The following is a 72,089-nucleotide window of genomic DNA, read 5'->3' on the forward strand; positions in this document are numbered from 1 at the left end:
AAGCTTCTACCTCCGGAAGGGATGAAGAAGAGAGCATTCATCCATCCTCAACCCTAGGTAACTCAAGCAATTTAAGTTCAAATAAATTGCATATAATGTGCTTTGAGTGTAGGGAATTTGGGCACTACAAGAGCAAATGTCCAAAGAGGATTAGAAAGACTCCACCGGCGCCAAAGGTCAAGAAAGCCGAAGTTCCGACACGCAAGGGCAAGGAACACGTGGTGTGCTTCCAATACAAGCGAAGGGGACATTATCGGAGTCAATGTCCGAGGGGAAGGCAATCTCACAAGGACAAGAGACCGAGTACGTCGATAGGGGGAGCTAAGGCAAACCCTAAGGTAACATTTAAGGCACATTCTTGCAATAATAATAAGACTCATGCTAGTAGTTTTATTGCAATTGTCAAGAATGATAAGCATGATAATCTTAGGAATCGATATATGTGCTTAGGTGCCAAGCATGTTAGTCTAGGTAAGGACAATGCTAGAAATGATAACACTAGGATTAACTCATCTAAGGTTAAGGAGAACCTAGGTAGAAATCCCAAATCGTCTAGACATATGCCTAGAAATACCTCAAGGAATAATGATAAATTAAAACTTGAGGCATTAGAGAAGGAGAATCAAGTCTTGAGGTCAAGACTTGATACTTTGGAAAAGGCTCTTAAGAACTTAGAAAAGTCAACTCTAGGGTCTAAGGGTCAAAAACCCAAGTCAAAGGACAAGAGAGGTTTGGGTCACAAACCTAAGTCCCAAGTGGTCAAGCCCACTTATCATAATGTTCCATTCGATTATGGAACAAAATCTAGGGCTAGGAAGACCATCACCAAGGTCACAAGGGGAGTCACCCCTAGAGTTGATCTTGATGAGTCCCAAATGACCAAGGCTTCAAAGCCTAGGAGGGTCATTAGGAGGGTTGCTAGGGAAGTCATCCCTAGTGAATACTTAGTGAACCCAATGAGCTCCAATAGGTATTGGGTTCCTAGGAGCGTGATTTCATCACGCTAGATGAGTTAGGGTGTGCCAACCTTACTTGAATAGGTAGTTAACCTAATCATGGCAAAAGGTGGCACTTTAGGAATTTTCAAGGTGCAATCAAGCCTTGAAAATGAAAGTGAATATTATTCCTAAAGTGATTAGAATGTGCCAACCACATTTGAGGAATTTTCTAGAATCAATCTAGTTGGCACATAGTGATCTAAAAGTCTTGAGGATATGATTTTAGGTCTATTACACTTAGGAATATAGAAATATGGCAAAATGGTCAAAATTATCAAAAATGGCAACTAAGACTAGAATTAGGTATTTTCTATATCTTTATGTGCTATTTGCCATATATTGTTTGTCATATGTCATGTCATGACATCATATTTATTATATGATCATTTAAAATGTCATGATAATGCTTAGGTTATTTATATGTCATGTTTTATTTAAGTCTCATACTTTATGTCATGACATCATGACATTGGCACATGTTATTATGTATGATATCATTTTATGCCATGTCATCTGATCCTGTCCGAATCGTTGAACCAAAGGACGCTGGGCACGTGGCACGCTCCTAGTCGATGGAGTGAATCTCCGGCTGGTCGAACGAAGCTCCGACGATCCTGCACAAGAGTCTAGCCGGGAAGGGGTTCCCGGCGACGACCCTTCGACGCTCAAGTCAGGTAAGTGGTGGAAAAAGTAGCTGCCAAGCTTGTATCATACGTACCTTTGGCGAAGCAATAGCCTCTTTATATAGGACGGAGAAGGAACTAATGCACGCCCACCGAGGTGCATGCGTGTCAGCAACCCATACCCCGGTATGCACTTGTCAGAGAGCTTACCTGAGACCATACTGCTACAGTCCGAGCATATTCTTCGATGGGACAGCAGGACCCCCCGTTGTCAGACTAGAAGTATGGCATAGCCATACGACTTGACGGCTGTCAGAAGATGTCCCCGTCTTTTACCCACCGCCTGACCGGGACGCCCGGCCTGCCGGGCGGGCGAAGAACGTCGTCCGGACGGCCTTAATTCTTTTGCGCCGGCCGGGCGGCACATCCTTCCGCTCGGTCATTATGCACTGCTTCATTTGAGCGTCGGAACCCTGGTCCCTACCAGGGTGCCTTTTACTATCAGATTTCCCTTTCTTCCGAGTCCGGTCGGCTCGTCCTTTTCCGGCGAGCCACTGGACCCTTTGACCTCTCCTCAGCGTTGACTCCTTCTTGTGGGGTTCCGGATTTTTACCGCCGGATCACTTGCCTTCCTCTCGAGTCTAGTCGAAGGAGGCAAAGTCCGACTGACTGGACTGTCGATCTGCCCGAACAATGATCATTGCATTAGGCCGCTCAGCCAGGCATAAGGATGCTTATCCGTGCGGCGATATCTGTCCGTTCGGCGACACTTTGTCCATGCCTTGTATTTTCTTGGAATTGACGTCCGTTGTTCTCCCACACTACCCGTCACGTGCTCTGCGCACGGTAAGGGGAGCTCATTAAATGTGGCTAGTAACCGGCTGACACGTGGCGATCGTGTATTTGTCAGAGTATGGCGGTTGCGTCACTTCCGATGGGACAGCCGCCGTTTGAAACGGACGATCAGATGACAACCTCGATAGCGACGACCTGGATCGGACGGTGGAGATCGCTCCCGGGCGGCGATATAAGGCCCTTGACTCCGTTTCCGCCGCATTTCGTCTTCTTCGTTTCCAGACTCCTGTCGTTCCTCCTTTCGCCGGCGACCTTGTGCTCAGGCTTTTCGACGATCACACGGCTTCTTCCGATCATCTCCCTCGCTTGTAAGACCCTTTTTCTCGCTCCAGACACATTCTTCTTTTTGTTAATCATCCTTTTCAGTCGGGTTTCCTCCATTGCTTGAACCCTCCTCTTCTATCCCGCATTCTGGCCTTTCGATCATGACCAGTACCTCGCAGTCAACCGGCGATACTCCGGGTCTTTGGTACTCGAACATGGAAAGTCGGTTCGACGAGGAAGACGCCTTGCGCCTCACTCGAGCATATGACCTACCGATCGACCACCAAATAGTGTTAGCCACACCTTCCGATCGGCCTCACGATCCTCCGCCCGGCACTGTTGTTTTCTTCCGGGACCAATTCCTGGCCGGACTACGTTTTCCACCTCACAAGTTTTTCTTAGAAGTTTGCAACTATTTCCGCATTCCGCTCGGCCAGGTAGTTCCTAACTCTATTAGGTTGCTGAGCGGAGTGATAGTTTTGTTCAAACTGAACGGCGTTCCCTTAACCCCAAAAATCTTCCACTACTTCTACTATCCCAAGCAAGCCGAGTGGGGCACTTTTGTTTTCCAGTCTAGGATAGGCTTCGTCCTTTTCGATAATATGCCGAGCTCCAACAAACATTGGAAGAAGCATTTTTTCTATGTACATTTTCCCGAACGGCCAACTTTTCGCACCAAGTGGCAGACGGCGATGCCATCACAACCGGAGCTCGGCAAATTTAGAGGTGACGCGGCCTACCTTCATGCAGCCGAACAGCTAGTCGGTCAGCGCTATCATATTGACAAGATGCTCCTCCCGGGAGTAATGCATATATTCGGCTTGTCTTCTACTCCAGCCGATCTGCCTTGTAGCATGAGTAAGCTCCCGTATCTTCCCCTTTATTTTGTTCTAACTGATTTATTTTCTGCTTCTGCAGCTAAGGTCATGTGGCGTGCCAGAGCTACTGAGAAAGTCAAATTGAAGGCCGCTCGGATTGAGGCGGTGACGAGCAAGGAGACAGCCGAACGGGGCCTTGCTTCGGCTGATCCGGCCGGCGAAGAAGGTGAGGGGACACCAACGGTCCCTGAAGCCTCGGACGCCCCTGCCCCTCATGATGAGGCCGCGGGCAATATAGAACCTACGACCGAAGCTGAAGTGGAGGGTCGTTCGGCCGATGATGTGCCGCTACGCACTCAGAAACGGAGGCGACCGGAATCCGCACCTGCCTCTACAATTGATGAGCCTCAACCTGAGCGGGGTGCAGATGCGCCGGTGCTGTCCGGAACAGTTTCCCTCGAGAGTACCCCGACCCCTCAGGATTCTCCGAGGGCCAGCTTGGAGGTGCCGCCGTCCAGCCCTTCAAGGACTCGACGACGTATCAGACGTTTAGGCGAGCTACCCTCCTCTTCTGCTGGTGGGTCATCTCAGAGCGGGCCGAGCGGCCAGAATTTACTTAAGACTGTTTTGCGCCTCCCTTCGGAGGCGTACATGGTTGCTGCTGATCGGCCGGTGTTTCCTGAGCAGATGATCACCCTGACGGGCCCTCTCGCACAAGCTTGGATAGATGCTCGGAGTCGGATGGCCAAGTTGACTCCCGGGCAGCTCGGCGACAGCAACCTTTAATCAGCCACCGGGGTATACCTCCTCCCCCCCTCTTCTCTCTCCTATTTGAAGTTTTTTAACCTGTCTACGTTTGCTAGTAGAACTGGGTGGAGCAGATCGCCATTAGCGATCGGTTGGCCGAACTGGAGGAGGAACTGAAGCAACAAAAAGCAGCGGGGGACACCAGGCAGTCAACGGCCGCTCTAGAGAAAGCCAAAAAATCGTTGGAAGCCGAACGGAAACGAGCTAATGATTTGGCGAGCAAGGTCGTTCGGCTTGAAACGATGATTAAACAACGAGACAAGGAGATCAAGACGGCGACCACTCGGAAGCAACAGGCCATCAACGATATGGACCACATGAAGGTGGAGATCCGGGGGTTGGAGCAACGCATCAAGGACCTGGATGCTGAGAGCCGCTCGGCTGATCTCCAAAGATTCGATGGAGACTTGAAGGATCTCCAAGCTGCTAGCGACGCTGCCCATGCCGCGCTCAAAGAATATCAAGAGGGGGAGTCGGCCCGCTCGGACGAAGTGAGGAAGGCGTTCCTCCGCTCGGAAGACTTCGGAGAGAAGTTTACCGACAAGATCTCCCTCACGTTCGAGGAGGCAATCAAGGCGGCGGTGGGCTATCTGAAGACCAAAGGTCACCTGCCTGCCGATCTGTCCATCCCCCCAGAGGATCTAGCGGGTGTGATGGACACCATCCCCGACGCTCTTTTTGATTTTGACGTGTGAGGAGAGCTTTTATAAACTTCTTTGTATTCCCGCCGTTCGGCCCTACTTATCGCTGTAGTGACCTTTTTTGGCTTGCATAATAGATAATTTTCTGTTCCTCTCATCTTTTATGTTGGCCAGGCATTTTTTCCCCCATCGCGACTAAGTGTTCTTTAAAACTCTCCCGCTCGGTACCTTGCTATACCAGGCAAGCGAATTGTCTTCAATGTATTTCATAATGCAACTGAGTAGCCGTTCGGCGCACGGACATCGCTCGTTCAGTTGCTCGCATTTTTAATTCCGATTAACCATCTTTTGCTTCGCGCCTCACCTCAGGGGTTTTTGTTGGATTTTCGCAAGGCCTTCCGCTCAGGCATTTATAGACGCCGGCTCGTCTCTCGATATTTAACGTCGGAGCTCGACGGCGCGGATATTTATAGCCGGTCGGCGCGGCTCTCGATCTTTAACGACGGGGCTCGTCGACCTTCCGCTCGGATGTTTATAGACGCCGGCTCGTCTCTCGATCTTTAACGTCGGAGCTCGACGGCGCGGATATTTATAGCCGGTCGGCGCGGCTCTCGATCTTTAACGACGGGGCTCGTCGATTCATCCGCTCGGATTATTTATAGACGCCGGCTCGTCTCTCGATATTTAACGTCGGAGCTCGACGGCGCGGATATTTATAGCCGGTCGGCGCGGCTCTCGATCTTTAACGACGGGGCTCGTCGATTCGTCCGCTTGGATTATTTACAGACGCCGGCTCGTCTCTCGATATTTAACGTCGGAGCTCGGCGCGGATATTTATAGCGGTCGCGGCTCTCGATTTTAACGACGGGGCTCGTCGATTCGTCCGCTTGGATTATTTAGACGCCGGCTCGTCTCGATATTTAACGTCGGAGCTCGGCGCGAATTTTATAGCCGGTCGGGGCGGCTCTCGATCTTTAACGACGGGCTCGTCGACTTCCGCTCGGTATTTATAGACGCCGGCTCGTCTCTCGATATTTAACGTCGGAGCTCGACGGCGCGGATATTTATAGCCGGTCGGCGCGGCTCTCGATCTTTAACGACGGGACTCGTCGGACTTCCGCTCGGACGTTTATAGACGTCGGCTCGTCTCTCGATATTTAACGTCGGAGCTCGACGGCGCGGATACTTATAGCCGGTCGGCGCGGCTCTCGATCTTTAACGACGGGGCTCGTCGATTCGTCCGCTCGGATTATTTATAGACGCCGGCTCGTCTCTCGATTTTTAACGTCGGAGCTCGACGGCGCGGATATTTATAGCCGGTCGGCGCGGCTCTCGATCTTTAACGACGGGGCTCGTCGATTCGTTCGCTCGGATTATTTATAGACGCCGGCTCGTCTCTCGATATTTAACGTCGGAGCTCGACGACGCGGATATTTATAGCCGGTTGGCGCGGCTCTCGATCTTTAACGACGGGGCTCGTCGATTCGTCCGCTCGGATTATTTATAGACGCCGGCTCGTCTCTCGATATTTAACGTCGGAGCTCGACGGCGCGGATATTTATAGCCGGTCGGCGCGGCTCTACGGTTTAACGTCTGGGCTAGACGGGCTTCCAGGCTAACTCCTTACCAGGTCGAGCGACCTTGGCCTTCACAACTTATCTCGTGCTTGAACAGGTTTTATGCCCGGCTGAACGGCACGGGTCATTTTGCTTGCACATCTAAATGCATGCCCCTCCTGGCCGATCGGTTCAAGGGGCCTTCGCTATTCGGGCGCATGGCTCGGATAATCCATATGCCCCTTTCACCCAGCGTGGAGAACGTACTCCTGGCCGAACGGCTCAGGGTCTGCTTCGTCGAGCATTTTGGCTCGGATAATTTACCTCCGTCCGAACGGGACGGGGCCTTCGATTCTTGTTGACAATGCCTTATATCTGTTCTCTTGATTCTTCATTTCCGCATTTCCAGTATTCAGTCGAAAAAAGTACGCAGGGTGATTTACAGTGATACACCTTTCACCCCGCCCGGTAAGGCTGGAGATGGTTCGCGCTCCACGGTCTATCTAGCTGCCGACCGTCCTCGTCTTCCAAATAAAGGGACCTGCCCACGGAGCTTCAAGCTTGCCGACGTCGTCGACCGGCTTGACTTTCTTCCAGACAAGATCGCCGACCTGGAATGATCTGGGAATGACGCGCCGGTTGTAGTTTTGCTTCATCCGCTGACGGTATGCCATCAGCCAAACGGACGCCTTTGCCCTCTCCTCTTCTACCAAATCCAGCTCCATGTTCCTCCTTTCGGCGTTGTCATCATCGTAGCTCTGGATCCGGGCGGACTCGACGCCGACTTCAACCGGAATGACGACCTCACCTCCGTATACCAAATGGAACGGTGTGACTCCTGTCCCTTCTTTTGGCGTCTTTCGGATGGCCCACAAGACGCTCGGCACTTCATCCGGCCAACTCCCTCCCAAATGGTCGAGCCGAGCACGCAGAATACGAAGAATTTCCCGGTTGGCGACTTCAGCTTGACCGTTGCTCTGAGGATAGGCCACGGACGTGAAATGTTGCTCAATGCCGTAGCTTTTGCACCAATCCTCTAATATCTTCCCTATGAACTGCCGCCCGTTGTCGGACACTAGTCGGCGAGGGATGCCGAACCGACAAATGATGTGTTGCCAGATGAATTTTTTAACCATTTGTTCAGTGATCTTTGCCAGCGGCTCGGCCTCCACCCACTTGGAGAAATAGTCTACCGCCACTAGTAAGAATTTCCTCTGCCCGGCCGCCATCGGAAATGGACCCACAATATCCATTCCCCATTGATCGAACGGACATGAGACGATTGATGCCTTCATCTCCTCTGCCGGTCGATGGGAGAAGTTGTGATACTTCTGGCACGAAAGGCAGGTAGCTACTGTCCGAGCGGCATTTGTTTGTAAAGTTGGCCAAAAGTATCCGGCCAAGAGGATCTTCTTGGCCAACGAGCGCCCGCCCGGATGACCCCCGCATGATCCTTGATGTACTTCCTGGAGGATGTAAGTCCTCCGAGCTTACACATTTCAGCAAAGGCGAGAAAGCTTTCTTGTAAAGCTGATCTCCGATGACGACCGGCTCTTCTTTTGAGGAGCCGGGCTGCATATTCATCGGATGGTGTGGTGCCCGAACGGAGGAATTCTATAATAGGCGTCCTCCAGTCACTTGGAAACGCGAGGCCTTGCATCCGGTCGACATGCGCCACCAGTAGTATTTTTTCAATTGGTTGCTGAATGGCGACCGGCGTTATTGAGCTTGCGAGTTTGGCTAACTCATCGGCCGCCTGGTTCTCCGTTCGGGAATCTTCTGAATAAGCACCTCTCGGAAAGTAGCTTTGAGTTTTCAAAGGCCTCAGCGTAGAGTTTAAGCCGAACGCAGTTGATTTCAAAGGTGCCGGAAAGTTGCTGAGCGGCCAACTGTGAATTCGAATAAAGTGTCACCCGACCGACTCCCACATGCCGTGCTGCAATCCGGCTATAAGGGCCTCATACTGCTTCATTGTTAGTAGCTTTGTAATCTAGCCGGACGGATAGGTGCATCTTTTCTTCTGAGGTGAGTAGTAATATTCCGATCCCACTTAGCCGAGTGGAGGATCCATCCACATATATTCTCCACATAGCTTCCGTGACCTTTGCACTTTGGTCACAAAATCAGCCAAGGATTGGGCTTTGATCGCCGGCGGGGCTGATATTGGATGTCAAATTCACTTAATTCGTCGTCCACTTGATAAGCCGTCCGGACGCTTCGGATATACTCTTCCGAGTGGACTGTTCGTCCGGACAATGATGGTGTGAGCCAAGAAATACGGTCGAAGGCGCCGAGCGGCTAGAACCAAAGCAAAGGCCAACTTCTCGAGCTCGGTGTAACGAGATTCAGCATCTTTTAAAATGTGGCTTAGAAAATACACCGGCTGCTCTTCGCCGCTTGCCCTCACAAGTGCTGAACCTACAGCATGCTCAGTTGACGACAAATAAATATAAAGTGACTCACCCCCGATCGGCTTGGCTAACACTGGCAGAGAATTAAGATATGTCTTCAATTCTCCGAGCGCTCGATCACATTCTTCATCCCACTGGAACTTAGTAGCCTTGCGCAGAATCTTGAAGAATGGAAGGCTCCGGTCGGCGATTTTGGAGATGAATCTGGACAAAGCAGTTATCCGACCGGTCAACCTCTGCACTTCTCTTGTATTTATTGGGGGCGGCATGTCTTGCAGAGCTTTCACCTTGCTGGGATTTGCTTCGATTCCCCGCTCGGTCACTATGTACCCCAAGAAACGCCCTCCTTTTGCTCCGAACAGGCACTTCTGGGGATTTAGCTTGACTCCATATTTGCGCAGCGTTCGGAAGGTTTCTTCCATGTCCTTGAAAAGATCGGCCGCTCGGACGGATTTGATAAGAATGTCGTCCACATAGACTTCCAGATTACGCCCAATCTGCTCCTTGAACACTTTGTTCATCAAGCGTTGATAGGTGGCCCCGACATTCTTCAATCCGAACGGCATCACATTATAGCAATATGTGCCGTCGGCCGTTACGAAGCTTACTTTTTCTTGATCTTCCCGGGCGAGCGGCACTTGATGATATCCTTGATAGGCGTCAAGCATGCAAATTAATTCGCAGCCGGCCGTAGAGTCCACCAACTGATCTATCCTGGGCAGGGGATAAAAATCTTTGGGGCATGCTTTGTTTAAGTCCCGAAAGTCGATGCAGACTCTCCACTTGCCGCCCGGCTTGGAGACCAATACTACGTTGGCCAGCCAGCTTGGGAACTGCACCTCGCGTATGTGGCCGACCTCCAGAAGTTTCTCTACTTCCGCCCGGATGACGGCATTCTGCTCGGCACTGAAATCCCTTTTTCTCTGCTTCTCTGGCCGAGCATCCGGCCGGACATGCAACTCATGCTGCGCTAGGTTCGGCGAAATTCCGGGCAACTCATGTGTCGACCAGATGAAGACATCATGATTTCGTTGGAGGCATTGGATCAGTTCCTCCTTCTGCTCCTTCTCCAGATCAGAGGCGATAAAAGTCGTGGCCTCCGATCGGGTCGGATGGATCTGAACCTCCTCCTTTTCATCATAAATTAAAGCAGGAGGTTTCTCAGTTATGGCATGTACCTCGATTCGGGGCGCCTTCCGAGCGGAATTAGCTTCTGCTCTGACCATTCCGATGTAACATCGCCGAGCTGCTAGCTGGTCTCCTCGTACTTCTCCCACTTTGTCCTCCACGGGGAACTTGATCTTCTGATGGAAGGTTGAGACGATCGCTCGGAATTCGCTGAGCGCCGGTCGTCCCAAAATGACGTTGTAGGATGAGGGGGAGTCGACCACCACGAAATTTATGGTCCTGGTCCTCCTGAGCGGCTCCTCTCCCAGCGAAGTAGCCAGCCGGATCTGTCCAATCGGCTGGACCTCGTTGCCCGTAAACCCATAGAGCGGGGTTGTCATGGGCAGCAGCTCGGCTCGATCAATTTGCAGCTGATCGAACGCCTTCTTGAATATGATGTTGACCGAGCTCCCTGTGTCAACGAATATGCGGTGAATAGTGTAATTTGCTATTACCTCTTTAATGAGCAGAGCGTCGTCGTGGGGCACGTCAACTCCTTCTAAGTCCCCGGGTCCAAAAGTGATTTCCGGTCCACTCGCCCGCTCCTGGCTGCAACCGACCGCGTGGATCTGGAGCTGCCGGACGCCTGCCTTTCTGGCTCGGTTGGAGTCTCCTCCGGTCGGCCCACCAGCAATAACGTTGATCTCGCCCCGGGAAGTATTGCTCCTGTTTTCCTCCTCCCGAGTGGACGGTCGGGACCGTTCTCTAGACGCCCGGCGATTCTCCTGTCTTGGGGATCGGTGCCGATCGGGCGTCTGGTGATGTTGCCTCTCGGTGCGGGTCCGGTCAGCTTCATGGGTCCTTTGTCTCCTGTCGATGGGAGGAGACCGTCGTTTGGCTTTCCTGGGAACGGGATTAGCCACGAAGGGAAGACTTCGACAATCCCTCGTGTTGTGCGTATCCGTCTGGTGGAAGGAGCAGAACATAGGGGTCCACCTCTTCTTTGGTTTGGGCCGAGCGGCAGCCACTTCTTGTACGTGCGATCTGGCGTGGAGAGATCGAATTGCTTCGGCTGCTGAGCGGCATGCTGTTTCCGCTCGGCATGAATAAGTGCCCGCTCGGTAGGAGTTTCCTTTTTCCGGGCGGCTTGCGCTTCTTCCACGTTTATGTATTCATTGGCCCGATGTAACATATGATCATAATCTCGGGGCGGCTTTCGGATCAGCGACCGGAAGAAGTCCCCATCCACAAGGCCCTGAGTGAAGGCATTCATCATCGTCTCTGATGTGGCCGTTGGGATATCCATCGCCACTTGGTTGAATCGCTGGATGTAAGCTCGAAGCGATTCTCTCGACTCTTGCTTGATGGCAAATAAGCTGACACTTGTCTTCTGATAACGCTGACTGCTAGCGAAGTGGTGGAGGAAGGCCGTTCGGAAGTCCTTAAAGCTAGCGATGGATCCGTCCGGCAGCCTCCGAAACCACCGTTGAGCCGATCCCGAGAGAGTTGTAAGGAAGACGCGGCACTTTACTCCATCTGTATATTGATGGAGTGTAGCTGTGTTATCAAACTTACCCAGATGATCATCCGGGTCCGTTGTTCCGTTGTACTCGCCGATCGTCGGAGGCACGTAGTGCTTGGGTAGAGGGTCTCGTAGAATAGCCTCCGAGAATTGGCGATTGATCCGCTCGGGAGATGAGTCCGCCCGGGGAGCTTTCCCTTTTCTGTCATCCCGCCTTGGCATTTCGTCTGAAGAAGAGCCTCTATCTCTCCGAGCTGGTGCGGCTTCAGGGGTGCGAAATAAGGCCCGGTGGAATGCGACGGTGGCTGGAGGTGCTTCCGCTCGGCCGCCCGACGCAGATGTTGCTTGTTGCTCCGGCCGTTCGGCCGCTGCTTTCTATTTTTGTTCCACAAGTTTGGCGGCCCTTATCTCGACTAGAGCTTCGAGTTCTTCCGTCGAAAGCGCCACCGTGTGTTGTCGTCCAGCCTCGTCCATCGTTCTTGTTCGGATGCAGGTGCGTTCCCACAGACGGCGCCAATTTGATCCTGTCCGAATCGTTGAACCAAAGGACGCTGGGCACGTGGCACGCTCCTAGTCGATGGAGTGAATCTCCGGCTGGTCGAACGAAGCTCCGACGATCCTGCACAAGAGTCTAGCTGGGAAGGGGTTCCCAGCGACGACCCTCCGACGCTCAAGTCAGGTAAGTGGTGGAAAAAGTAGCTGCCAAGCTTGTATCATACGTACCTTTGGCGAAGCAATAGCCTCTTTATATAGGACGGAGAAGGAACTAATGCACGCCCATCGAGGTGCATGCGTGTCAGCAACCCATACCCCGGTATGCACTTGTCAGAGAGCTTACCTGACACCATACTGCTACAGTCCGAGCATGTTCTTCGATGGGACAGCAGGACCCCCCGTTGTCAGACTAGAAGTATGGCATAGCCATACGACTTGACGGCTGTCAGAAGATGTCCCCGTCTTTTACCCACCGCCTGACCGGGACGCCCGACCTGCCGGGCGGGCGAAGAATGTCGTCCGGACGGCCTTAATTCTTTTGCGCCGGCCGGGCGGCACATCCTTCCGCTCGGTCATTATGCACTGCTTCATTTGAGCGTCGGAACCCTGGTCCCTACCAGGGTGCCTTTTACTATCAGATTTCCCTTTCTTCCGAGTCCGGTCGGCTCGTCCTTTTCCGGCGAGCCACTGGACCCTTTGACCTCCCCTCAGCGTTGACTCCTTCTTGTGGGGTTCCGGATTTTTACCGCCGGATCATCATCATTTCTTGCATTTTTTTTCTAATGAAATTGATTTAAGGTTAAAAACACAATTTGATATGGAGATCAAATTGATGTTTAGAAAATGCATGAGACCTTAGCCTAAGATAACCTAAACCCATATCTCACATCAAAATTGACTTGGATGTGTTTGATACACCTTAGATGTGTGTGAGATATTAGGATGATGAGTTAGGAACAAGGTGCATAGTTCTTGTACCTAGATGAGCCTAATGCTAATTGGGGATCATAAGGAAAGTTTATGTACAAGACATGTACATTTAGCCCTAAGATTGTGGTCCTAAATTAAAGGGTTTAAAATCATTTCAAAATTGATTTGAAAAACCTTGGTGAAGTTTTTCTAGTGATAGCATTCATCATTGAACAAAGTGATACAAAGTTTTTGAAACTTTGAGCTATTTCAAAACTTTTCGAACTTTGTATCAAGATTTGAAAATGGAAGTTATTTTCATAGAAAACTATTTTTCCTTGATAGTATATGTTATGAGGAATATATCCTCAAAATTTTATAATTTTTGGAATTTTCTGGAATTTGTTGTGAGTTTCTGAATTTCGGGAGAAGGAAATCAGAACTCGAGTCTGTCCAAGGCTGGATCGGTCACTGGACCGATCCAGGGAAGGCTGGATCGGTCTGAGGACCGATCCAGAGGGGTCCTGATTGGTCCGGTGACCGATCAGGCGTGCTGAATTTGTTGAATTTCGACTGTGGTCTGAAATTTCAGCTATGGGAGTTGACTTTCGGGTTTCTAAAGGTTTGAAACTCTCCAAGACATTGTTGGTGCAATAGTCAAGGGGGAGTTGACCTTTAGGGGGAGTTTTATCTATTAGTCAAGGGGGAGTTGACTTTTAGGGGGAGTTTTTACTCCTTAAGACTTTTGAGGATTAGTGATATGGGATTGTCACTAAGTTGAGTGTTGAGTTAGTATCAAGGGGGAAATTAAGGGTTTCAATGAAAGGTATGTGACTTTCATTAGGAAAAAACTCTTGACCTTGATTCCCTCTTTTTGATGTGTGTCAAAAAGGGGGAGAGATGTCCCAAGGGGGAGAGTGTAGGTTTTGGAAGAATGTTCAAGGAAGAACATTGGAAAACCTAAGTTAGGTTATCGAGTTAACCTAACTTGATTTTGGATTTTGTCAAACATCAAAAAGGGGGAGATTGTTGGTGCAACCTTAGGTCAAGGTTGACCTGGTTGACCTGACTCGAGTTGACCTGACTCGAGTTGTGTTTTGATGTTTGACGATGTTTGACGAGAAGAGAGTTGTATTCTTGATGTTTGACAAGAATATGTGTTTGGGAGATTGTAGGTGCAACCTTAGGTCAAGGTTGACCTGGTTGACCTGATTCGGGAAAAGTCCAAGCAGGGAGCTTGGCACGCGAAAAGTCCAAGTATGGAGACTTGGCACTGGAAAAGTCCAAGTACGGAGACTTGGCACGGGAAAAAGTCCAAGCAGGTAGCTTGGCACGCGAAAAGTCCAAATATGGAGACTTGGCACGGGAAAAGTCCAAACAGGGAGTTTGGCACGGGGAAAAGTCCTGGTGAGTGAAGCCAGGCAGTCGGAGAAGTCCTGGTGAGTGAAGCCAGGCAGTCGAGAAATCCTGGTGAGGGAAGCCAGGTGAAAATCCTAGTGAGTGAAGCTAGGTGAAAGTGGAAGTCCTGGTGAGTGAAGCCAGGCATTAGGGAAAGTCCTGGTGAGTGAAGCCAGGCAGTTTGGAAGTCCTGGTGATTGAAGCCAAGCAGATTGGAAATCCTGGTGAGTGAAGCCAGGTGAAAACCCTAGTGAGTGAAGCTAGGTGAAAGTCCTAGTGAGTGAAGCCGGGTAAGGGAAAATCCAGATGGATCAAGGGTGATCGGACATCTGGTGTTGAGAAGGTCAAGTAGGTCAAGGGAGTGACCGGATACTTGACACGAAGAGAAAAGTCCAAGTGGGTCAAAAGAATTGACCGGACACTTGGTGGAGAGTCTTAGCGGGTCAAGGGAGTGACCGGATGCTAAGCATGATGTACCAACAGGTCAAGGTTGACCGGATGTTGGTTTGGGAGACTTGGGACTTGGATTGGGCAAAAACCAAGCTCTGGATCGGTCTGCAGACCGATCGGTGATCGTTGTGTATCGATCGGTGCGGTGACCAATCGGATAACAAGCGAAGCGATCATGGTTACGTGGGCTTCTGATCGATGCGGGACCGATCGGCATGGACTGATCGGTCCCGGGACCGACGCTACCACGAGGTGGGATCGGTCGAGGACCGATCAGATTCCACCGAGAGTTGGGCAACTCTGTGAAGCCTTCTGATCGGTCTGGGGCCCGATCGGCCTGATCGGTCCCCACGACCGATCGGAGCAGCCCCAGACCGATCAGGGTGAAGCCTGATCGGTCTGGATCTAGCCGTTGTGAGTAACAACGCCTAGGTTCTGCGTCTTCTGTCTTCGTTGCAGGTTCTTCGCAGGCACAGGTAATATAAAGAGGTCGAGGGCTACAGGGCTGAATACCTCTCTTCTTCCTCTCCTTCTTCTAGCTTGCTGCTGCTTGCGATCTGAGCTTTGTTTGAGCTCTCCCCAGTAAGCTTCGTGTGAGCTTCCAGTCGACGGTCAGCTGTTGCTGTTGTCCGAGAAGTTGTTGAAGGCGAGTTAGTGTTTGTACATTGTTCTTGTCTTTCTACTTGTATTTCTTGTACTCCTTCTTGTTGTTGCAAGTTATTGTGGCGAGGTTTCTCCACCCACAAGGAGTATATATTAGCCGGTTCTCCGGGGACTCATCCACCGACGGATTGATAGGCTTCGTCCACCTTACAGACACGCCGAGGAGTAGGAGTATCATCTCCGAACCTCGTTATATCGCTGCGTCTAAGGTTTGATCATCTTCGTTTCGTTTCTATTTAGTTATTTCCGCTGCGCTAACCCTAATCGTAGGAAGAAACTCGAAGATTTGGGGTCGGCTATTCACACCCCCCTCTCTAGCCGTGATCATCGGTCCTAACAATCATGACCGGCGATGGTGGCTGGTCGCTGCGACGGAGAGGCCGCCAATGAGCGATTGTGGACACCAGAAAGGAGGGGAGCGCGGTGGTCGGCTATGGCCCAAAGGCGGCGACCAGTTGTGGCACGAAGGCAACAGCCGACTATGGCACGAAAGCTACTGTCACGGAGTGGAACGACGGCACCCGCAGCACTGGAGTGGGTAGAGGGTGGTTGGCGATGACCATGAAGGGCAGCTGTCAAATGACTGTGGAGCTAAGAGGCCGCTCGTGAGAGGGGAGGCGGTGTAGTGATGGTGGCAGCGTGTGCGAGAGGAAGAAAAGAGACTATCTATGTGAGAGAGAAGGCAGCTAACAACAAAGACGAACAGTGTCGCAGGCAACTAGCGGATGGCGGGCGACGAGGGAGGTGACGGTGTTATCCTCTTGCGTTGCCCAAAACCCCCCTCCTCTTCCTCTCTTACGCTGGTGAACAATGCTCTCTTAAAAACTCAAACCCTCAACATGTGAAAAGATCAAAATGTTGGACCCCGTGGTTGTTTTGATGTGATCAACCAAGTTTAGGTTAGGTCCTATTTGTCTGGTCCCTGTGTCTAAGTGTACAGGAGCTTAGGAGTGCAGGAAGTCGAGCGGAAGACGCAGCTAGCGAGAAGGACGGCACGGGAAGGGAGCTGACGGGATCGGTGCGTCCGAAGGACGAGAAAGCTGCGGAAGAGTACACCGGTGGGCGTGAAGAACGTGTGCGGCATTCTAGGGACGTAAAGCCGGGACGAAAGACTGCTCGAGGAGAAGACCGGAAGTTGGGTTCGGGTGAGTCCTATTCCTGATAGCGGAGATCACCCTAGCAAACGAAGTCGGAGCAGAAGAGACCCGGACCAAGATGAGCTGAAATGGAGCAGAAGGCCCGGACGAAAAGTTAATTTGGTTGACTTCACAGTTCGGGCTCTTGGATCTATTCCGGGTGCCCAGACCTCCGGGCGCTCGGAACCATTCCGGGCGCCCGGGATGCCTTCTTATCTTGATCGCGGTCACACAGCGATCTATTCGTTGGGGGATAAAATTTTATCCCCTCAGGATGCCTGGAACTCTTCGGGGCGCCCCGACCAAGGCTATAAATATAGCCTTGGTCTAGATCTAATGAATTTAATCAAGCAACTCAACTCTGAACTCTGTAATTCGTTTCTAAGCAACCTTTGTGCTCTCAAAGTGTAAAAGGCTTCTTCGTCTTCAAAGAAGGAGACTCTTTTAACGCATCTTTCCAACCGCCTTGGATTAACAACCGTCTCGGTTGTAACCAAGTCAAATAGCTGAGTCTATTCTTTCTGTTTGTTTCTGCTATTTATTTTTATTATTCTTGTTGCTTTTATTTTTTAGTTGAAAGCCTTGAGGAGGGTTTACTTTTTATTGTAGGCAATTCACCCCCCTCTTGTCGGCCCCCGCTGCGTCAACAAGTGGTATCAGAGCTCGACAGCCTCAGAAGGACTAACCGCCGACTAAAGCACAAAGATTAGGACGATGGCCGGAGCGAACATTCATCCCCCGAAGTTTGATGGAGACTTCGCTACTTGGAAGCAAAAAATTGAGGTATTTTTTAAAATCGAATTTGATATACTTTTAATAATGAAGTATGGATATGCAGCGCCAAAAGATAAAGAAGAGTGCAACTGGATGAAGAAGGAGCAGGCCGATTGCGTGGCCAACGGAAAGACCGAATTTCACCTGCTCAGTGTTTTGCCGCCCCAGGAGGTAAGTCAGATCGGAAGCTACGACCGTCAAAGACCTCTGGGATAAATTCCTGGAGCTCCACGAGGGCACCTCAGAAGCGAAGCTAGCAAGACGTGACATCCTCCGGACACAACTAACAAACCTTCAGATGAACAACGGCGAGAAGGTTGCGCAACTTCAAGCGAGGATCAAGGAGCTGATAACGCAACTGACGAATCTCGGTGAAACAATAACGAACCGAGATTCCATTCGGTATGCACTCAACGCCTTCCCCAGAACTCCGAAATTAGCCTCCTTAGTAGATGCGTACTACATCTCTAAGGACCTTGAGGTAAGTAGTTTAGAAAACTTATTTTCTACCTTCGAACTTCACGAGTCTCAACTTGCAGAGAAACCAGTAGAGAAGTCGAACCTCAACATTGCCCTACAAGCCGAAAAGGATGATCTCGACTCCGAAGCAACAATCGACGAAACTGAAGCGGCGCTATTGGTAAGACGTTTCAGTAAATTTCTTAAAACTAATAAATTTAAATTACAGTAGGGGAAGCATCAATACAACAGAAGGACAGCCCGATGCTATAATTGCAACGAGGAAGGGCACATCAAGGATGATTGCCCCAAATTGAAGAAAAAGAACAAGGAGAAGTCTCAAAAACTGACGCCCTCTACACGTAAAAGTCTGAAGGCTACATGGGGCGATTCTTCATCATCCGAGTCAGAAGCCGAAGCTTTCTCGGGACTAGCACTGGTAGCCAACCATCTCTTTGAAGATGACTCGGACTCAGAGATGAGCATAGATGAAGGAGGAGGATCATCAGAAGAGGAAAGCTACGATGAAGGGGGAGCCTCACCAAGTAAGGTAAGTGAGGTACGTGAACTAAATCCTAAACGGTCATTTCAATTTATTATAGTTCTTTCTATAGACTTAGCTAAATTAGAAAAAGAGAATACTGAATTGAAATTGAACTCAGCAAAAGCATGTCTACTAGAAATGTATGATAATTTAAAATTAGAAAATGAAAAATTAAAAGTTGAAATTGAGAAATTGAAATATCATGATGCATGCTTAAATAAATTTTCAAAATCAAAATTAAGAATTTATGGGAAATTAAACTGGTATATTAGAAAACATAAGGGACAACTTAAAAAAGTTCCCAGAAATTATGTTCCCCCTAAATTTTTGAGTAACCCAGTAGAAAGGAATCTATATTGGATTCCAAAATTTTTGTTAAATTAAAAACTTTATAAGTTATAGCTTACAGCGAGTAAATTAAACAATGAATTTCTTTATGAAGTTTTGCCTAATAAGGTGGTTGTTGCTCCAATAACCAAGAAGGCCAAGTGTCTCGCCACGACCTGGAAGCCGAAGTATCAAAATAAAATGTTTAATTAACTTTATGATAAAATCATTAAAATTAGAATAAAACAATGCTTTAAAAAGATTACTTAAATATTTTTTTAATCATTTTTAAATACTGCACATGAATTTTGAAAAATACTTAGAAATTTTTCTTTGAAAAATTCTCAAATAGTTTTTTTTTGGTTTAAATCTATTCTGAAATTAGAAATTCTTTCATTTAAACTTGAAAAATCTTTAAAACTATTTTTGTTAAAATGTCTTCTAAAGATATTTTTTGTACTTACAAACTCTTTCAATTAAAATTACTTCTTAATTTGATTTTTTTTTACTTAGTAATGTTTTCAACTTGGAAAATGTTTTGAAAAAATTCTTTGAAAGTGAACTTAGCATTTTTCTTATGACTTAGAAATTTTATTTTGGATTTTTGAAATAACTTGAAAAACTGCTTTTACCCTGTTTTTGCTATGATCAAAGGGGGAGAATTAAGTAACAAGTTTAGGGGGAGTTAGGATAATTACAATTTTTTTCTAACTTATGTTGCAAATTTTATTATTGCAATTCTTTCTAACTTATGTTGCAAATTTTATTATTGCAATTCTTGCGCCAAAAAATGTTAGTTTAGTAACTTTCTTAAAATTATTATTTGTTTGTTTTACCCTAACTTAAACTTGGGTTGATGCACATCAAAAAGGGGGAGATTGTTGGACCCCGTGGTTATTTTGATGTGATCAACTAAGTTTAGGTTAGGTCCTGTTTGTCTGATCCATGTGTCTAAGTGTACAGGATCTTAGGAGCACAGGAAGTCGAGCGGAAGACGCAGCTAGCGAGAAGGACGACACGGGAATGGAACTGACGAGCTCAGTGCGTCCGAAGGACGAGAAAGCTGCGGAAGAGTACACCGGTGGGTGTGAAGAACATGTACGGCGTTCGAGGGACGTAAAGCCAGGACGGAAGACTGCTCGAGGAGAAGACCGGAAGTTGGGATCGGGTGAGCCCTATTCCGGATAGCGGAGATCACCCAAGCAAACAGAGCCGGAGCAGAAGAGACCCGGACCAAGCCGAGCTGAAATTGAGCAGAAGGCTTGGACAAAAAGTCAACCTGGTTGACTTCACAGTCCGGGCACTCGGATCCATTCTGGCACCCGGCTATGCTTCTTTATTCTCGGGGTGATGCCTTCAGCGGGCTGATCGGTCAGATTGAAGGGGCGTCCGACCAGGAGTCTGCTGCCCTTGTTCGCTAGGCCCGTAGAGCCGTTGCTTTGGCACTTCCCCTTTTCTATCAGCAAAATCTCTCGAAACCCGCACCCATTTGAGGCGTTAACGCGGAACATGCCTCCTTAATTATTATGGCAATCGCCCTATGAACCCACGCCTCGTGTCACCGCCTATCATCGAACGCTTGAGGTGACAGGCTGGGACGTGACCCTTGACGATTTGAATTTGACGGCCAGAGTTGCCTCTAGGTATTCGTGCTACCGATCGGACGGCTTAGCCCTACCTTTTGATGTGTATAAGCTCGCGGCCGCCGCCTTCTCCCCACCTTTCCTCGACGTTCTTGTTTCCGGCGATTTCCTCAGCGTTCCTCGGCAAATCCTTCTTCTCTCGCTGTTCCTGCCCCCGGTGAATCCGTTACTTTCTATTGTAGCCCTTTTGTATTCTGTCATCTCCGACTCTCCTCCGGCGAGCTCTTCTACCTAGCCTTTGCCCTTTTTCCTTCGCTTCTCCCCGACTCTTCTCGGTTGTTTTTTCGACTATGGCCAGTACCTCTCAGCTCTCGATCCTTGCCTCGGGTCCTTGGTATAACATCATGGAGTCCAGGTTTGACGAGGACGATGCTCGGATTTTGGCGAATACCTTTGAACTTCCTCCCGGCTATGAGATCCATGTTTCGTTGGCCACCGATCGGCCATCCGCTCCGCCGAGCGGCTGTGTTTGCTTCTTCCGGGACCAGTTCGTTGCCGGTCTGCGAATCCCCCTTCATCCCTTTATTATAGATGTTTGTAAATATTTTGGCTTATCCCCCTCCCAGTTAGTCTCAAATTCTTTTCGCCTTTTGTGCGGGGTAATTATTTTATTCCGCTTGCATCGCATCCCTTTGACCCCTTCAGTTTTCCACTACTTTTATTACCCAAAGCTTTCCGATCAGCCAGGCACCTTCCTCTTGCAGGCCCGCCCAGGTCTGGTCTTTTTTGACAGGATGTCTTCTTCTAATAAGCATTGGAGAGAGTATTTCTTTTTTGTTCACTTTCCCGATCGGCCATCGTTCCAAACCACTTGGCAACTTTCGTTGGGGCCCCAACCTTCACTGCCCCGCTATAAGAGTACTCCGGCTTACTTACATGCTGCCTCCATGTTGGCCGGTCAGAAGTTCAACATTCACAAGTTGCTGGAGGAAGGGGTCTTGGCACTCTTCGGTCTTAGCCCGATCAGCCCCTCCGAGCTGGTCAACTTAGGTAAACTGTTCACCCGCTTCTTCTCCTTTTGTCTAACTGATTTCTTTCTTTATTTTGCAGCCGAAATCATGATGAGGGCACGCTTAATCGGGCAATCGAAACTTACTAATGCCAATGTTGACAAAGTAGTGGTTGAGGTTTTGGCCGAGCGGGGATTCCAACCGGACGATCTTCCAAAGCAAACACCCACCGAGCGCGGGCTCACTCAAGAGGCTGGTGGGGAATCGGGCCAGGTGCCGATCGAAGGAGCACCGATTAGTGCGCCGATCACAGAACTTCCGGCCACTCAGTCAACTCCCGAAGAAGGCTCGCTATCGGAGACGCCGCTCGAGAATACACGCAAGAGATGCCGATCGGAGAAAGCTGCTCGATCAGCTTCCTCAGCGGTGAGGATCGCCGATCGGACTGGTGCTTCCGGATCGTCAGTGCCAGAGGCCGCCAATGCCTCCTCCGACAGGACACCCTCCAACCCTCTTGTCGCCCCTCCAATCACCAGTTTGCCGCCACTATCGGGTCAAGGTCGTATCTTAAGGTCAAGCATCAACCCTGCACCCTCTTCTTCTAGAACTGGCCGGTCGACTTCCTCTCATTCAGCCCCGACCGGTCGGAGTTGCGTCACTGCAACCTTCCATCTTCTTATTTTAGAGCTTTCGGAATCGGGAGGCTTGGCGGCTCAGACTGAGCACTGGATCATCATTCGGGGCCACTTGATCGAGGTGTGGGAGGATGCACAACCCCGGGCAGCGGCCGCGTCTCCGGGTATGCTGGCGGATAGCCACACTAGGCAACTTACCGACGTGAGTTTTTCTTTCATCTCTTGTACTAAATTGTTTGGCCTCGTCTCTGATCTACTCCGGGTTCTTGTTTCTGCAGTTTTGGGTGGATGGCCTGGCGATGTGTCAGAGGCTCGCTTTTGTGGAGGATAAGCTGAGACGATTGAAGGAAGCTCCTAGCCAATCGGGGACCACTCACGGTCTGAACGACACCCAGGTAGCCCAACTGCAGGTCGACTTGGCTAAGAGTGAAGAGCTGCTAACCGTCGAATGGGGTAAGAGCGCCGAGCAGGCCGGGTACATCGACCGACTCAAAAAAGAGATCACCACCTTCGAGGACAAAATCACTCTCGCCACCACCCGCAAGCAAAGGGTCGTTGATGATTTGGGGAAGAAGAACGTGGAGGCTCGGGCTCTCGAGCAGAAGCAGAAGCTGAAGCAGACAGAAGACAGGCTGAAGAATGCGGAGGACCTCCTAGTGTCCGAGCGGCAAACCCGCGAATCCGAAGAATCCTCTTTAAGGAGCCAGCTGTCTGACAAGGATACTGATCTTGCGATGGTGAAGGCGGACTTGGAGAGTGCCCGATCGGCCTTGGAGGCACATAAAGAAAGTGAGCCTAGCTGATTCGAGGAAATGAAGGTGGCCTACATCCGGTCTGACACCTTCGTTGACAAGTTCGTTGCCCGGGCCCTTAGACTCTTCGGCTGCGCCGTGGACAACATCTTTGATCAACTCAAGAAAAAGGGGCATCTGCCTGCCTATCTACCCGGCACTACAATTGACCGCGACCAGCTCAACGACTCTATCCCAGATGATGCCCTGGCTTACTTAGAGTGAAACCTTTAAAACATTTTTTTTTTGCTCAGCTTGCTAAGTAATTTTTGAACTGTACTTTTGTCTGCCCCCGTGAGTACCCGGTCGACATAAACTTTAAGGCATAACTCGGTCTTGCTTTATATTCGATGCTTTTCCCTATTTTTTCGGTGGCTTTCGAATATGACTAGGCGATCGTCTTGACCCCTACTTATCGAACGACGAACTGGGTACAATTTTTATGACGCAAGGGTTTAAGGTCGCCGCTCGACCGCCGATGACGCGAGGGTTTAAGGTCGCCGCTCGACCGCCGATGACTCGAGAGTTTAAGTCGCCGCTCGACCACCGATGACATGAGGGTTTAAGGTCGCCGCTTGACCGCCGATGACGCGAGGGTTTAAGGTCGCCGCTCGACCACCAATGACGCGAGGGTTTAAGGTTGCCGCTCGACCACCGATGACGCGAGGGTTTAAGGTCGCTACTCAACCGCCGATGACGCGAGGGTTTAAGGTCGCTACTCGACCGTCGATGAAGCGCTCGTTAAGAAGTGGTTTGGAGAAATCCAATTGTTTTCTTCCTGCGTCCAACAAGAATACATACATGCAAGGGTACATGAATTCACTCGCGCACCTCTTTTCCGACTCTATAAGGTTGGAGGTGGTTTGCGCTCCACGGTCGATCCAGCCTTTTTCCTTCCATATCTTCCAAATAGCAAGCACCTGATCGCAACTTCTCCACTACTTTGAACGGGCCTGCCCATGGAGCTTCCAACTTTTTGACGTCACCGATCGGCTTAACCCTTTTCTAGACCAGCAGGGATCTCCTGGTCCGTAAATTGCGGACCAGGGGATGGTCCACTGATCTGGATCTTTGATTTGAATGGACCTCATCTTTAAATAAGTGGGGTTTATTCAAATCAAAGGTCCATATGTAGTGGACCATCCCCTGATCCGCAATTTGCGGACCAGGAGATCTGCTCCCTTTCTAGACTAGATCGTCCACCTGAAAAGATCTAGGGATTACCCGTCGATTATAATTTTGCCGCATTCTTTGTTGGTATGCCGCAAGCCGGGCAGCTGCCTTGTCACGAGCCTCGTCGATCATGTCGAGTTCCATCCGCCTCCTTTCGTCATTTCCCTCGTCGTAGTGCAACACCCCATCAGACTCAACTCCAATCTCCACGGGGACGACAGCCTCCCCGCCATACACCAGATGGAAAGGAGTGAGGTCGGTTCCCTCTTTGGGGGTCGTTCGTAACGGCCATAACACGCTAGGTAGTTCGTCCACCCAACTGCCTCCCAGGTGGTCGAGCCAGACACGTAGTATTCGGAGGATTTCCCGGTTGGTGACCTCAGCATGTCCATTGCTTTGGGGGTAGGCCACGGAGGTAAAAGCTTGATGTATGTCGTAACCCTCACACCATTCCTTTAGCTCTTGGCCGGTGAACTGTCTCCCATTGTCTGAGACAAGTCGGCAAGGAATGCCGAATCGGCATATGATGTTCTGCCATATGAACTTCTTGACCATACTTTCTGTTATCCTTGCTAGCGACTCGGCTTCCACCCATTTTGAGAAATAATCCACAACTACGAGCAAGAACATTCTTTGACCAGTCGCCATAGGAAAAGGGCTGACTATGTCCATTCCTCATTGGTTGAACAGGCATGAGACAATGGACGCTTTCATTTTGGCGGCCGGTCGATGTGCCAAATTGTGGTACCTTTGACAGGGCAAGCAAGTGGCCACCACTTGGCTCGCATCTTCCTGCATTGTTGGCCAGAAGTATCCTGCTAGGATAACTTTCCTTGCCAGCGACCGTCCACCTGGATGCCCCCCGCAGGAACCTTGATGTACTTCTTGAATGATGTATTCAGCATCCTCAGCACCCACACACTTGAGTAGAGGGTGTGAAAATGCCATTTTATATAATTGCTCGCCCACTAATGTGAACCAAGCGGCTCGCTTCCTTAGAGTTCGATCGGCTTCATGGTTTCTCGGTTGACCCCCCGCTTGGAGGAACTCAATGATGGGTGTCCTCTAATCCTCCGAAAATGGTATCCCTCCCGATCGGTCAACGTGCGCCACTAGGGAGACCTGCTCGATTGGGCAACTGGCGACGATCGACGTCATTGCACTGGCCAGCTTTGCCAGTTCATCTACTATTTGGTTCTCCGATCGGGGAATCTTGTGTATGACAACCTCTTGGAAGTTCGCCTTGAGCTTCTCGAAGGCCTCCACATATAGCTTGAGTCGCGCCCTATTGATCTCGAACGTTCCGTTCAGCTGCTGGGCTGCCAACTGTGAGTCTGAGTGTAGGAGTACCTTGGTGGCACCGACATGCCGAGCAGCTTGTAGGTTGACTATGAGCGCTTCGTACTCAGCTTCGTTATTGGTGGCTCGGTAATCCAACCGAATGGATAACTGCATCCGGTCTTCTCTCGGAGACATGAGTAAGATGCCAATTCCGCTTTCCTGACGAGCGGACAACCCATCCACGTACACCTTCCATGAGGATTTCGGCTTCGGGTTTTGCACTCCTGTGACAAAGTGAGCCAATGCTTGTGCTTTTATGGCCGACCGGGGTTGGTATTGGATGTCAAATTCACTTAGTTCAGTGGTCCACTTGATTAGCCGGCCGGATGCCTTGGGGTTGAGCAGTACTCAACCCAAGGCGCTGTTTGTCATCACGATTATGGAGTGGGCCAGGAAATAGGGCCGGAGCCTTCGGGCGGTGAGAACTAATGCATAAGCAAACTTTTCGAGACCGGTGTAGCGAGACTCGGCATCTTTCAATATGTGGCTCAAAAAATACATTAGTTGTTGTATTCCCCCCTCTTGCCTGACTAATGTCAATCTGATCGCATACTCGGTAGATGATAGATAAATCCAAAGCAGCTCCCCCACGATCGGCTTGGCCAAGATGGGCAGGGAGCTGAGATATTGCTTGAGCTCTTCGAAGGCCTGGTCACACTCGTCATCCCATTGGAACTTGGTTGCTCGCCGCAGAATCTTGAAGAACGGCAGGCTCCGGTCGGATGACTTGGAGATGAACCTTGACAAAGCCGTGATTCTTCCGGTCAGCCTCTGCATCTCTTTTAGATTGCGGGGCGGTGGCATGTCTTGGAGCGTCTTTCCTTTGCTGGGGTTCGCCTCAATCCCCTGTTCGGTGACGATGTAGCCTAGAAAATGTCCGTCTTTAGTACCGAACAGACACTTGATCGGGTTGAGCTTGATCCTATAATTTCTCAGCGTCTGACAAATTTCTTCTACGTCTGCGCATACGTCTGCACTAATTCTTCTCAGATAGATCATGTCAGTGACTTATCATGTCAGGGACTTATCATGTATACTCGATTCCTCCTAACTAAAGCATTAATATCATTTCTCACCTTTGTGGTTCTTTATTTGAAAGACGAGCATCAAATAATTGACTCTTCCTGCAGCTTCTTATGATAATTAAAGGGCTCTTCAGGAGGTATGAGAGATGGAATCCTGTACACCCCACTATTGGCACATTTTGGGGAATGGGCATAGGTGTGGGATGTGGCGTGGGATGGGGGCCTGGTTTTGGTCCTGAGGTCATTGGATATGTCGGGGCAGGCTGTGGTGTAGGATTCAGCGTGGGCATTACTTTGGCTGGTATCGGTGTTGGCCTTCCCCGCAATGACCTTTTTCAAATCCTATACAATGGTATGTCTCTATCCTTGTCTTGTTTTCCTAAGTGTGACTACCCCCTTATCATTTTATATCTTTACAGTACTAAACATCCATCAATCTTTTGGTTATGAAGCGAATAACCCCCACCACAGAACTAACCTATACCCATTCTGTGCATCTTTTTTATGCTAGTATGTTCAATGTTGTAATCTATCACTTTGGATATGTAAGAATGGTAATAGTCGATAGGTCATGGTAGCCTTTGGTAACAATATTTTCTCTACTAGTAAATGATCTTGGAATTGATACATTAACCAAACATAGAATAGCAATTTGTTCTCAAGGCCTCCCTAGTAACTTAACAATCAGTGTAGAATAGGAACAATATCTGAGATGTCGACTCCACATTATGTTTTATAACTGCTGCAGTAATCTTCTATCCAATTGGAACTTGTTTAATTCATGGCATAAGTTATGAAAGATAAGAATGGATACTTGACATATGGACTAGAAATGTATGATGACGGATGTTTTCAGCTACTACAACAAAGGCTGCTCCTTTCGACATGGCAAAGTCTTCCACATTTATCATCATGATGAAGGGCGTCGCAGAGGATAGTTTGAACTTTGTTGCACCTCATATATCTTTTTTGAGGAAAGAAACTAGCTGGAGGCTCTCGAAGCTCAAGTCAAATATTCATGTACAGAACTGAGTTAAACAAACTTAACACTGTAGTATCAAAGAAGATTCAGTCTACTTTAGAGTGTTTAGAAGCCTTCAAACAGAATGTCTGGCAGCCTCCAAAGCATCGATAAGCAAATTGCAAGTGTTCAATCTTTGGATGTGTGTGCTTCATCTTTGGTATACAAGGCTAATTTGTATGAAAATTTTTAAGTGTAGAGGCAGCAAAATTCAAGATGGAGCTACATGTTCCATCAATTTCCCTGTTTAATTTGCAGATATTTAGACCTACAAAATTCTGAAGTCTTTAATAAATTAAGCACAGAAACATCTATTAGTTTTTTTTAGTTTAGATTGATGCAATTCAGCTGTTTTTTAAGCACGTGTTATGCATGTTCATTGTTTCCTATTTCAAGTTTTTTTTTTAATTCTATTAAACATTTTTCTTAAAATTAAGTTTTAGGGGGCGTTTGGTTTAGGGAAATAGGAGTGGGGAATGAGAATGAGAATCATTGATTGTCATTGTTTATGTTTGGATTATAGGAATAGGAATGCAAATAAGGGAATGAATCCTTGAAATTAGGTAATAACTCATTCCCATATACCTGCCATTCAATGAGCCATTACCCTATTTTCATCAATCAAAATATTCCCTTATTCCAAAAATACCCTTGACCTAAAATTAAAATGTTCTCCCTTAATACCAAATATCAAAATATATTTATTTATTTTTTCTTTCATATCACTTCTCTCTCTTTGTTCTCTCTCATCATTTTATCACACATTTTCTCTCTCCTTAATCTCTCCTATCACACTCTCTTTCCTCTTTTTTTCTCATTACACTTTCTCTCTCATCATACTTTCTCTCTCATTATACTTTCTCTCTCATCATATTTTCTCTCTCCTCAATCTCTCCCATCACACTATCTTTTCTTTTTTTTTCTTATCACACTTTTTCTCTCATCACACTTTCTCTCTCCTCAATCTCTCTTGTCACACTCCCTTTTTTTTTCTCAACACACTTTCTCTCTCATCATACTTTCTCTCTCCTCAATCTCTCTCATCACACTCTCTCCCCTCATTTTTCTCATTACATTTTCTCTCTCTTCATCCTCTCCCATCATACTTTCTCTCACATCATATTTTCTCTCTCATCTTCTCTCATCATGATCTCTCCTATCACACTCTCTTTTCTTATTTTCTCTCATCACACTTTCTCTCTCTTCATTCTTTCTCATCACACTTTCTCTCTCATCAGACTTTCTCCCTCATCATTCTCTTTCATCATATTTTTCTCTCACATTCATCTTTTTCTCACATCTAATTTTTTCTTTTATTTTCCTTTAAGGGTAAAAAGAAAAATTTTGATTTATTCCGATAGAAAATATGCAACTAACCAAACATTACTTTTAAGAGTGATATTCATGCTCATATCCATTCCCATTCCACAATACAATGATTCCCATTCCGATTCCTATTCCTAGGAAAGAACCAAACGCCCCCTTAGTATGAATCTTTTTTGTGCACTTCATATTGTCATTTACATAGATTGTATAGTTTTTTTTTTTATCTATTTCCTCTAATGATTATTCAAATTAATTAAAAAAAATAATCCGTGCACGAAGTTCCCACCATTCAAATTAATTAAATTAACTTTTATTAGATTAGTTAATGCTTTTTATTCTTCTTCTATGTTTTATATGTTCATTCCTGGTCTCCTGGATTCAACTCTTGATTGTTAAAAATTATCATAAAATTAGTGTACGGATTTAAAGATTGTGATTGCAGAATTTAACTAATATATAAATATATATATTTTTTAATAGATTTATTTTTAAAAAAATAAAATTTTGAAGTAAATAGTAGATTAATTAATTTAAAGAATATGTAATTTAGATCAATATTAAATTTTTATTTTTTAATAATGCAGGTGTCCATTCTTACCTTCTAATTAATTAGAAGGCAATGAGTCTCATCTTATATATAAGTTTTCCATTGATGTGCAGGGTAGATCATAAAAATACTATAATAAGTTATCAACGGTGAACTCTGCCTTTTCATTATCCCTATCAGACTGTCTAACACCGAATTGTGGACTTTTTCTATCTATGAGTACTTTGGCCTCTGATGATGCTAGGGCTGTAAACAAGTCGAGCTGAGCTAAATTTTAGGGTGTTCAAGTTTGTTTGATAAGGAAACCAAGTCGAGTCGAGCCGAGTTTAAAATGAATCAAGCTTTTGAAATGAGTGTTCAAGCTTGGCTGAGTTTATTTTTTATGAGCTTGAGCTTGTTTGAAGCTTGATTTAAATTTAGTTCATTTAGATGTTATCAAGCTCTCAATTCAAGCTTAGTTCGAGCTTGGCTTGAGCTTGGTTCGAGCTTGATTCGTTTAGATGTTATCAAGCTCTCAATTCAAGCTTGTTTGATTATTTGAAACTTTTAGTTGTTTGATTGATTATTGAGTTTGATAATTTAAATTTATTTATTTATTTTATTTTATTTTATTATTTATTTAACATATTGAAAGGAGTTTGATTAATGAATATTGCTTGTGAACATTGTTCATGAACGTTGTTCACGAACATTAACAAGCTAAACACATATGTGTTCAAACTTATTTGTTTAGTTTAACGAGCTGTTCAAGTTTATTTGTTTAATTAATCTTATGTATATTGAACGAATATAAATAAGCTCTTACCAAGTCGAACACTAAACTTATTCACGAATGCTTGATTCATTTACGACCCTAAATGGTACAACTTAAATTTTTTTATTAAATTCAACATCAGCACATATTCTAAAAGAGCATCGAATCATGACATTCTTTTAGCTCCCTATGGAGTAACTAAATTCATATTTTAAAAATATTAAATTAAATAATATTAAATATGAGACGATGGATTTAGTCCTATCAAAATTTCTAGCCGTCAAGAAGAATTCCATACTTAGAAATCTAATTGCAGATGCAAAGGTAGAGTTGCAGAAACGTCGAATGAAGGGCAGAATTGTAAAAGTGAACTGATGAAATGAGAGGGAGTAAACGAGCAACGCGTGAGCGAGGGCATCTCGAACTAGGGTTTTACTGCCCTAAGAATCGTTGTGGAATCGCAAGCTTTGGGCTTTAAATTTATTGCTCCAAATCGATGGAGGCGGTGGTAGTTGATGCTGGATCCAAGCTGCTCAAGATCGGCTTCGCTTCACCCGATCAAGATCCCGCCTTGGTTAGCATTTTGACGATTCTATTTGTTTTTCCGTTTCCTTCTCCATATGAATGCTTTGATTCAATTTTAGCTGACTTGGGTGGTATTTATACCGGTGGGTTTGTTGGTTTACTATATCCTCATCCTTGGATGTCTTTTGGAGCATGATGTAGATAATGCCGACCAAGATGAAGCGTGTGCTGGAGGATGGAGATGGTGGTGGCGATGTATCGATGGTTGAGGAGGTGACGGCGAATCCTGTGGTGAGGGGGTTTATCAGAGACTGGGATGCCATGGAAGACTTGCTTCAGCATGTTCTTTACATTGACCTTGGTTGGGAGGTTGGAGATGAAGGGCAGATTCTGTCCGCCGAGCCGCTCTTCACCCCGAAGGTTTGTGAATGCAACCACTGTGTGCGGTTTTCAAGGAAAGTGTGTTTCCTGATTATTCACCATCTATTCCTGATTAATTGACAGACTGGAGCAGTACACAAGTTTATTGAATTGTATTCAGTGTACATTTTGAGCTCACACCAGTATCTATTCAAGATGGAGACTTTGAACCATGCTATATGCAATTTAGAAATTTGACGTTTTCTACACAGAAACTTTATAATAGTGTTTTTTTTATGTTTTTTCATGTACTTCTACTTCTAATGTTAAGGTTATGTGTTATGCAATGGAAACTGATACAATATTGACAAAATTTAATACTCTCCATCATATGTGCATACTTGTCGGATTATGTCATGTATTCTATAGTTTTGTATTAATTTCCTCTTGTAAAATGATGGAGGGATTGAGAGAGATGTCTTACATAGAATACAAGCAGGATGGTTGAAATGAATGAGAGCTTGGGTGTTTTATGTGACCGTAAAATACCTCTAAAATTTAAAGAAAAGTTCTACAAAATTACAGTTAGACCTGCTATGTTATATGGAGCTAAATGTTAGGCTATGACTCGAGAGCAGAAGATGAGAGTTGCAGAGATGAGGATATTAATATGGATGTGTGGACATACGGGAATAGACAAAATAAGAAATAAGAGCATTAGAGAGAAATTGAAGTTGTATCTATTGAGGAAAAACTCCAAGAGACACGTTTAAGATAATATGGGCATGTACTTAGACACCAATAAATGCTCCAGTTAGGCGATGTAAGTTCCAATTAGGCAATGTGATACTATGATAATCACACATATCAAACAAGGAAGAGACAGACCAAAAAAGACTTGGTTAGTAACAATAAAATAAGATAAAATTTATTTAAGTATAGATAATGATATAGTAAGAGATAGAGCTCAATAGCATAAAATGATCTACATAGCTAACTCTACCTAGTGGGATAAAGCTTGGTTGTTGTTGTTGTACTAGTTTCCTTCTTGATATATTGGGAAAATGTTTATGCTGGTATGTTGTCTTCATTTCTTCATGCTTGTTTACATATGATGTATGTTTAATAATCGTTCATTGAGAAAATGAGCTAATATTCTCTAGTTTTGGTATAGTATTTTAAATCCAAGTTGGCCACACCTGGAACTTACGTAATGAACTAACTATTTTTTATTTAATTTTATTTATTGCTCATGTACATATTGGCACGCTTTTGCAGGCTATTAGAGAACAACTAGTGCAACTAATGTTTGAAACGTTCAATGTTTCAGGCTTTTATGCCTCTGAACAAGTGGTTATTATCACTTCATGCTGTTGGACACATCTCTGGATGCACTGTTGATATTGGTCATTGGAAAATAGGTATTCAATCAGTGTGAACTAGTTGTTAGTGCCTGATTATTATTATACATACTTGCAAGGACTACATTTTCATTGGTTTATAGATTAGATTTTTTTTTATTTTTGGCTATCAACAAGTCCATTCTTATGCAAAAAGACAACTTAAGCTTGTTTTCCTTGCTCACCCGAAACTATTTACCACTATAAGTGATGTAACTATGCAACAATTGGTGCTGCCACAGTGGCAGTTAGATGGGGATAATTGACCTTTTTTCTCATCTTTTTTAGCTCGTATTTGAATTTATTCTGATTCAAGGAAGCTATTACGACATGTCTAGTCTCCAAAATTTTGACTGATAAATTTTGAGGAGTCTATGCTGTCTGTTCGTACATTTTATTTACTAACCTTTCCTTGAGTAATGTAAAGGTTTTTTTTTCCAATTTCCATAATGGTTCAGAATTCAGATCCTTAGTTTCTACTAATGTACTCTCATATTTCTCGTCACATTTCTATAATTCACCATTCTGAAAGTCTCCTAAGTCATCTGCAAAATGCAAATTCATGTCTGAATTCACACACACACACATATATATATATATAGGAATTTAAATATGATATAATGATTTTAAGATTGAAATCATTCCTCTGAATCTCAAACTGAACTAGTTATTATGCATATTGAGAAAGTGAGACCCTCTTAGGTGCCTGCCATGGACTTGTGGAGCAATCTGAATTCATTCTGAGATAATTCAATATTTCTTTGTTTTGTTTTAATGTTTGTAATGGCATCTACACTTTGTTTCTATGATTCTCAACTATATCTGTCAACTGTGTTGTTAATATGAACATTCAATCTCAACAGACATTGCACCAGTTTGCGAAGGTGTTGTCCAGCACATAGCATCAAAAAGATTTCAGATTGGTGGAATTGATTTGACTAATTTACTAGCACAAAAACTTAAGAAATCTAATCCCTTAGTCAAGGTTGACATTTCTGAGGTTGAGAAGCTGATAGAGCAATATGTCTGCTGTGTAGAAGATTAAACTTCCTTTGAAGAAACAGAAACCAAATGCCCAACAGAGACTCACACCCTACCTGATGGACAGGTTTGTTGCTTGTTGATTTTCAATCATAGAGATGATATGTCCATTTCTTAGCGCCTTTGCACTCTTTCCTAACCACTTCTGTAGACACTATGTTTCTCAACATCTTTCATATATGGGATAGTTGAGCAGTTGGTTCGCAGCATATCAAGTGTTTCTTCTGAGAACCTTCGTCAATTGCTTGAAAATACAATGCTTTGTGGTGGTACAACATCTATGACTGGTATGCATTCCTGCTCTTTGGATGTTCTATTCTCATTATTCCAGAATACTTTTAACCTTAAGTAGAATGGTACCTTATGAGCCAATGCATCTCCATTCTCACATTCTTGCAAGAATCATTTATTTATGCAAAATCAAGTTGATTTTTAATTCTGGTAGTTTCACCTGTTCAATTGCTATCTCCAGGTTGGTGCTCATTCTAGTCTCTGTAAGAATCGATGATAGATTAATATGTTTCTTAATGTTTTAGTCCTTTATTTCTTAATTTGGATTTTCTATCTTGTTTTTCAATATATTTACTGTTGTTCCATCTTCAAATTGCCTTGAATTTTAAATTTTCAGCAATTTCCTATGACAATCTTCTTACTAGTTATTTAACTTATTTCTGGTGCATGAATAAAACACCAGTATTCTTTTGAATAAATTGCTATAATATATGATTTCCATTAATGGTGTTTCCGAATAGCATGGAATCATAACAAGGAAGTGATGGTGGTAACAAAAAATAGCCTTGATAGAAAATTAGCAATGCTAGAACATAAACGGGATTTAAGAACTATCACTTGGTAAAACCGAATAAGAGATGGGGGGAGATTGCTTGACTATGTGTTGAAGAGACCCATGGTTGATGAAGAGGGTAATCTTGTAATTTCATTTATTTCCATCTTTTCCCTTTCTCTTCTTTGGCACAAATAAAACTTTTCACCTTCTCTTTCTGCTTTCTTTTTTCCCTATCTTCCTTTCCCTTCAGATTCCATCTTTCAGAGCTTTCAATCCTCATTAATCATCATCATATTTTCTATCAAATTCCAGTTTCAAGATTTACCAAGCAGGAAGTTTATTGCACTAGTGATTTCTCCTCACTTTCAGCTATCAAAACTGCCATTTGGGTAAATGTTTCAGATTTGTAGGAGTTGAGCCTTTCTGATTGCCAACCTCAAAATCTGCTAATTTTACGCATAACTTTGCACTCTTTCACCGTTACCGACACCATGGTAAGCTTGTCTAGTCCTTACTAGACTCCTCATCATGGCCTTTGTGCCTCACAATCAACTACAATGGATGTTGCTTACCTCTGTTATGCCATGCTTGCCTCATGATCAACTTTGATGGACCTTTCTGGTGTCGTCTTCTGCTTATATATATCCGTTTAATTTCAGTTGATGAAATCAAATTGAATGATCATTTTCATTCTTGTGTTGGTTTCAATGGAGACGAAGACAAGAATAAATTTTCACAATGAAAGGAGTCTTAGTGTAATGGTAAAGTTGTTACCTTGTGACCTAGTGGTTACGCCTTCGAGTCGCTCAGCCCCTTGCAATGCAGGTAAGGCTGCGTATAATAGATCTTTCTCCGAGATCCCACATTTGTCGGAGCTTTGTACACCCATCTGTCCTTTTTTTTTATAAAACATCACTTTAGTTAATAAATATTGCTTCATCTGACCTATTCAATAAGTAACATTGCAAGGGTCATATGATCCCTCATCCAGCTTGCCTTATTTGTTTAGTCTGTTTTGCTTGTTAGCCCGTTCATCCTTCCCCCCTGCTTGCCTAATCAACTTGCCTGATACACTAGGTATGCCTAGTCCTTTGACCCATCCAGGCTACTCAATTCATATGGCCTCTCCGACTCACTTGGTTTGCTTGGGTCTGTTAAGCCCATCCAGCTCACTTGATTTGCTACCCCTCTCACCCTTCAGTTCATATTGTCTATTTGGCTCGTTTAATTCACTCTGTTTGTTTGGCCCATTTAGTCTCTTTGGTTCGCTCAGCTCATTTAAAAAAACCCTATACACTTGGTTCATCAACTCGCACAAACATATAGGGAATGGAATAACTGTTCTTGCTATGTACCTAAAGGCCTCGTGTAAGCCTCAATGATTGATATATTGCCGTGAGGATCTTAGCCACGGATTTTCCATTTCTAGGTTTTGAAGAACGATTTCAGAAAGAAGCAAATTTGTGCTCCTCGTCCATCCGCCCATCTCTCATAAAGGTATCTGCTGACAATCTGCACTTCCCATTTTGATATTCCATCATCTGGACACTCCACTAACCATTTCTTTGTTCCTTCAGCCCCCAGAATACATGCCAGAGAATTTATCAAAGAACTCAGCCTGGATGGGCGGTGTCATATTGGCTAAAGTTGTTTTCCCACAGAATCAGCACGTAACCAGGGGAGATTACGATGAGACGGGACCAACAATCATTCACAAAAAAATGCTTCTAGGCCTGGTTGAACTCACTCTGGGTGAGCGTCATTGTTGCTGCATCATCAGCTAAAGTTCCTTAGAAACAGCAAGTCACGAAGGGAGATTACAATGACCACCCACAATTGATCATAAAAAATTGCTTCTAACCTGGCTCATCTATTAATTTAGATAATTTATGTTTGTAACTCTATTTTCTTGTTGCCAACGACAAGGAATGTATTGTAGAATTAGAGTCTTTCTATCATTGAACTATTGTGGAACGAAGTGTTTGCCGTTTCCTTTTTCTTCTTTTGGACAAGATATAAATCTGTACAATCATAATTAGTCGTTTACCTAGGAACAAAGTCAACTTATTTGCATGCAAAAAGAATACAATATCCTCTAAATACACACAAGAATAAAAGGGGTTATTTAGTTGATGGATTTGGGAATGAGGGAATAGAATAATAGTAAAAGATAGTGTTTGGATTGTGAGTTTGAGAATGATAATTTAAGAATGATTTTTAGATTTATAGGAATCAACTAAACTCATAATTTATTCTCATTTCTATTCTCATTCTATCTTACTATTAAATTTATACTCATAATCATTTAATCAAATGCCACCTAAATGAGTGATTAGTGTAAAAACTCGAGGATGGAACTCAATGACGCGAGTTCTTGCCATATCTGTTGTGAAAGCCAACCAAAGAAAACTGGTATTTCGAAGAGGAGACGATCTGATGGTGCAGACTGAAAGAGAACTCGAAGCAACTGTATTGCCATTTTCATGTGACATGTGAAAGAGTTGTAGAACTGTTTTACATATAAATTAATTGAAATTATACCGAGGAATTCAATTAATTTGGCTAGAGAGATCCTCTTTGTCAAATTGCACTGCATTGCAAAGTAAATTGTTTCTCCCCCCTCCCCTGACACACACCCCCCTTTTGTCCCCCTTTGAAATGTCCTTTCTACCCCTTTTCCTTAATAACACGTTATTTGAACTCTTTTATGTGTAATTTTTTGTTTTTAATTTTATTTAGTTTTTTAATTAATTTTATTTATTATTTTTTTAATCAATTTTTTTATTTTTTATTTTATATAATTTTTAACATATGTTACTCGTTATATGACACATATTTATTTGTGGTACAAAGTAATATGTACACCTTGAAATATGTCGGAGCACAATTTAAAGACAATATTAATTAAAAATTTTATTTTTATATATTTTCATTTTTTTATGTATTAATTATGGCCGGATCTTGAACGCGATCTGGTTGCAATTAATTGCAATACCTTTTTGGATTTATCGTCCCATCTAGATTATAGTTTGTGTCGGAGCGGGCGGCTGGAGGTCGCCCGAAAGCCGCCTACGCTCGGCGCCCAGTAGTCTGACCACTTGCCCACCTCCGGCGATTTTCAGACGGCCTTCGGCCGCTCTCTCCGACCCAAACTATAACCTAGAGGTTACGGTGAACCTAGGAAGGTATCGCAATCAATTGCGGCTGGATCGTGGTCACGATCCAGCTACAATTAAGAGTGGTCCATCCCCTGGTCCATTTTTTTGTGGACCAAGAGATCTGGCTCCGTCCTCGGGGTTATGATGCTGCGGTAGGATATTTAAATTATTACCCAAGCATCCGCAGTTTAATTCCCAGCTATGACGTATTTGTAAAAAAAATTTCTCCAAATGAGGAGCGCAAACAAAAAATGCTGGGTTTCTGGGCTGACCGTCACATGTGCTTCTTAATTTACCTTGATAGCCGGTGAAATACTTCCGTAGGACCAAACCGATCACCGAGGGATAGTCAATTAGACTAACTGAAATTATCATTTTTTTATTTTAAAAAATTATTTATTTATAAATTATAAGTGTATTTACTATTAATTATTAGTATTTTTATTAATTTTAAAAATTTTCCCGATAATAACTACTAAAATTTACAGTGAAGATTACAAACATAAGTAAAATTAAAATTTAAGATGGGACCGGAAAAAAAATATGAGTACAAAAAAGATCTCTTTTAAATTATTTATTCTTCAATCCTTAATATATATATATATATATATATATATATATATATATATATATATATATATATATATATATATATAACATCACTCTTCTTTTAAACTACACTCTCTAACTCTTGACAAGAACATTCCTCCTTTTACATTACCTCTTCCAATAAATTTTTTTTTTGATAAAATAAAACCAATAAACAAAAATAAACAAAACTTAAAAAAACAAATAAAAAAAAAACGAACAGAAGTGAGATTGAAGGGTATAAGTGGAAGATTGGAGATGGGGCCGGGAGGGGGACGTGTCAGAGGGGGTGTGAAAAGCACCTCTCATTGCAAATTGGCAGTACCAATCAAATCAGTGAAGCGATGAAAGAATGTGACGTCATCAAATTTAGTTGCTGTACAAAAGGAATTTACATCAAACAAACTTAAATTATTTTTAAACATTTTAAAGATCATTAAAAAATTATCTATACATTATGGCATTATTTTTATAGATTTTTTTAAGTATATAAAATACGATAATATCATTTTAACTAATTTCATTAAAAAATAAACAAAAAATTGAAAATTTGAGCTCGGATAATATCATTTTAACTAATTTCATTAAAAAGTAAAAACATAAAAAATTGAAGGGAGCGTGGATAAAAAGACCCTCTTTCACACTGAAAGTCTTCATCGCCCAATGTTAATCGCGACAACAGCGAGGCTCGAAAACGCTGACTTACAAGTTTAGTAAGCACACGTATTTAGCCAAATACGCATTAACCGCTTGACAGAAATCGAATTGTAATAAATTTATATAACTTGATACAATACATCATACATATGTTTATCCAACTTGAACGTCTTGTAGTCTAAACTTTTATAATAATAAAATTATTCCCAAATAACATTTGATCAAAGTCGATTAAATCAACCTATCGTTGGGGAAAAAAACATCAAAATAAGATTACAATCGAGCTCGACGCAGCCTTTTGATATGTCTTATTATTTATTTGAAATTTATAATAATTATTAATATTATATATTTTTAAAATTTTAATAAAAATGAAATTTTTAATAATTTAAATTTTCTAATGTTTTAACAAAATAAAAAATGTCAATTTTTTTCTGTCAACATTATAATTAATCAAAGTTTATAATAATTTATTATTTTTAAATTTTTCTATAATTTTTCAATTTTATTTTAGTAATTAAACTATAAATACTCAATTTTATTTTAATAATTAAACTATAAAAATATTTAAATTAAATGTCTCAATCGAGAAGCTTAGCTAGTGGACATGATGCACATTGGCTCATGTTCAAACCAGGTGAGATACAACAACTAATAGGCTACGCTAAACGCGATTCATTTTATTTCATATCTCATTCACCTCTATTGCAGTAAAAGATGGAGTAGCTATTTTAGTGACACCTTTAGGATGATCCTATATACTTTATAAGAGAATAAATTATGGAAAATTTTACCCTTGGAATTGTAGGTATTTGGATGATAACCCCATCCTTTCACACTGAATAAATTTTTTTGCCTAGGGCCTCAAGGAATCTTGAGACGACCCTGTAACCCTGATGATATGTTTCACTCACCTCTAAAAGAAACTTGATGAATTAGATAATACCAAATTTGAAGCAACTAATCCAATCTTATGGAAAATTTTCACATGCCCTCACTCACCTTTAAAAAAAATGATTAACTAGGTAACATCGAACCTGGAGTGGCCGGTCCGATGCTATGGAAGTTTTTCACCGATTATCTAGATAAATCAGGGAAATATACATGGAGACTCATCCTAACCACCAACATTTTCAGGTTCGCTACCTATTAAGGAGAAAAATTTCTAATAATACGCCACAACTGAGTCTCAAACTCTAGATACTTGATCTATCACTGGAAAGTCTAACCATGACACTCTGTCCCAGGAGATAACCCTCACTCACCTCTAAAAATACAGAACTGCCACATCAATAGCTCCTTAGAGTTGATCCTACGGGTATGGAAAGAGGTAAATGCAAAAATCCAAACTGGTAAGTGCATGGGCGAAGGTCTAGTAAAGGGTGATGAAATCTTCCAATAAGATTGGACCCATGCATCTATCAACTTAGCCAATTATGGGGACGACCCTCACTCACCTCTAAGGTAAATCCATTATCTTAACGACCCCATTAGTGTTAGTTCCACATATAAAGAGGGAAGTAAATATTGATAAACAGACATTAGACGCATGGTGGAGTAAACCTCAAGTTGTCAGTTTTTAAGAATCTACCTCTAATCATTACACAGAGATATCATATGTTCACGGTCTACGCTACTCCCTAGGGCACCCTCACTCATCTCTAAACAAAATTGTCGATGCTAATTAATAAATGTAGATAATTTAACGATTGCTTAGTCGGTAATCATGCATTTGCATTTTAAACCTTTTGAACTTCAATGTATTATCGGCAAGACAATCACCATAAACTTGCCATTTCTATTTTTTAGTTGAAATTTATATAGGTTAATTTTAGGATGACTAGTTAGATTCTATTAAAAAAAATTTTATCGATGATTAGAATAAATTAAAAAATACTCATAATGAATAGCTCGTCAATTCATCGATCTCAATCATCTATTAAAAAAATTATCTATTAATACATCAAAATTAAAACTTAATTTTAAATATCTACAAAACTAAACAGGCGTCCTCCCACTACATCAAAGGGCAAACTTGCAATCTTTTTATACATATATAAATGAGCTAAAATGTTAAATAATTCATAGATTTTAATTATTAAATAATTAATAGTTCTCAAATAATTTATTCCAAATTATTTAAAGCATGATGTTACCCAAAAAAAAAAAAAAAAATCAGCAACTTCGATTTTAAGGGGCCAAGGAGATAATGCTCACCTCGAGTGATCCGTCACTCCTAGCGCCCTATCAGTATGATCCTACATTATGATAAGATGTACTTCACGGATAGCCCATGGAGATTATATGGTAGAGGGGGTACTTCACTCTAGGAGTATGCACTTGTCAGAATTCGATCCCAAACTTTATATGACAATGCCTCTGTCAGGTACCAACCCGAATAGCCTATGGGGGCATTAATTTCGATTTTAAGAAAGTATGAAGTGTGTAGTCGCTCGATAGCCATGAGGGCTACAATTGATTTTTAAAAAGGTAGATCTATTTCTTTAGCAGCCTCCTAGTGTCGGCCCCACGGATATAGAAGGAGATAAATATAAGTGCACATGTCATAGGCGTATGGTGAAGTTAAGCATGCTTGGACGAGAGCAGTACTAGGATGGGTGACCCCTTGGGAAGTCCTCGTGTTGCACCTACTTTTTGTTACCTCCTTCGTGTTGGCCATAGGAAGGGTTGGTGGGGGCGCCGGGGGCAAGCGTATTCGCCTTTTGCCACCATGGTGAGGAAAACCTTAGACCGTCAATTCTTAAGAATTGACCACCGGTCATTATGCCAAAGATGTTATGCGCCCACCGTCTGTGCTACGCCCTGGGGGCCGTAACTTTAATTTAAAAAAAAATTACTCTGCTACCTTAGCGGCCCTCCTAGTGTCAGCCCCATGGATATAGAAGGAGATAAATACAAGAGCACAGGCCATAAACGCATGGTGGAGTAAATTTCAAATCATCAATTTTTTAGAATCGACCCCTGACTATTATACTAGAGATATCATACTTCATCCTCTATGTTGTAACTTTTATTTTAAGAAACAATGGAGAGTAGTCGAGCGTCAGAAGGTAAAAACTCCAACCAGAAGTTTTTAAAAAGATTTTTGAAATGAAAAAGTGAAGAAAAAGTTCTAATTATATGGATGTGAAGTTTGGATCTCGTAGTCTCTTACCAGTAGTGAAATTAAGACTTACTATTTTATCTCAAAATTAATAATATAGATGTGACCAATAATTAATGATATATAAAAAAATTAATAATGTCTCCGGGGTTATGGTGTTACGGTAGGATATCCAAATTATCTCTTAGGTACTCGCGGTTCGATCCTCAACTATGGCGTATTTATACAAATGTTTCATCCAAATGGAGAATGTAACCAAAAGATGTTGGAAGGACTTTTGAGTTGCCCGCCGCACGCGGTTTTTAATTTACCCTAGTGGGTAATGGAAAATTTTCATGGGGTCGAGCCGATCACCTAGGGATAAATTAGTCAATGAGACTAACTGAGTTTATCATAAAAAATTAACAATATAGAGTAAAAAAAAAGGTTATATGAATGTTTTTTTTTTACTGTAGAAAGAATAATAGGTTTTTATATTTTTGATATGAAATTGAGGTAGTATATGGGAGACTATAAAATAAATTTTATAGAACTATAATCGTTGAAGATGTCCTTATCTAGTAGATTAGTTCCCCCTATTTAACATCGCATCTCCGAGACCTAGAGCATCACATTAGTGTTAATACGTGGGAATTATAACACTCAAATGGTGTTACAAACCAATGTAGACAAGTGTTATAACACTCACATATTAACCGCATTCAAAAAATTTAATACGGTTAATGAGCAAATTTTATATAAAATAAATAAATAATAAAAAAATAAATATAAAGAATAAAGTTAAATAAATAGATAATGGGATTGATAAATAATTAATATTAATATTAAAATAAATATGAGTATATTAATAAGATGATTAATATAATAGATATGTAATATATTATTTAAAAATGTGATATATATTAACGTTCAAATCCATTAGAATAACTTTATCAAGTAGAAAATTTATCCCTGACCGCATTTAAGAAATAGTCTTATACCTAATGTTTTGATGAGTGTGGACCCCAACTTTGATAGTGGACGATTATTCCTTGGGATTAAGAGTGAGGAATTCAATTAGTTTGGTTATTGAGATCCTCTGTATCAAATTCTTGTTGTTTCCATGTATAAGAAATAACATAAGAACAAGAAAATATCAAAAGAACCAACCCCCTATATAGAAGCTCTGGATTTTTTTTTGTAAAAATGGATTATTTTAAAAAAAAATTATGCCCCGTCGGGTCTGAAGATGAGTCTAGTAGAATTCTACTCAAACCCAACCCGAATACTCGATTTTGATATGCTGCCCGACTCTCATATCCGACTGGGTGTGCGGGACATCCGAAAGTGGTGTGTGGGGCGCCTAAAAGTGATCCAAGCACCTATATGTATGTGAGAGTGGTAGACGGGAGTCATGTGTATAAAAACTATTGAGAGAATATATAATTTCATATATCTCAAAAATGAATACAAGACAAGTTTATATACAAAATATAAACCTAAGACAGATAAGGAATTATACGAGATAAAGGAAACAGAATATACAAAAGATAATGCATAATATTAAAAGATATATTCCAATAGGCTCCCTTAAGATGGTGGGTGTTGGTTAATCCTAGGAAAATTGTACCGGTTCCACTGTAACAAAATTTTGTACAAGTATCAAATCTTTCCTTAAATAACCTATTGTGTTCTTTAGAAATTAAATTAAGAATCATAAACGGAACTTAACATCATTGATTCCAAATTTAACTTATCTGTTCTTAATGATTTAGATTTGAATCGCAAGCGGAACTTAACACTATTGATTCAAATCCACCTATATTATTAATTCCATTAAATATTAATTTCTAAAATTGACTTCCAGGACTGCATGGCTAGGCACATGGCCTTCTTGGATATGTGAGCAACCACCACGGCCTAAACAAAGCCTTTTAAGGAAAGCTAATATTTAATTTCCTTAAATAACTCTAGGTTAACCGAAAAGAACAATCGAATCACAAATTCGACAAAGTAAAAAACACAAACTCAAAAACAAATTCGAAAACTAGATCAAATTGCCTATTGTGTTTGGAATTCTTACAAAAAAATAAACTAGCATGATGCGGAAAATAAATACTAGTAATACCTTTCTTTGTGAACTTTAATGACATCTTGATCTTCTACCGTATTCCTCTTCTAACCTCGGACGTTGTGTGGGCAACGATCTTCCGAGATGAGAACCACCAAGCACCTTCTTCTTCCTTCTAGGTTTCGGCCACCAAGAGTCCTTCTTGATGGATAGGTTCGGCCACCACCAATGCTCCAAGGGATGCTAGAGACTAGACTTCCTTTCTCTCCTTCTTCTCCTTGCTTGATCCGGCCACCAAAGAAACTCCACCAATGAAGAGGTTTCGGCCACAAGAAAGGGAAGAGAGAAAGAAGAGGGGGCGGCCACACCCAAGGAGAAAAAGAGAGGAGAAAAATAGAATAGCGGGTATCCCTTGAAAGCACCTCTACCCCCTCTTTTATATTCCTTGGTCTTGACAAATAAGAAAATTTTAATAAAAACTTCCTTAATTCCTTTGTCATGAAAAAGAAAATTTAATTGATTTAAAACCAATTTCCTTTTCTCAAACCATATGGTCGACCACTATTCTAATCCTAATCAAGGAAAATTTAATTCACACAAGAATTAAAACTTCCTAATTTGTTTCCGGAAATTTATAAAAAAAAATTCCTCCAATAATTTTTCCCTTCATGATGGTTTGTAAAAAGGAAATTTTATAAATTAAAATTTTTCTTTTAAACATGTGGATGATTTCCAAAAAGGAAAGTTATCTCTAAAAATTAAAATCTCCTTTTAATCTACAAATAAGGAAAGATATCAAATCTTTTCTTAATCTTTTGTAGAAACTAATAAAAGAGAATATTTAATTTTTAAACTCTCTTTTAAATCATGAACATAGTTAAAAAAAGGAAAGTTCTCTCAAAATTAAAATCTACCTTTCAAAAGCTATAAAAGGAAAGATTTAAATTTTAAACTCTCTTTTAAAACCATGGAATCCATATAAGAAAAATTTTAAAAATAAAATTACTTTTTATTTTAATAGGGCCGGCCACCTAAGCTTGGGTTCAAGCTAGGGCCGACTACCTCATGAACCCATGAACCATGCCTTTGGCCGACCCTAGCTTGAACTCCACGCTAGCTTGGCCGGCCCCATTGGATGGGTAAGAAGATGGGTATGTGGTGGTTATAAATCTCTATAATTAAGAGACTACGATAGGGACCGAGAGGAGGAATTGGTTTTGGTCTCTCGATGAAATTAAGCATCCCGTGTTCGCCCCAAACACTTAACTTAATTTCATCAATAATAATTCATTCCACTAAAGAACTATTATTGAACTACCGCACCAATCCCAAATTATATTTGGGACTCCTTCTTATTATGAGTGTATTAGTCTCCCTGTGTTTAAGATATCAGATGTCTATTAATTAAATGAGTTACTGATAGCTCACTTAATTAATATCTAGTTCCAAGAGTAGTACCACTCAACCTTATGTCATGTCGGACTAAGTCCACCTGCAGGGTTTAACATGACGATCCTTATGAGCTCCTCTTGGGGGCATTATCAACCTAGATTACTAGGACACAACTTCCTTCTATAATCAACAACACACACTATAAGTGATATCATTTCCCAACTTATCGAGCTTATTGATTTATCGAACTAAATCTCACCGATTGATAAATTAAAGAAATAAATATCAAATATATGTGCTTGTTATTATATTATGATTAAGAGCACACACTTCCATAATTACTGAGGTCTTTGTTCCTTTATAAAGTCAGTATAAAAAGAAACGACCTATAATTGTCCTACTCAATACACTCTAAGTGTACTAGTGTAATTATATAGTTAAGATAAATTAATACCAAATTACACTACGACCTTTCCAATGGTTTGTTCCTTTCCATCTTGGTCGTGAGCTACTGTTTATAATTTATAAGGTGCTGATAACATGATCCTTTGTATGTGACACCACACACCATGTTATCTACAATATAAATTAATTAAACAACTATATTTATCAAAAATGTAGACATTTGACCAATGTGATTCTTATTTCTAGATAAATGTTTATACCAAAAGCTAGGCTTTTAGTATACATCCTAACAATCTCCCACTTATACTAAAAGACTAAGTTGTCATATCTGTTGTCATACATCTGATTCCCAACCCTTCAACATGCCCATCAAAAGCTCTTGCCTTAAGGGCCTTAGTGAAAGGATCTTCCAGGTTATCACGTGATGCAATCTAAGCGGCAACAACTTCTCCTCGTTATACAATTTCTCGTATTAGGTAGTACTTGCGCTCTATTGTGTTTCCTTGCCTTATGGACTTATGGTTTCTTCAAGTTTGCTACTGCACCAATTTATTTTGGGCAAACCAGAAATCATATCTATGTCTATCTTGAAGTATCTGAGTCATACAGCTTCTATGGCTACCTCAGAGGCTGCCATATACTCAGCTTCTATGGTGGAGTCCGTAAAAACACCTATGCTTATCACTCTTCCATAGTTATGACTTTACCTCCTAAAGTAAACACAAAACTCCGAGGTCAACTTACTATTGTCCCTATCCGATAGGATGTCAAAATCCATGCAACCTACAGGGAACAAATTATCTGCCTTGTAAGCTAGCATATAATCTCTAGTGCCTTCAAGGTACTTCAATATATGCTTTACCGCAAACCAATGTCCTTGTCCAGAGTTACTTTGATATCTGCTAACCAAGCCCACGACAAAATAGATATCCAGTCTCGTATACAGCATTGCATACATTAGACTTCCCACAGCTGAAGCATAAGGAACTGCCTTCATGTCCTTTATCTCCTTTGATGTCTTCGGAGACATCTCTTTAGATAAAGCTACTCCATGCCTAAAAGGTAAGAAACCTTTCTTGGAGATCTGCATGCTAAAATGAGCAAGGATTGTATGAAGCTCGGGATAAGCACAACATTCTTTTCTTGCGATCCCTTATGTCTTTGATCCCAAGAATGTGTGCACATTCTCCTAAGTTCTTCATATCGAAGTGTTTGGACAATCATACCCTTACTTCTGACAACACTTTGATATTGTTTCCAACTACCAAAAATGTCATCGACGTATAGTACAAGAAATACCACTACGTTTCCATCACACTTCTTGTATTACACAAGACTTATTAGGTCACTGAATAAATCCATGGGTCTGGATTACTTTATTAAACCGGATGTTCCAAGACCTTGAAGCTTTACTTCAGTCCATAGACTTATTGAGCTTACACACAAGATGTTCTTTGCTCTTTGCAATGAACCCTTCTGGTTGCTATATATGGATGTTTTCTTCAAGACTTCCATTAAGGAAAGCTGTCTTGACATCCACTTGCTAAATCTCATAGTCCATATGAGAAGTAATACATAAAAGAATCCAGATAGATTTAAGCATGACTACCGGTGGAAACGTTTCCTTTTTCAACAAGCCTTATTTTGAAAGTTTCTACCTTCCTGTCTATCCCTCTTTTCTTATTTTCACCCAATGACTTTTACACCATTTGATGATTTTATAAGCTCCCAGACTCTATTAGAATACATATATTCTAATTCTGTATTTATTTCTCTTTGCAAAGATGTTGCATCTTTATCTTGGAGTGCTTCGTCATATGTCCGGGGATCAGGTTCATGTCCACCAGGGATCGAGTCCAAAGACTCTCCCAAAACATGAATTTTTTAGGTTGCCTAACAACTCTCCCACTACGACGAGGCACTGTCTACAATTGTGCATCATTTGTGACACGTGTTGTAGTTTCTTGTGGTATTACATCTTGTACAGTTGGTACTAGATTAGACGTATCCTTTTTCTTTTAAGAACAATTTTACTTATGGGCTTTGGTTCATTACATAGTCCTCTTAAAAATCGGGCATTGGTGCTAACAATGACCTTCTGATTTTAAGGACTATAAACCTCCTTTCGTTTTTCTTAGGATAATGCACAAACAAGTGAACTCCTGTCCAACTTCTCAGTGTCTCCCTTCAGCACATGTGCTGGCCTACCCCAAATCCGAATATGCTTCAGATTAGGCTTACGCCTATTCTACAATTCTATGGGAGTAGAGAGCTCTTAGAATGTACTATGTTCACTTCCGTTTCAAGTGTACGAATTTTGGTAATTCTGAATAACTCATCATCGATTTAATCATTTCCATAAGAGTCCTATACCTTCTTTCTACTACACCATTCTGTTGGGGTGTACCAGGTGCAATTAGTTGGGATTGAATCCCAACTTCTGTTAAGCGACTCCTAAACTCTCCTAAGAGGTGCTTGTCACTACGATCTCACCGTAGTGTCTTGATACTTTTACTTTGATGTTTCTTCGTATCAGCCTCGTACTCTTTGAACTAATCAAAACACTTAGACTTGTGGCGCATCAAGCAAATGCATCCTTATCTCGAATAGTCGTCTATAAAATAGACGAAATATTCAAAACTACCTCTTGCCTGGATAGTCATAGGACCACACAAATAAGAATGAACTAATTCCAATACATCTTCGGCTCTATACCCCTTAGATTTAAAAGCTTCTTGGTTATTTTTCTTTCCAAGTAAGACCCGCAGGATTGGAAAGATTTTCACTACCAATGAACCCAAGGGTTCATTGGTTTTTATCCTTTGAATCCTACTCAAGTTAAAATAACCTAGTCTTAGACTGCCAAGGATGTGATTGGTTCATTTTTGAAGGTTGCTTTCTCTTTAGAAGATGTGTTACTAATTTCTATTTATTTCATTGTAGGAGTTATTGGATTTATAAATTGTCAACCAACGTACCAGAATAGATATCTTTCATATTTTCTTGATAACAACTTTGTTATCAAAATAGACACAATATCTATTCTTTAATAGTTTAGAAACTGCAATCAGGTTTTTCTAAACTTAGTACGTAAAGACAATTTCTAAAAATTCATATTTTATTCCTATCATAGGATAAACATCTCCCACTGCAACAATTACCATTTTTGCAACAGTGCCCATGTAGACGGTGACTTCCCCTTCATATAGTTATCGGGTTTCCTGGAACCTCTGCAATGAATTGTAGACATGATCAGTGGCTCCCGTATCTACATACCAGGTACCGGTAGATAACTCCATTAATCATGTATTAACTAATGAATGAAATACACCTATTTTGTTCTTAATTCTAAGAGGATAATCTACCTAAATATCCAAGTCCTATTTCCAATCATTACAATTGGGACTACTAAGTGTATTCTATAGTATAACAACTAGGAGATTGACAAACATTTTAAATCCTAAGAATCACAAAAATATTTGGTCAATACCAACACCTTAAAATCCCCATGAATTTTGTATGCCACGATTGTGTGGACGTATACAAAATCAAAGAGGAGATTTTATCCATTAATTTTATTATCTCGTCATCCTACCTTTATGACAAATAAAATTAATAGTTGGTCTATCAAATATTTGGTCAAAAACTTTGAATTTAAAATAATATTGATTCCTCAAACCAATATCATTTAAATTCACCAACACCTCAAACACCGTGAATTTTGCATGCCACGATAGTGTGGACGTATACAAATTCAAACATTTGTAAGAGGAGGGTTTTACCCATTAATTATCTTGTCAATAAGTTTTTATATAAAATTACCTCAAACACCGTGAATTTTGTATGCCACGATAGTGTGGACGTATACAAAACCAAACATTTGTAAGAGGAGTTTTTCCCATTAATTTTATTTTCTTGTCAACCTAACAAATAAAATTACCTCATACACCATGAATTTTGTATGCCACGATAGTGTGGACGTATACAAAAACTCAACATTTGTAAGAGGGGGTTTTAATTTTATTATCTTGTCAACTTGTCTTTTTGACAAATTAATAGTTGGTTTTCTTCGGTCACACAAATAATAGCAGTGACTCCGATGGGGAGGATTCTATTAGATGTGCCTAAGTGTATACCATTACTTGACACTAAGTCCATTACTTGAATTCTAATCTGACCTTCAACAGATTCAATAAATGATGGATTCTTTTACTTCAATCATTATTAACACAAAAATGATTTCATCTTGACACAATTAGTAAGGTGACCTCAACTTATGGATCTGTCTCTAATTTCAGCTACATAAACTATTCCATAAGTAATGGTCTTACCTCTATTTGTATTTAACAAATAGAGATGATTGTCTATGTGAGTGGACCAATCTCAACCTGTCAACATACTCACCGAGATCTTATATGAATGTAATAAATACAACATATACACTGAATAAATTATGGCAAATAACATAATTAAATCATAAAGTCTGATTGTTATTTCAATATTATTACATTCTACGAAATCTCAAAGACTTTACATGTTCTTTAAATGACTCTTTAGTCATTGGTTTAGTAGAAGGATCTGCAAGCATAACACATATAGAGACATACTCAAGAATTACTTTTCTTTTAGCCACAATATCCCTTACAAAATTATATTTAATTTCTATATGCTTGCCTTTGATGTGATATTTGGGATCCTTGAAAAAAGTTATTGCAGCTTGATTGTCACAATAGATAGTTACTAGACTCCCACTATCCTCAGCAATTTTCAGATGCTTCAGAAATCTTCTCAATCAGACTACTTCTTGTACAACCGCTGAACATGCCACGTATTCAGCTTTCATAGTCGACAAAGCTACACAAACTTGCTTCTTGCTATTTCAAGAGATGGTGCCACCATTCAGTAAGAATGCATAGCATGATGTGGATTTTCTATCATCCAGATCCCCAACTCAATCTACATCTGAATAACCTTTCAGACTCATATATGATCCTTGAAAATAGAGACAATAATCTATTATCACCTTCAGATATCAGAATATCCTTTTCACCACCTTCCAGTGTCTCGGTCCTGGGTTTGACTGGAAGCGACTGACCAATCCCACAACATAGCTGATATCGGGACGTGTACATAACATAGTGTACATCAAACTATCAATAGCACTGGTATATAATTTTTTATTCATCTCAGCCAGTTCTTTTAGAGTTTTAGGACACATAATCTTGCTCAAAATAATACCTTTCACAATAGGTATATGTTCTACATTGTAATTTGACATGATAAAATGATGTAACATCTTATTTATATAAGACTCTTGTGACAGACCCAAAAGTCTTTTAGGACGATCTCTTATGATCTTCACTCCTAAGATGCATTCAGCTTCTCTCATATCCATTGTATGAAATTGTAATGACAGTCACTTCTTGACTTCATTCACATATCCTATGTTATTTCAAGCTATCAGCATATCATCAACATATAATGATAAAATAACATACTTTCCTTTTTCCCTTTTCAGGAAAATACAATAATCCTGATTGATCATCTCAAAATCATAAGATAAAACGACTTCGTTAAATCTTATGTTCCATTGTCTTGATGCTTGTTTTAGCCCATATATAGATTTTCTAAGTCTACATACTTTCTGCTCTTGGCCTTCAGCAATAAAACTTTCTGGCTGAACCATATAGATTTCTTCATGAAAATCACCATTAAGGAAAGTGATTTTTACATCCATTTGATGTAATTCCAAGTCATAATGTGCCACAAAGGCCAAAATAACTCGTATTGACACAAATTACACTACAGGAAAAAATGTCTCTTCAAAGTCAATATCCTCCATTTGGATATATCCTTTTACAACTAAACGAGCTTTGTATCTGTTAATCGATCCATCAATTTTCCTCTTTATTTTGAGAATTCACTTATTCCCAATAGCCCTTCGGCCCGGAGGAAGATCGACTAAGTCCCAAACATGATTCTGAATCATGAACTCCATCTCTTCAACCATTGCAGCTTTTCATTTTTCTCTAACTCTACATCCCAATGCTTCCTCAATGGATTGAGGTTCGTCGTTGTCAATTGGAAGTGTAACCAATGCCTCATTCTCAATATCAAACCTCTTCTTAGGTTTGATCTTACGAACACTTCTTCATAAGTTGGGTTGTTGAGAAGTCAACTCATGACTCAGAATATCACTCCCACTCGGTTGACTAGACTCAGGTACCCCTTTAGACACCTTTCTTGTTGATAATATCTCATCCTCCTCAATAGAGGAACATTTTTATCAACATCATCTCTGATTGGGAATTCTGTTTCGAGAAAAGTCGCATCTCTTGAGTCTATTTCGGAGATTGTTCCATCTAGTTGCTCATCTATAAAAATATAACCTTTGGAGGTCTCATGATATCTTATAAAGATACATTTCTTACCCCTAGGTTCTAGTTTTCCATACTTGTGAGAACTATCATGAACATAAGCAGTTGACCCCTAGGTTCTCAGATTACTCAAATCTGATTTTCTGTCTGTCCAACGTTTATATGGGGTAGATGGAACTGACTTTGAAGGCACTTTGTTAGTATATAGACTGTAGTTAATAATGCATCTCCCCAACAAGAGATTGGCAAATTAGCCAGCGCCATCATAGACCTAACCATTTCAAGAAGAATCCTATTTCTTCTTTCAGCTACTCCATTTTACTATGGAGTTCTAGGGATTGCCAGCTGTCTTATAATCCCTATATCATTACATATTGTCTTGAACATATCAAATAAATATTCTCCTCTACGATCAGTGTGTAAAGTCTTTAACTTTACGTTTCGTTTGATTCTCAATTTTGTTCATATAACGAATGAAATAATCTAATGCTTCAGATTTGTGAGAAATCAAATACACATGACCGAACCGAGAGAAATCATCAATAAATGTAATGAAATAGGAAGCTTTATGTCTAGCTTTCACATTCATTGGACCATAAATATCCGAATGAATTTACTGTAATATTGATACAGATCTAATAATCTTACCAAATTGATTCCTACTTGCTTTTCCAATAAGACAATGCTCACATATCGACAAGTGAATCTTGTTGGAGCAATCTGGGTACCCTAGGTTTTGATGTTTGGGCAAAGGTTTAAGTTAGGTTTATTGTTGTATTTGATATGCATTGTGAGTGTGCAGGATATAGGTACAACAAGGAAAGTCCAAGTGTGATCTTGGCAAAGGAGAAAAGTCCAAAGATGAGTCTTGGCGGTGTAAGTCCAAGTATGTAGTCTTGACAATGTAAGTTAAAGTGTGACTTGGCAATGGATGAAGTCCCGGAGGTGCGACCTCTTGGCAAAGGAAGACCCGACAACAATGACAAGGCCGATGGATGCTCCAGAAGGCAAGTCGTGAAGGATGGGGAGACATCCAAGGGATGCAAGGCTGATGGAGGAGGATAGAAGGATAGGTCTAGGTTGGTCGGGCGAGGACGAGTGTTGAGTGAATGTACTCGATGATAAAATCCTAAAATTAGGATTTTACTGTAGCAGTATGATGACGCGAATCTGTCACATCCGCTAATCAAATTGTACAAATGTATATTTCACTGAACCCCTTAATTAAACAATAATGTTGTAGTAACGAGCCCAGGATCGATCTGAGGAACCAACGTAGAATGTAATTTAGGATTGTCTTTTTATTCCTATTTTTGAGGTTTTCGATATAAAAATGGAATTGGGGGGAATTAAACTTGAATTTAAATCTAACAAATGAAAAGTACAGCGGTAAAGAAATTAGTCTAATGCATAAATGAAACCTAACTATGTGCCAATGAACAAATCATTACGCATTGTCACACTACGTTGTGATAAATCCATCAACACACTTAAACTAAATATGAAATAACAAGACAGAAATAAAATCTAATCTAAGCAGAATTTAAACCCTAACTTATAACTTAAACACTAAACAATTAACTAAGCATCAAACAAGAATTAAACAACTACCAAACATGAATTAAACTTCAACAAAACAAAGAAATGCTAAATTGCAATGATAAGAACACTAATAAAACACTAATAAAACGAAATAAATCCTAACCAATCCAACTCACAACCAATCTCACCAAACTTCACACTCAAGCCGTCACACAAGAGTGCCAAAGTCGAGACCACCCAATTTCGGACCTCAGTGGAGATTCTAAGCTGCAAATCAGTTCGAGGAAGGCTCACAAGTGCCGACGGACCACCCCCGACACGCTGGAAACAACCCGAACCCGAGAAAATGCCGAAAATGCTGGAAATCTGCTACCGGAGCTCTCTGAATCTGGATCGAAGTCGTGGATTGCAGATGGGCATCGGATGAAGCTCAATAACGCCGGCGGACCACCTCCAAGCGTCACTGATGGGAATCGGAGCGCAGATTTGGAAGACCACCTCCAAATCTGGCGAAAACAGAGAAGTCGCCGTGAGCAGATTTTCCGCCGGAGAGAACACTCGTCGGTGCTCCAGATGATCGGGATGAGCTGCAAAGAAGTCTTCCACCAAGGTAGAAGCTCGGGAAATGGATTGGAGAAGGAAAGGGGTCGGAATCCGGAGAAACGCCGCGGGACGAAGAAGAACAGCGCTGTGGAGATCGACACTGGAAAACACTGTAGCTTCTGTGTTTTGAATCTGTTCCAGATCTGAACCGACGGCTGAGATTGATTTGGAGCTAAATCAACGGTGAAAGCTTGCCCAAAATCCGATCTGAAGGTACTGATGTTGATCTAGGGTCTGGATCTACCCTCCCGTAGGTCGGATCGATCAGATCATCACTGGATGGCCCAGATCTGCCGATCTTCAATGAATGTCCCAGATTAATCCGGCTGGATCAATGGCTGGATGAACTCAGATCTGGATCAAAGCTTCTGGATCTTCATCAATGGCTCATATCTGCTCCCCATTAGGTTGGATCGGCCAGATCTTCAACGGATGGTCCAGATCTGTCCTATTCTTGATGAACGGTCCAAATCGACCCAAAGCTTGATCTTCTTGTTTCAACTCTGATCCGAGCCCAATTTCGGTCCAAATAGATCCAAATCTAAGATCCTTTGATGCCTACAAAATAAGAATCAAATATTAGCATCAAATAACACCAAAAATAATATAATTTGCAATTAAGTCCAAAATCTATGCAATGCACAAAAAATGTAATGTAACCATGATTTAAACTATGAAACCAACATCAAAACCATGCATAAATGAATCAAAATAATGCAGTAAAATCATGGTTATCAAATCCCCCACACTTAGTATTGAACATCCCGTGCAAGTAAAGAAAACTAAAAATCATCTCCATAGAAATTTCTCTAGCAATACCTAAAAGATAGTAAAAAGAATTTAACTAAGACCATCTAAAGATCATTAACAATCATGAATACAATCCAAACAATAATCAGTAGGTATGGTAGTTTAAATCCAATTGAAAAATTAAGCAAGTTGCAATCTCACAAGGGATTTACCTATTCTAGCTCTCACACTCAAAATTGCATATATGTGGAGTTCACTCAATGCAACTCACAACATTTCACTACCATAAGCTTGCTTATTTTCTACTTCTCCACCACCATAAACATAGCATACATGAATCAAAAGGAATTTATCATGAAGAATTGAAATGAAAGCAAAAGGAACAATTGAAATGGATGAAATAGGCAAAAGAAAAGGCTTAAATGAAGAAAATGAGAGAATGAGAGTATAGGAGGAATATACTTGATGAGTTGACCATTTGATGTGAAAAGAGATGAATACCATTTGTCATTACCACATCAGAGTATCAAGCTAACCTCCTCTTCAATTTGATGGAAAACCAAAATTCTTGATACTCTATCTTCACCTTTGATACATTCTTGATGTGCCATTTTTCAATTTTTTTCTTCTTTCTTTCACTGTTTTTTTTTCACTTGTTTCCATCACTTGAAACTAAAAACAATCTCACAATAATTAATCAATAAGAATCCCCTCCCCCACACTTAAACTTGGTCGTCTCGGACAATTAAACACTCATGCCATCCAATTACTTAACACCTTTTAACCAATGTTTAACTCCTTTTTAGCTGCAAAATTTGTTCTCTGGTTCAGATCAGCAATTGGTAAAGTGCTGCTATTTCAGTAAATGGAATCCGGATTCAATTCCTCATTGCTTCCACAACAATGATAATCATTCTGTTGAATATTTATACTACAAAGGACTGCACACTTCCAACAATTCAACAATTCAAATCAAGGAAGACAACTAACATCCAATTCCTTCTCATAACTTTGCAGCTATCAATTTCCTATATGGAACTAAGGTATCACGTGACACATTACAAAGAAATGTTTTCTGCTGTAATCTGTAAATAAATTTGGAATCCTGTAACCTGCTACAATTCAGCAATCAGATGCAGCAATAAACAGGGTTCCAACATCAAATTTCCATAAATCCAGAGTACAACATTTTCAGAATCACAGCTAGGAAATTGTAGGCTTTGAATTATGCAGAAATTGAGCTTCAATAGAAATTTGTCATATTGTCAAGAGCTGTCATTCATTCAATATCTCAGCAGCCACACTAATTCCATAATTCAGTATCAGATTATGGTGCTCAAGTCTGGAATTCTCATGATCTACCAAAGCTTCAACAAATCAAATGTAATCCAGCGGCAACAACTGAACCAGCTGTCCCGTTTACAAAATTATTTCAATTCTGTTGGAAGCTTTCTCAAAATTATTTCAGAGGTTCACATTCCAAGAGATTGGCTCCTTTTTATTGAATTCTAGCTTAGCAAAGTCTCTTTGGACACCAACAGTAGCCCTCAAAGCATCTATGATTTTCTTCTCCCTTGTCAGACCTGTGTTTTGAGTGTCAATTTCTGTGTCCCTGCAGAATCTTTGCAGGATCTAACACATCAACTACTTCTTCCAACAGTTGTCTCCTAGAGTTTGAATGATATTCTTGATACACTTGTGGCACAAAATCCTGCATTTCTAAGCAAATTTCTACACAATTCTGCCACCTCAACTTCAGTGATGTTCCTTAACTTCTGTAGTTCAGCTTTTAACAGCTCCATTCTCAACTCTTTTAATCACTCCATAGATTCAATTCTCCATAATTAGCATTTTAAAACAATTGTAAAACAGCAACTTTATATCCAGCACAGATTTAGCTTCTGGCAGAGTCCAACAATGTCTTGTAAAAACAAGATCAGAACACTTCCATAACTCTACAAAAGATCATCACAGAATCCATTTCCAAATTATTTCCAAATTGCAACTTAAGATTTCATGAATCCAGCTAGGATTTCTTTGAGTTCCTGACTTTGAAGTCTTAAGTTGAGAACTAACAGCAGAAGCACTTCACTTAGTAAGGATTGAATTAACCTTGCTTCTAATCAGAAAATAGATTGTAAATATTAGCTAAGACACCATTGCATTCCTGTTTAAAAACTCAGCTCCTCAATTTTGTTCACTACTAGTCATAATCAGCATTTAGAATTGAGCATACTGATCAAAATGATTAGCATAACAAAGCTACTGTGCCACACCATTCACACAATTCAAGTTTATGTAACCGAGCAGTAACAATTCTGCTTTCTATATCAACTCTTCTTTCATTTCTGTTTTCTTCATCCTCATTCTGTTTTTGACACCATTGATACATTAATTTCTAAATGTAAGACACCAAGTATCAATGAAAAGTCTATGTTCTTTCGTGGACTTCACAGATCAGAAACTTGGAACATAAATATGGCATTGCTGAGAGCAATGTTAAGGATACACATTTTCCAGGCCTCTTTGAATGTGCAACCATCTTTATTCCTTCAGAATTTTGCACAAGCTTCTAAGGTAATATCAGTTTGTAACATTAAGATTACAGCTTCACAAAGATCTGCATTTAGCATAGAATCCATACAAAATTGATCCACACCAAAATCAGCAAGTAAGCTTGGCACTAAACAAGACCTTGAGGACTTACTACTCCTATTCATTACAGACTTGCTGATAGCTCTGCACTGCTCTGCTTAAGTTCTTGTTTTGGCATCAACGAATAGTATACTTAAGAGAGAACATCATTTGCAATGCAACAATTTTGAAAATTAGCTGAAATTAGTCTACATACAGCTTCATTCCTTCAGTTTTCTTACCTCTGTTTGTAGCAAATTCTCAACCTGTTCCTTCTCTGTTTCTGATTTTCTTATTGCTTCATCTCTAAGTTCTGTAATATCACCAATTTAGATGCACAATAAAGTATCAGATTCAGCTAAATATCATGAAAGAATAGTCTCAAGGATCCATATTAACCACTTTTGATTTCTGCACTGCAGTTTCCAGTATATTCTTTCAATTCCAGGTGACTTGCTGAGCATTTCGATTAGAATAATAGAAATCCGAGTAAGTCTTTGGCAAATAGATTTTCTTAATGCAATAGCTGTCAAATCCAACTGAGTTATTAAACCAAAAATTTCAGAACCTGATCTGAATAAACAGCATTTCAATGAAACATAAAAGTTTCAGAAAATCAATCCTTGCTGTGTCATACAGATTCTGAAGTGCAGCTTCTGCATTATCAGTACAAAATCAGAACTAATGCTAGACCTTCAATTCCAGCAAAAGCTCAGATATTACAGCAATTTTAAAATCAGAAGTTCAGCAACTTGCATATCCATAATGTGCAGAAATCACAATATCAACTTGGAAAGTTTTTAGTTAGCACTGACCTTCATATAAGCTCACAGTAGAACTTCAAGGTTCATAACTCAGCAAAATGTAGCATGCAAATCTTGCCATTTCCATATCAAGCTACTCAAAAATGCATAAACAATCAACAACAAATTATACTCTACTAGCTCTATTGACAAAATTCAGTATTGGTATTATCAGCAAAGCCCAACTTCCAAAATATAGAAATCAGAATGGTTGTCAAGTTCAGATTTCAGTAATGAGGAGGAGATCTCAGCATTTTCATTCTCCACTTGTGGACTTTGTATCAATTTGTCACCATTCATTCCCAAAGGTTTAGAAGACTAATAATGAAAGAATTTCATAACTTGATACACATGCAAACTGAATTCTGTTTCCAACATCATCACCTCACTGTTTAAAGTTTCAAGTGCTGCCCTTGCTTCCAGAAAACCCTTAAGCACTTAACTCCATTATATCTTCCCAAAAACTTCATCTTTGGCTTAAAGTTGAATCTCAACATTAACAAATAGATCCAAACATTCAAAAACTCTATACATCTCCCCCACGCTTAAAACTTGGTCATCTTGCACAATCTAACTCATCAAGAATTCAACCAACATTCTCAATAGAAACATATCAAGCAAAGATGATCAAAGGTTAAAATGCTAAAGGATGATGTTTCAAGAAAATTGTGGAGAAAGAAATGAAAAATATGATGGAATAAAAATGACAAATATCCTTTCTTTTCATGGATACATATGCTATTGTGACTTTGAAAAGAAACTAAGCAAGTTCTAGAGTTCAATTGTTGTGAGTGCATGTCACACAAAAAATAAAATGGAGTATAGGCTTAAAGTGGACCTCACTAGGTAATTTTATGCAATCAAGCTTAATTGATCCAAAATAGAATCCACCACCATTTTAACCAATTTCATGTAAGTAAAGTATCCAATCATGTCAAATGACCTAAAGTTGATGATCAAATTTAAAACAACTTTTACCATCTTAAAAATATAACTAGAAAATTCCATTGAGACTTTTATTCAAAAAGAAATGCTATGTACTAACAAAATTGCAAAGTATGAAAGTAAAATGCAAAGTAAAATGCAAAATGTAAAAACAAAGTGCAAATGCAAAGTATGAAACCAAAGAAACGTATAACAAATTTATTAGAGAAAAACTAAACACAAAGCATGATTGAAAATGCAAGAGAAAGCAAAATTAGAACTAACTCCCCTTTAATTCCCGGTGGTTGAAAAAGGTTTAGAAAAAGAATCCACCCCGGAAGTGGAGTAATCATGGTTCCACTCAAATTCTTCTTATTCACCATTTTTCCTTTCACCATTCTTTCTGGAGGTCTAAGTCGGTTCAGTGTAAGCATCCACTCCGGAAGCTTAGGTTCTCCTACAACATCAATAAAAGAAAACACCTCCTACACACATGTGGGATTAAAAGAAAATAGGAGAATATTAGTGTAGGTAAAACATATATCAAGAAATGCATCACATCTAATAAAATCAATAAATGGTACCTCTATGAAATTCTCTAATGTATCATAAAAAATACTCACCTTGTCATGTCGAAAGGTACCTGGAGTGGTGATTGTTACCTCTTCCTTATCAAGTAATTGCTCAGACTCCAGTTCTGGCGAATGTACAACTTCATGTAGTGATTCTTGGGTGTTTGGCTCCATAGCACAAGTCCCTACACTTACATCCTCCATTCTTGGTGATTCTTGAGGTAATGCTTCCAGTAAGCACTCCCCTACACATAAATCATCTTCTGCAACAATACCTGCATCTTCAACAACATCTAAAGCAACACTATCAGTAGAATCAAAAGTAAGTTCAACTACATCATCTTTTCAAATAATATTAGAAAATTCTTGTGAAGAAATAGAAGCAGTGTCAGGCCTGACAAGAGCTCCACAATCCATCTCTTCACTGGAGTTCTGTGCTTGTAACTGATTAATGGATGATGCAATCTGATCTAACTGAATCTGTATGCTCTGTATCCGTGCAAATTGTTGCTCCTGATGCTCACTCATTTGTTGCATAATTTCATTGAATTTCCAAATTGATTCTTCAATTTGTTCTTGTGCATCCTCATACTGATATTCAGACGCATAAATCCCTGTCTGAGGCTGATAATAATGACTCTGACTCCAATCTCCAAAATACGGATAATATGGATCCATGGTAGTAAGAATTTCCTGTTCTTACACTGAAACACTAGCAAATAAAATCAGAAGACTCAGGAACAAATTAAATCAAACACAAGGATATATAAGCATGAAAGCAATCAAACAACAAATTTTTTTTTAAGTTTTCAAAATGAAGAACAATCCTAAAAACACCGCTACAAATTTCCCCGGCAACGGCGCCAAAATTTGATGACGCGAATCTGTCACATCCGCTAATCAAATTGTACAAATGTATATTTCACTGAACCCCTTAATTAAACAATAATGTTGTAGTAACGAGCCCAGGATCGATCCGAGGAACCAACGTAGAATGTAATTTAGGATTGTCTTTTTATTCCTATTTTTGGGGTTTTCGATATAAAAATGGAATTGGGGGGAATTAAACTTGAATTTAAATCTAACAAATGAAAAGTACAGCGGTAAAGAAATTAGTCTAATGCATAAATGAAACCTAACTATGTGCCAATGAACAAATCATTACGCATTGTCACACTACGTTGTGATAAATCCATCAACACACTTAAACTAAATATGAAATAACAAGACAGAAATAAAATCTAATCTAAGCAGAATTTAAACCCTAACTTAGAACTTAAACACTAAACAATTAACTAAGCATCAAACAAGAATTAAACAACTACCAAACATGAATTAAACTTCAACAAAACAAAGAAATGCTAAATTGCAATGATAAGAACACTAATAAAACAAAATAAATCCTAACCAATCCAACTCACATCCAATCTCACCAAACTTCACACTCAAGCCGTCACACAAGAGTGCCAAAGTCGAGACCACCCAATTTCGGACCTCAGTGGAGATTCTAAGCTGCAAATCAGTTCGAGGAAGGCTCACAAGTGCCGACGGACCACCCCCGACACGCTGGAAACAACCCGAACCCAAGAAAATGCCGAAAATGCTGGAAATCTGCTACCGGAGCTCTCTAAATCTGGATCGAAGTCGTGGATTACAGATGGGCATCGGATGAAGCTCAATAACGCCGGCGGACCACCTCCAAGCGTCACTGATGGGAATCGGAGCGCAGATTTGGAAGACCACCTCCAAATCTGGCGAAAACAGAGAAGTCGCCGTGAGCAGATTTTCCGCCGGAGAGAACACTCGCCGGTGCTCCAGATGATCGGGATGAGCTGCAAAGAAGTCTTCCACCAAGGTAGAAGCTCGGGAAATGGATTGGAGAAGGAAAGGGGTCGGAATCCGGAGAAACGCCGCGGGACGAAGAAGAACAGCGCTGTGGAGATCGACACTGGAAAACACTGTATCTTCTGTGTTTTGAATCTGTTCCAGATCTGAACCGACGGCTGAGATTGATTTGGAGCTAAATCAAAGGTGAAAGCTTGCCCAAAATTTGATCCGAAGGTACTGATGTTGATCTAGGGTCTGGATCTACCCTCCCGTAGGTCGGATCGATCAGATCATCACTGGATGGCCCAGATCTGCCGATCTTCAATGAATGGCCCAGATTAATCCGGCTGGATCAATGGCTGGATGAACTCAGATCTGGATCAAAACTTCTGGATCTTCATCAATGGCTCATATCTGCTCCCCATTAGGTTGGATCGGCCAGATCTTCAACGGATGGTCCAGATCGAACGGCCCAAATCGACCCAAAGCTTGATCTTCTTGTTTCAACTCTGATTCGAGCCCAATTTCGGTCCAAATAGATCCAAATCTAAGATCCTTTGATGCCTACAAAATAAGAATCAAATATTAGCATCAAATAACACCAAAAATAATATAATTTGCAATTAAGTCCAAAATCTATGCAATGCACAAAAATGTAATGTAACCATGATTTAAACTATGAAACCAACATCAAAACCATGCATAAATGAATCAAAATAATGCAGTAAAATCATGGTTATCACAGTACTATTGCATTACTGTAGCAGTCGACTGGTGGTTTCATTAGTCGACTGGTGTAGTCGACTGGACAGTCGACTGGGCGCGAACAGAATGCTTCTGTTCGCTCGGCAAGTGTGGAGCAGTCGACTGATACTTTTACCAATCGACTGGTATCGAGCCATTGGGATGTAACGGTCTAATTTCCACAAGAGGGCAGTCGACTGATGGTTTTGGCAGTCGACTGGTAGGTGGGATTTTCTAACCCGTGGCCTATATAACCAAGCCTTGGGAGCTTGGTTGAGGTTGACGAAATAGAGGTGATTAACCCCTATTAGTAGTCTTCCAAAGCCTCTAAGCTCTTCTTGTGACCTAAGAGTGTTTAGATCAAGGTTGTGGTGAGGTTTCTCCACCGAGAATGAGGTTTGAGCTAGCCGAAGGTTTCCGGGGAGTCATCTACCGACGGATCAGGATTGTCCACCTTACGGACAGCCGTGGAGTAGGAGTAAGTGATCTCCGAACCACATTATATAAACGTGTTAGAGATTTGATTTTCTTGGTTATTGCCTCTAGGTTTAGCTTTCTATTTGTTAGATTTGTTTTGTATTTCCGCTGTGCACTAACAAGCGTAGGAAGCGACGATTTGGGTGAGACGCTATTCACCCCCCTCTAGCGAACGTCAAGGTCCCAACAAATCTTAGCTCGAGTGCCCATTAGACCCTCTCTAGCCAACCGATTCATACGTTCTTGTCCTATGTGTCCTAATCTAGCATGCTAAATCTCATCAGTTATATCTATATCACTAGTTAGAGCAATGTTTGAAAAATAACCATCAATAGCATAATTGACATCTGGTTCTACATCAAGAACCATAAAACCATTTGTTAAAAAATCATGTTTAATTGACGCTGAGTCAATCTTAAGTTCAACACACCGACTGTAAAAATTAATACAATACCCTAAATTAAGAAGACACGTAACTGAAACAAGATTTCGTCTAATTTTAGGAGTATACAGGGCATCATGTAGAAACAAAACACTACCACCACGAAGGTTGAGTTTGCAAGTGTCGACTCCTTTAACTTCAACTCTTGTATTGTTTCCCACATAGATCCACTTGTTGCCAGCTGGTACCTAACAGTACTCAACAAATGTAACTCGCTCTCGAGCTACATGGTTGGTTGCTCTCGAATCTATAATCCACAAAGGAAAGGAATCAGCTAACAACACTGAGCTAGCAACAAAATACTCAAGAAAAGAAAACACACTTGGATTTACCCTTTTTGGCTCAGTGCACTCCCGAGCGAAGTGCCCCTTCTTGCCGTAGTTAAAACAAGTCAACTTATTTTTGTTGGGACCGAAAAGTAGCTAGAGGGGGGGGTGAATAGCTCGTCGCGTGCTAGATGCTCGTCGTTGCTTATTTCTTCAAGATGTGCAGCGGAAAATACAGAAACAAACCACACAACGCTAACAAGGTTGGTTTACTTGATATCCACCTCAAAAGAGGTGACTAGTCCAAGGATCCACACCTACACACACACCCTCCACTAATAAAACTCTCCTTTATGGTAACTACCAAGGGCGGAGAAGCCCTACAAGACTCAATACAAGAAGAAAGGGAAAGGTAATGAAATACAAGCTTACAAGTTTACAATGAGAGCAAAAACCCTAACCCTAGTTTCTTCTTCTTGCTTTGATCCGCCTCTTGACTTGGAAGAACCTCCAAGAGCCTTCAAGAACTGGCGATCTCGAGCTTGAGAAGAGCTGTGGAGAAGCTGGTGAAGGTCTGAAATGAATCGGTGAAGAGATGCCGAAGACAACGCTCGCCTGCGGCTCAAATACGACGCAACGGTCGGATCCCGATCGATTCGATTATTCCCAATCGATCGGGGAGGCTTTGGATCGATCCACGGATCGATCCAGAGCACCTCTGTGCTCTGGAAAAACGCCTGGATCGATCCATGGATTGATCCAGCGCTTATCGCGCGAAGCAGCAGCGTCTCAATCGATCCACTGATCGATTGGGACCTCTGGATCGATCCACTGATCGATCCAGAGGCTCTCTGTTCGCTGGGAAAGGCCTGGATCGATCCACTGATCGATCCAGCTCTTGGTTTTTGCCCAAAACCAAGTCCCAAGCCTCTCAAACCAACATCCGGTCAACCTTGACCTGTTGGTACATCATGCCTAGCGTCTGGTTACTCCTTTGACCTGCTAGGACTTCCCACCAAGTGTCCGGTTAATCCCTTTGACCCACTTGAACTTTTCTCTTCGTGCCAAGTATCCGGTCACTCCCTTGACCTACTTGGACTTCCCAACACCAAATGTCCGATTATCCTTGATCCATCTGGATTTTCCCTTGCCTGGCTTCACTCACCAGGACTTCCATTCTGCCTAGCTTCACTCACTAGGACTTTCACCTGGCTTCACTCACCAGGATTTCCTTCTGCCTAGCTTCACTCACTAGGACTTTCACCTGGCTTCACTCACCAGGATTTCCTTCTGCCTAGCTTCACTCACTAGGAATTCCTTCTGCCTGGCTTCACTCACCAGGACTTCTCTTCTGCCTGGCTTCACTCACCAGGACTTCTCTTCTGCCTGGCTTCACTCACCAGGACTTTCCTTCTGCCTGGCTTCACTCACCAGGACTTTCCTTCTTCTGCCTAGCATCCCAGTTAGGACTTCTCAGTCAGGTATCCGAAGCCTCTTGACCTACTTGACTTTTCTTCATTTACACTGATCAGTCCCTGATCAGAATCTCCTCACATGAACAACTGTACCTGCATTGTCCATTGTGTCTGCATGTATTGTCAAACATCGAAACTATGACCAAGACTCAAGCTTGGTCAACTCAGTCAACCTTGACCTAAGGGATATTGCACTAACAATCTCCCCCTTTTTGATGTTTGACAATACCTTTAAGTTTGGACCATTCTGAGTTAAGCTAATCCCATAGCCTTAACTCCATTCATGCCAAAGTATGAATGTTGGTTCCCTTCATTCTCCCCCTATGACCTCCCCCATAGGTAATGAAGGCCTAACTTAAACCACACATTCTCCCCCTATTGGCACACATCAACCCATCTTTGAGCACACATCAACCCGTGCCTCAATTTTGGGCACACTTCAACAAATGCCCCATTGTTGAAAACTCTCCCCCTGAAGAGTTGCCCATCGTTGTTCACAACTTCACTCGTTGTGACCAACACGATAACGAAGGACCCATTCCCTTCATTTTCAACCAATGCTCGCCCTGGAGCATTAACATGGTCTAATGACCCAAATGAAGGTCCCATACCCTTCATTTATCCTTAACCCTACATTCTTCCTCAATGTAGGCAAATGCCCATCCTTGAGCATTATCCACTTAACGGAAGGTTAACCACCTTCCAAGGTTCATGAAAAATAATTTTCATGCCTTTAAAGAGTTCCTCCTCCTAAAGACATGGTGGTAACTTCTGTCATTGCACCAACAATGACTTGGAATCCCTAATCCTTTATGAAACCCAAATTTAGAAGCTTTGAGGTTCAAATATTCAAAATTTGAAACAAACCTCACCCTAGACTTCAATATAGTCTTCCTTAACCAATCCATCCTTGTTATCAACACGAAAACACCCTTTTTATGTATACAAATGTATTTTGAGGGGTTTGGAATGGTTACGTAGACTAAAACAGGTTTAAAATGCTGAAATTAGGCCTTCCCAGCCAAAATCAGTACCTTGGATCGATTGGAGTTGGGTTCCAATTGATTGAACCTTGCTGAATCGATCCACTGATCGATTCAGGCCTTGTGGATCGATTGGCTGATCGATCCAGCAAGCTTCTGTTCGCGAGAAGCTTGCTCCCAATCGATCCACTGATCGATTGAGACCCTCAATCGATCGGTGGATCGATTGAGGTCTGATAGTTGCTGAAAAATGATTTCAGCCACCTTCAGAGGCCCCTAGAAAATTCTACAAAAATTCAAAAATCATGAAATTTCGTGTAGACATTATTTAGGGTATACTTTATCATGGAAAAATAGTTTTCTATGAAAATACATCATATTTTCAAAGATTGACACAAGCTAGAAAACTTGCTAAAACTTTAGCGTATTCTTCAAGTTTGTGTCTAACTATTCAATGGTGATTACTATCAAAAGATAGCCTTCACCAAGGTTTTCCAAAAGCATTTTTAAAACATCTTTCAAAACCAATATCCCACCATTTTCTTTGGGCTAAATGTACATGACTTGTACATTAGCTTTCCCAATTATGGGAAAACACATAACTATGTGTTTTGATGAACCTAAAACTCTAAAGAATGCACTAAATCAACATCTTGAGTTTTGTTCATCATCTTAACATCTCACTTGTATCTAATGTGCACTAAAACACATACAAGTCATCTTATAGGCCTTTGTGAGATGTAAATTTGGTTTTGCCCAAATCTAGGGATCATGCATCTCTATTTAGGCATTTTGAGTGGTGAACATCCACCAAGGATGTTACTTGTTGATTCCACTTGTGTATACCACTTGTTGGTATGCCACTTGTTGACATACCACTTATTGGTATAACTTGTATATAAATGCCATTTGTTTATACCATTTGTTGGTAAAAACATTTGTCCTTAATTTTAAGGAAATCAAACTAAATGCATGATTAATGTTATGACATACATCAATATTGTTGGTGCAATATCCCTTTGGTCAAGGTTGACTGGTTAGTTTGACCAAGCTTGAGTCTTTGTCATAATTTCGATGTTTGACAATACATGTAGACACATGGACAATGCAGGTGCAGTTGTTCATATGGGGAGATTCTGATCAGGGACTGATCAGTGTGAATGAAGAAGAGTCAAGTAGGAATACCTGACTGGAAGGATGAATGGAAACCTTGGTGAGTGAAGCCAGGTGAAAGCCCTAGTGAGTGAAGCTAGGCAGATGAAAGTCCTAGTGAGTGAAGCTAGGCAGATGAAAATCCTGGTGAGTGAAGCCAGGTGAAAGTCCTAGTGAGTGAAGCTAGGCAGTATGGAAGTCCTGGTGAGTGAAGCCAGGCAGAAGGAAAATCCTGGTGAGTGAAGCCAGATGAAAGACCTAGTGAGTGAAGCTAGGCAGATTGAAAACCCTAGTGAGTGAAGCTAGGTGAAAGTCCAAGTAGGTCAGGAGAGTGACCGGATACTTGGCATGAAAGAAAAGTCCAAGTGGGTCAAAGGGATTGACCGGACACTTGGTGAGGGAGTCCTAGCAGGTCAAGGGAGTGACTAGATGCTAGGCATGACGTACCAACAGGTTAAGGTTGACCGGATGTTGGTTTGGGAGGTTTGGGACTTGGTTTTGGGCAAAAACCAAGTGTTTTATCGATCCGTGGATCGATCCAGGCTCTGGATCGATCAGTGGATCGATCCAGACCTTTCCCAGCGAACAGAAAGCCTCTAGATCGATCAGTGGATCGATCCAGAGGTCCCAATCGATCAATGGATCGATTGGGGCGATGCTGCTTCGCGCGATAAGCGCTGTATCGATCCACTGATCGATCCAGGCGTTTTTCCAGAGCACAGAGGCGCTCTGGATCGATCCGTGGATTGATCCAAAGCCTCCCCGATCGATTGGGATCCGACCGTTGAGTCGTATTTGAGCCGCAGGCGAGTGTTGTCTTCGGAACTTCTTCACCTATTCATCTCAGATCTTCACCAGCTCCTCCACAGCTCTTCTCAAGCTCGAGATCGCCAGTTCTTGAAGGTTCTTGGAGGCTCTTCCAAGTCAAGAGGCGGATCAAAGCAAGGAGAAGAAACTAGGGTTAGGGTTTGTGCACTCATTGTAAGCTTGTAAGCTTGTAAGCTTGTATTTCTTTACTACCCTTTCTTCTTCTTATATTGAGTCTTGTAGGGCTTCTCCGCCCTTGGTAGTTACCATAAAGGAGAGTTTTATTTGGTGGAGGGTGTGTGTGTTGGTGTGGATCCTTGGACTAGTCACCTCTTGTGAGGTGGATACCAAGTAAACCAACCGTGTTAGCGTTGTGTGATTTGTTTATGTATTTTCCGCTGCACATCTTCGAAGAAACAAGCAACGCCGAACACCGGGCACGCGACGAGCTATTCACCCCCTCCCCCCCTTCTAGCTACTTTTGGTCCTAACAAGTGGTATCAGAGCCAGGTTGCTCTTCACCGGAATCATCGCCGGAAGGATCAAGCATAACAAGAAAAGCTAGAAGGCGAAGAAGTTGGAGCAAATTCATAAAAGTCAAAGAAATCAAAAGGCTCAACTTCAAGATGCAATTCCAAGATGGACTTGGATTTGACACAAGGGTGGCTCCACCATACACATCCACAAGCTTCGATTCTTGGAGATCAAGAATCAAAAATTTCTTGATGATGGAGATAGAGCAATGGTTTGCTCTTATGGAAGGATTTGAAGCTCCAACAAACTCCAAGGGCAAGCCTCTCAAGAAAAGCAAATGGAGTCAAGAGCAAGTTCAAAGGAGCAAGACAAACGATAAGGTGACCAAGCTTTTGGTCAACTTATTTCCAAGCAATATTTTGGCTCAAGTTGAAGAATTCAAGGATGCCAAGGAGCTTTGGAGCAAGTTGGCATTAATCCATGAGATCCCCTCCACTGTACCGAATCAAGAGGAATCCAAAGAGGGCGACTCAGTGGATCAAGATCAAGAGGAGGACTCCGAAGTTGAGAGATGCTCAACTTCCGAAGAAGAAGTCCAAGAGGAAGCTTCATCCTCAAAGGAGTGCAATCAAAAGAGCAAGGAAGTAGTATATTCCTTGTTTCATGTACAAGAGGATGAAGAAGAAGGAGAAGCCTCCACCTCTAGGATTGAGGGGGAGCAATCTTCATTGACATCGGATCAAGAAGAAGGAGAATCCTCCACATCCGGGTCAAGATAAGAAGAGGATGAAGAAGCATCCACCTCCACAAGTCAAGCAAAATCAAATGGAGGAGTATCAAGTTTGGATCAAGAGGAAGCTTCTACCTCCGGATCCAAAGGAAAAGATGTTCACCCCTACAAGCAAAGGTATAAATATTTCAATTAATAATAAAAATCATATTATATGCTTTGAATGTAGGGAACATGGGCACTACAAGAGCAAGTGCCCCAAATTGGCCAAGAAAAAGGGCCAAATGGCACAAAAAGGCAAGGAGAAGCTCAAGGAGACCATCCCCGGAACAAAGAAGAGCAAGGAGCACATTGTGTGCTTCTTGTGCAACCAAAAGGGGCATTACCGAAGTCAATGCCCCAAGGGGAAGAAGATGGTCAAGGCTCAAGGAGGCATTAGTCAAGGGGGAGCCTCCAAGGTAAAGAAGAAGGTAACATTTATTGAGTCTACCCCTTTACATTATGGTAAAAAGCATGATAGTTCTAATTTTTATCATTTTAATGCAATTTACCATAAGAATAGAAAGCATGAGGGCTTTAAGGAAAAGCATGTGGCCCTACATGCCAAAACTACCCAACCTAAGGTTAGGAAGGTAGATAGATACTTGAGCGGGAACACTAAGGATAATAGATACATGCCCAAGAACAAAAATGCTCATGGACCAAAACCTAAGGATTTAATGATAGAAAATCAAGTCTTGAGGTCAAGACTTGATAAAATGGAAAAGACCCTAAAAAGGATGGAAAATATCCTAAAAGGGTAAAATGAGCATAGCCTAGGTCTAGGAGCACAAAGGTCATCTAATGGCCATAGGGGTTTGGGATACAAACCAAAGGCTAAGAAGGATGTAATCTCTTACCATAGGGTTCCATATAGTTATGGAACCAACCCTAGGTCTAGCGGTCAAGCCAAAAATACAAGGGAAGTTATCCCTAAGAGTATTTTTGCAACAAATGTGACTAAGACTTCTAAGAAGTCTAAGAAAGTCACAAAAAAGGTTACAAGGGAAGCAATCCTTAGAGTTGACCTAGAAAAGGTGACCAAGGTCTCTAAGAAGCCAAACAAGGTCACTAGGAAGGTATCTAGGAAAGTTATCCCTAGTGAATACCTAGAGCATCCAAGGAGCACCAATAGGTGTTGGGTTCCTAGGAGCATCTTCTCTACCCCATAGATGGGTTAGAGAATGTCAACTCCGATTAAAAGGGTAGTTAACCCAACTTTGAGGAAATTGACACTCAAGGAGCATTTTCAAGATTTTTGCTAACCTTTGAAAATGGAATGAAATGTTTATTTACTCTTGGAAAGAGTAAAATGTGCTATAAAGAAAGAAATTTGAGATGACTTTAAATGGCACAAGAAATCAAGTGTTAAGAAATACCAAATTGGGACTTTGGTATTGTCTTAGAAATTTAAGGCAAAATCTAAGCCTTAATTTAAAGTGATTACTCTTATGGGAAAATGAAATATGTCAACATTTGAGGAATGTTTTAAATTTTCAATTGACATAATTAATTCAAGAGATTAAAGAAATGTCAAGTTGGATTTTGGCATTTTCTTAAGGAAATTGGGCAATCTAGGGTTTATGCTTAAGGATTAGCTAAGGGTTAAGGATACTTAGATAGATAATCTAGGTACATTTTAATTATGCTAAATCTTGCCATGTTTGATTGCCCATTATATGCCATGACATCATGTTTTATTTGTGCATTCATGTTTTATTATGAAAAATCCAAAAATACCATGTCATGACATTCATATATCATGTAGTTATAGGATATTTTCTTTTGAAAAATTCGTTTCTTTTGATGTATGCCATAACATAATCATGCATTAAGTTTAATTCCTTGTAATTAAGGACAAATGACATTTAACAACACTTATTAACAAGTGACATCCTAGGTGGATGTCTAATATCTCTAAAATGCCTAGATAGATATGCATGATCCCTAGAATAGGGCAAAACCAAAATCTCACATCTCACAAGGACTATAAGGTGACTTGTATGTGTTTTAGTGCACATTAGATACAAGTGAGATGTTAGGAAGATGAATAAAACTTAAGATGTTGATTTAGTACATTCTTTTGAGTTTTAGAGTCATCAAAACACATAGTTATGTGTTTTCCCATCATTGGGAAAGCTAATGTACAAGTCATGTGCATTAAGCCCAAGGAACATGGTGGGATATTGGTTTGAAAATGTTTTCAAAATGATTTTGGAAAACCTTGGTGAAGGCTATCTTTTGATAGTAATCACCATTGAATTAGACACAAACTTGAAAAAAATACTAAAGTTTTTGCAAGTTTTCAAGTTTGTGTCAATCTTTGAAAATATGAAGTATTTTCATAGAAAACTATTTTTCCCTGATAGTATATGCCCTAAATAATGCCTACACGAAATTTCATGATTTTTGGATTTTTGTATAATTTTCTAGGGATTTCTGAAGTTGGCCGATTTTAAAATTCAGCAACTATCAGAACTCCGATCGATCCATGGATCGATTGGAGTGCCTGAATCGATCCATGGATCGATTCAGAAGGCAAGTCTCCCGCGAGCAGAAGCTCGCTGGATCGATCAGCCGATCGATCCAGGAAGTCTGAATCGATCAGTGGATCGATTCAGAAAGGTTCAATCGATTAGAACCCAACTCCAATCGATCCAAGTTGCTGATTTTGGCTGGGAAAGCCTGATTTCAGCATCTTTAGACCTAATTTATTCTAGGTAACCATTCCAAACCTCTCAAAACACATTTGTATACATAAAAAGGGTGTTTCCATGTTAAAAACAAGGATGGATTGGTTAAGGAAGGCTAAGTTGAAGTTTAAGTTGAGGTTTGTTTCAGATTTTGAATATTTGAACCTTAAAATTTCTCAATAGGGTTTCCTAAAGTTTTAGGGATTCCAGGTCATTGTTGGTGCAATGACAGAAGTTACCACCATGTCTTTAGGGGGAGGGACTCTTTAAAGGCATGAAAATTATTTTTCATAAACCTTGGAAGGTGGTTAACCTTCCGTTAAGT

General features: G+C 41.5%; 1 pseudogene; it reads left to right on the forward strand.

Annotated features, from left to right (window-relative positions):
* The first annotated feature begins 30,360 nt into the window (after window positions 1-30,360).
* LOC121995632 lies at window positions 30,361-35,901 on the forward strand (annotated as a pseudogene).
* The last annotated feature ends 36,188 nt before the right edge of the window (window positions 35,902-72,089 follow it).

Source organism: Zingiber officinale, chromosome 1B, assembly GCF_018446385.1.
Source record: "Zingiber officinale cultivar Zhangliang chromosome 1B, Zo_v1.1, whole genome shotgun sequence".
NCBI classification, from domain to species: Eukaryota; Viridiplantae; Streptophyta; class Magnoliopsida; order Zingiberales; family Zingiberaceae; genus Zingiber; species Zingiber officinale.